Raw genomic sequence first — 72,089 nt, 5'->3', positions numbered from 1 at the left:
TCATAGATTAGTCCAGTACAACATGACCAACTTGCTTTTTTTTTCCATTTGACTGTCGCAAGTTTTTTCAGGCTGGTACAGTCAAAAATTGAAAAAAGTTTTGGCCTACTAAACTAGTCATCGATTCTACTAGTGTATTAATTGGAGTCGACATGAAAACGTTTGGTAAAAACTTTAAACCAGTACAATCTCTTCTTCAAAGTTTCACCAAATGGTTTTATTTATGCAATTTAAAGCTCATAATACTGTATAACTTTGGTCGAGTAAAAACGGAGCAAAAACATGGCTGAATCCTGAATGACTCCTATTTGTTTAAATAGGGGACTACATAGGCGGCAAAATGTAGTTTCTTTTTCCCTGCCATGGAAGCGCACTTGTATACCGAGGAGGAAAGCAATTTGCATTACAGCCGTGAGGCGGCTCGGCTCAGTTTTCTGTTAGAATTTGGTAAAGAAAAAAAATATGTATATATTATTTACCAGCTTACCGGGTCCATTAACATAAATCTGACAGCTGACAAAGTCGGGATATAAACGAACTTTTGCGTTAAACTGTGTGCTTGGATTCACATAATTTTTTCTGAGTCTTATCATATGGGTCAAACCCATCAATCTCAGCCAGTTTCTCCACATACCGTGCCCTTTCTGCAACTGGTAATGTACTCACATAACCCGAATTATCATCCATCGTGTCACTTTACTCTCGCTCGTACTTTGTTTTATATTGAGTGCATGTACTTGGTCTTCCAATATGGCGCCTAACAAAATCTCGCGGCGCGGTGACGTCATGTGAAAGGGGTCTATAGCTGTGAGCAGCAATTTGTGGGGTCCAAGCACAATAAGGAAAGTGGCCCTGATACTTTGGAAATTTCGTGGTACTTGCTTAGTGCTAATCGTCTGAAATGCCTGCTGAAAGCTGATTGGTTGATGGCAGCTATGTTTAAGTAATCTAATCATTCAGAATCCACTTCCAGCTCCAAATTTCAGCTTGATCGAACTGAGACAGCTAATTGATTTAACTCCGCCCCTTATCGAGGACCACACCCCAGAATTTCGGAACATTGTAGCAAGCAGGAACTTTCCCTGCAAGTTCATGCATTCAGTCTGCAGTTCCTGCTGTTTCAGTAAACCAAACTCCGCCCCACTGGGCGTGAGGCAGATGTTTTGAAATCTGGACGTTCGTACTCTTAGTGATTTGACACCAAGGTTGTGAGAATTGACCAACAAATGTGCAGCGCTAAGCTGTCGTACAAATCACGAATCTCCTCCTCGTGACAGTCCCCTTGTGGTTAAACAGCAAGATGAAGTAAAAATGCTCACTCGATTCAGTTAATACGTCTTACTTGTGATGGAACGCGACGACTCGTAGCCAAAACTTCGGCGAATGACTTGCTCGACTTTTTGTCACAACGTTCTTGATATAAAACTTTGAGAGGAGGATACCGATCAGGTATCAGATGTATGCATTTGTTTTCCTTGCAGCTTGTCAGAAATTTTACTTTGCTAGTGAGCTAGCAAAAAAAAAAAAATTGATTTGTCCATTCCTGGTGTTTTTTAAATAGGTTTTTAGCAATTTTTTTTTTCTTCTCAGCATATTGCATGAAGTGAGCTGATCATTAGTTTCACATTGCTCCTGATCTGGAAGGATACTAAAGAACTACGTATTAAAAATACATCACTGTAAAAGATTAGTCAAATCTGAAAGAACCTTACCAAAAAAAAAAAATCCATTTTCATATTTGTACTAAGCATCAGTTTTGCATTTTTGCACGTTTTCTAAATTTGGAAATGACATTGTGCTATATTTAAGACGTGCTAAAAAGCAAGTTATTGCAAATTCACAACCTCCTCTGCCAATGGTGCAAGAGCTTTTGACACAAGTCCCCGTCATTTACATTCTGTGCTCCTGCGGTTCTTTGGGTTTCCTTCCTCTTCACAGAGGAGGCTTTCAGCTCCTTATGTCTCACAGCTGCACTTTTCTTATATCTATCTACACTGTTTTTCTGTTCAGTCTTTTTTTTTTCTTAACGTCTGTTTGCTGTAACTGCTAACCTTGCTGCTTATTCTTTCCCCTTCTTCCTCTGTCTTTGTAGAGAGGTCTGAAGAATGTATTTGACGAAGCTATCCTAGCTGCTCTTGAACCGCCCGAAACGCAGCGAAAACGGAAGTGCTGTATATTCTAAAGTCTCGTTCTCTCTCTTTATTACGTCTAACTTCTCCCCCAGATGTTTGCTGCTTCCTAGTTTACCTCTTGCTCCTGATCGCTAACAAAAGAAGCTTGTCTTATGTTTCTTGCTTCATATTACTGAAGTTTATTTCCCATCTTTCTCTTTGTGCAATCATTTTCTTAAGAGTTCTTCCTTTTCTCATTTTTGTCACCAGTTGTATTAAATGGAGGTTTTGTTCTCTCCAGTTGTGGAGAATTATTACAACTACCACCACTTTTTTTTTTGGGTTTGCTCTCAGTACATTTTTTTTTTTTTGCACTTAAACCTGTACTATTGGGTCACGTGTCAATTATTGCGTTGCTTTTTTTTCCCCCCCCTTCATTTCGACTGTGTCTGAAAGTGGGCGGGGCCAAAGAGGTACACTGATCAAGCAGCTCAAACGCATTGCGCTCAAGCCTTTTATCTTTTTTCCTCTTCATTCCTTATTTCAGTGTGTTATTTTATACTGCAGTCATTGTATCATAGAAATTAAATTCTGATAATATTAAGGCTACACCTTGCAATCAGATGCACCGTCCTGGGATTTACTTCTAATCTTGTGAAATGATTTGTGTCATTAATAAAGGTCAGCTAAAATCGCCATCTTGAGTGTGTCATCAATTCCGAAAATGATTTATGTATTTATTTTGCTGCCTACTGGATGGGAAACATTTATGAAGCATCTGTGTGTTCACTTTTTTTTTTTATTTCTTTTCTTTTTTTTTTGGTATTTGATGATCGAGCAGGGTTTTGTAGCTGTGTCATGCTATGTTAATCCTTTCAGAACGTTCTTTTTGAGAGAGATTTCTCTATACATTTGTACATGTTCCTAATCAAAATGCATGACCTAGACCACACCTGTCATGTGCCGTAATGTTTCGGTCATGATGAGGTTTAAAAGTGGGAGCTAATAGATATGGAAGTGCGTTAATACAAGATAAACTTGGCGCTCCAGTTCATCCTAAAGGTCTTCAGTGGGGTTGAGTTCAGTCAGGGTTCTGTGCAGGACGCTCGAGTTCTTCCTGTCCAGATGTGTTCGTGGCACTCAGATTTGTACGCTTTGGCGTTGTTGTTCTGGAACGATTTTGGGCCCTTTAGTTCCAGTGAAGGGAAACTGTAAAGCTCCAGCGTACAGAGATGTATTGTGTGGGGGAGAACCAAACAGTGATGGTCGGGTGTCTACAAACTTTCAGCCGTGTAGCGCAACTGTGTGTTCGGAGTGCAGTGATGTGCGTTAAGCTTAAACATGTACACCAAATTAAATCTTGTAAAGAGTAGGGTTCATCCTAATGGTCCATGATTTAAAAAAAAAAAAAACCTAGGGCCCATTGAATTTTCTCGTCCTGCATGTTCATGTCTAGGTTACGGATTTTTTTTTTTTTTTTTTTCCTCCATGTGTTTGGAAAGCTGGTGTTTTCGAAATGGCCCTGATCTACCGGAAGTGTCTTGCATTTTGCTTTTTGCCGATCCTCACCGATCATGTTCAAGTTTTTTTTTTTTAACTAAGTTTTGTCTTGTTTTTTCCTGTTTGATCTTTTTGCATCCCCCCGACCAACCCTTGTGTCTCTGAGCTCTGTTTGTGTTACATCCACTTTGTTTTGTTAGAGAATGACCTATTGGCATGTCGAGATCCAAACCAAGCAACTCCTTATGTCGATTTGGATGTTAAGAAAATGTTCTGATGCCTGTCTCTTCTTTTAAGTTTGCATTAACTCCTTAAAGATGTGATGTGTGTTGTCCTACTTCCTCTTTTCAGAATCCCTCACGCATGTAAAACTTTTTTTTTTTTTTGCATCAAAATGTTTCATTCACATTATCACAGCACCTTTTTTTTTTTTTTTTGCGCGTCAGTGTTGATCCGCATTGAGTCTCCATTTTCTTCCTTGCTTTGTGTCCACAGAAAGGCCTAAAGAATGTATTTGACGAGGCGATTTTGGCAGCCCTGGAACCCCCTGAGCCCAAGAAGAAGCGTAAATGCGTGCTGCTATGAGCGTCTTTTTCTTTCTCTCCCCCCTCTTTTTTCCTCTGCTAAGGCTGGCCAACAGCTTTGTACTCTTAAAAAGCAATGCCTAAAAAAAAGTGAGTTTAAATTTTTTTTTTTTTGTGCGCTCTGCAATAAATATAATCTAAAGGATACCCTGCACACACACACATGCGTGCGCACAGGCACACACACACACACACACATGCAGGGCTCAGATCAGTTTTTGAGCTCCCGATCATCATACCACAGATTTAATCTAGATTTACCTTTTAAACGTGTTACTTCACGGTGAACCGGAGAGATGTGGATTTTTGTCATTTAACCAAGTTTTTAACGGCTAATTGCTCACTTATGCGTGCGGTGGAAACGGTTACTAGCATGAGAGAAGAGACATGCTAGTTACCTTGTGAATCCTGTTGTGTAGATGGAGTTAAACCTCTAACCTCTACTTTTACACTAGAACGTCACCAGAAGTGCTTAAAAAGAAGAAAAAAAATCCTCTTTCTTTGCCAATATCCCCACGTCGTAGGCGGTTGGAAAGAGTAACCATGTAAATAAGAGCGGATTATAAAGGACTCGTCGCAAAGAATCTGGTTTTCTCACGCAGGGAACTTTTAACAGTGTTAGCAGAACAAGCGGCGTATCCGACTGCATTGCCAGGGACCACAGAAGCTTTTTTTTTTTTTTCCTCAGAAAACTTGTAATGCATGGAGGTAAGCGCCTCTGGTTTTCTTTACATAGGTTAACTACTACTTTAATAATGTAAGCTGACATGTTGTAGACGCCACTTTTTACCAAAATGTTTTCTCTTCCCCCTCTTTATTTCCCCCCCCAATGGATGTCACTTTTTGTTATCGTTTATGGGCCGGATCCCAGCGAAACACTGATCCACCTGTTATTTCATGGGCGACACAAATAAATAAAATGGTGATAATAGATTAAATTCAGACTTCGGTTTTCCTCTCAATAAATTAACACCATGTTTACTATTGTACGAGTTGCCCAGGTGGGTCAAGGTTGATCTGATTTCCTGTCATTTATCACCAGTTTTTTGTTTTTCATCTCCATGTAAGACCAAATGCTCTGTATGAAGTCTGTCCTTTGTACTGTATATGCATTCTTTTAAAGATTATTAAACTTGTACCTTAATTGCCTTCATATTGTTTACTTCTGTCTGGACGTAATCAGGATCGTCACCTGTTTATCCCTCCCCACCCACCCCTGCCAGAATTTTTTTTTTTTTGCTTCAACTGCCAATAGTACATGTATTCCGGATTAACAATAAGCTCATATGACATGAAGGTTGTAAGTGGAAGAATGTATGATTTATTGAAGGAAATAAACCTAACAAATCCTATTTCTGCCAGCAGAGGGCGCTGTGTGATATATATTATGATCTCAGGATTCACATGAATACCATCAACCATGAAAGAGACCTGATTATCGCCCTCCTTGTCTGAATTGGTTATGTATGTATGTATGTACATTCTGAAAACTTATGAACTACAAGATCTCATTGCTGCCTGATAAACCTGGCGTTTATTTTGATTTGGAAGATTAAAAAAGTATTTCAATGTATGTCTAAGGAGTCACCTTTTATCTTGGAGCTTATCCAGACACGCAGTGTGTTTGCGTTCACATCAGTCGGTTAAAACGCCTCGCGGACTTGAGCTATGTAACATGCTGATCCATGTCGGTTGTGTCAAAAATACCGTGTCAGTGTACAGTATATGCTGTAATGTTGCACTTGACCATGATGGATGAGGAGAGATGCTTTGACGAGCGAGCACTACCTCGGTTCTAGATCAACACTGCCTCCCTGAGGTGTTGATAAATCGCCTGTCTTCGGAGAGGAGAATGCGTGTCGTTCTTGCTGTGTTGAGATTACAAACAGGCGAACGAGGATTTCAAAAGCGTATGGATGCACTGGAGTCCTTTTAAACTTTTCATGTATAAATTGGTTTAAAACATGGTGATTTGTTTTACATTTTTAGAAATATCACTCAGGTCCAGTGCGTGTCTTTAAAAAAGCAAGCCTAAAGTATTGACATTTAGGTCTAAAATATGCCCATGAGCAAAATAAATTATGTTCACATTATGCAACAAAATGCAGGTTGTATGATGCAGCTGATTTTAGAGGTAAAAGATGAACCTTCCATTGGGGGGGAAAAAAATTTGCTTTGTGTGTAGAAGGTTTTCAAATAGCTACCAGAGATGTATGCTGCATTGAGATTGGCATGAAGGCGTTAAACCCCATCTCCTTCTGTAGAAAATCAAAACTATAGAGTAAGGTTGTGATGGGATTTTAAAAAAAGTGTTTCACTAACAGGGTGGAAAGTCCACCATGACAAACAAGAAGTTTTAAAAATGTGAGCTGCTGATGAGGTGGAACTTCTGCTCAAGGGTTCAACCAGGCCAAGTGTGCTTTGTGATGCTGGATCAGTACAGTAAAGATATTCTTCACATCATGGCATAAATAATAAAACAAAGCTAATTGCATGTGATTAAAAAAAAGTCATACCCAACATAGTCCTAACACATTTGTAATAAGCGTGTATACACTACTGTTCAAAAGTTTGGGGTCACTTTGAAATGTCCTTATTTTTGAAAGAAAAGCACTGTTCTTTTCAATGAAGCTCACTTTAAACTAATCAGAAATCCACTCTATACATTGCTAATGCGGTAAATGACTCTTCTAGCTGGTTTTTGGTGCAATATCTCCATAGGTGTATAGAGGCCCATTTCCAGCAACTATCACTCCAGTGTTCTAATGGTACAATGTGTTTGCTCATTGTCTCCAGTGTTGCCAGATACTGCTGACGTTTTCCAGCCCAAAACATGTTCAAATCCGCCAAAATGCACTTAAAACCGCCCAATCTGGCAACACTGATTGCCTCAGAAGGCTAATGGATGATTAGAAAACCCTTGTACAATCATGTTAGCACAGCTGAAAACAGTTGAGCTCTTTAGAGAAGCTATAAAACTGACCTTCCTTTGAGCAGATTGAGTTTCTGGAGCATCACATTTGTGGGGTCGATTAAATGCTCAAAATGGCCAGAAAAATGTCTCGACTATATTTTCTATTCATTTTACAACTTATGGTGGGAAATAAAAGTATGACTTTTCATGGAAAACACAAAATTGTCTGGGTGACCCCAAACTTTTGAACGGTAGTGGATGTTGACCCGGAGTCAAAAACACTCTCCACTTCAACCAGGTCTTCATTTTGAGGGACTCGAAATGCTTGTTTTCATCTGGATGGGGACGTAATCTCGGTCTCCCTTCGTGCTTGCTTGTATCTGTTCAGAGATTGACTGACTATAGGGGGAACTCCTGTCTACATATACAAAGAAGCATACCACGGTTTGAGCTTTACTTCACCAGTAGAGCAGGGGAGTATTGAGTTGACTGTACAGAATCCCTTTACACATTCCTCGAGTGTCTTGGACGATATCTGTCAGCAAGCACATGTGCTAAATAGCTGCAGAAAGCGATTAATTACGCCGTGTGTGGAATGGCTGGTATTCTTTGCAAGGGCTTTTTTTTTTTTTTTTAAATCTAGGTGGGGGTGACCACCTGCACAAGTGTCCTGGTTATCAGTATTTCTATCATAATACAGGCTGCTCCTACTGACAGCTGTGCCAGGATGGACACGCACGAAGTCAAGTTTCCATGCTCCAGCTGTGTTGTCACATAAACTCTCCATGCTGGTTTATGATCATCGTAGTTTTGAGTTCACTGATTGTAGAAACCTTTTTGGCCTGTAAAGAACATGGACGTATCGTGAATGCTTATTTGATGCTTGCTTTTTGTAGCCTTAAGAGAACTCGTTACGGATGGCATTTAGCAGACGCTTTTATCCAGAGCGGTATAAAACATACCAGGCGTATCCTGGGGTTGCTCAAGGGCACTTCAATTATTCCTGCTGGTCCAGGGAATCGAACCAGAGATCTTTTGGTCCCAAAGCTAACCTCTAGGCTACGGCGCTTCCCAATGGTTCTCCATCATTGTACATGACAAAGCTAGACGGCCTTTCAATTTCAGAAAATCGGTGAAATTTAGTTCCGTCTGAAATGTGGTCGTTGTGATGTGTTTTTCTGTAATATCTCAAAATATCAGGCCATTCTGTGGCTGGGAAGTTATTTAATTTGAGGGGATTAAAGCAAATGTGTATGAAATCGCTCGCTTCGTGCAGTCAAGCAGGCAGAGGAAGTCTGCGCCCATGCGCAGGTTTACCACCTTCTTTTGGGTTTTACAGCAGCTGGCATCTACAGGTTTCCCTTTGAGCGTGCACTGACAGTTCCATCATTCTGTCGCTCAACGAACAGCTGATCACACCGAGGTGCTCGCTGAGCGCCGATATTTATTAGTTTGGTTCTGAGTTTCCTTTCCTTTGCAACATAATGCTTTTTTTTCCTCGCTTTCCATTACTGTAGTCAGTCTTTCACGTCCTCCGTTTTTCTCTCCTGTTTCAAATTTGTATCCCACAATGCCTTGCGTGAACAGGGAAAGCCCACCACGTGATGTGATGCATGACGTAGTATCTTGAATTGGGTCATGGTGAAGCAGGAAAAAAATAGTGCAGAATTTAGGGCCCGTTTACACGAGGACGCTGTCGGGTAAAAACGACTAAATGTTTTATCGGAAGTGCCTTTCGTCTACACGGGGACGGCGTTTCTGAGGCTGAAAAACGGCAAAAATTGAAAACGCTTTCCAGAGTGGATAAGTTAAAAACAGCCCCCGTTGCATATCCGTCTAAACTACCCAATACGCGAAACTCTGCTCACGTCAGGTACGCGTTTACGTCATACATATGTACATATACTGTACATGCCAGCCCGGGAAGTAAGAAAGTAAGTAAAAAAGTAAGAGCATGTCTGATTACATCGATCCAACGGACCTTCAAGCTGCTCTGGCAGCTTTAATAAACGTCCAGGAGTCCTTCGAACATCTATACCGAATCTGCACATATACCGTTAATGAACAGAGGCGGGTATAGTATGCTCTTACTTTTTTACTTACTTTCTTACTTACCATAGCCAGAGTAGTCAAAGTTTTCGCGGCGCAGATGTGCAGATCAGACAAGACGGAAGACGTTGCGCATGCGTGCAGACATAGCGGAGGTCTTTCACAGCACCACCTAGCCGCCTGGCATGCACATCCAATTGAATTCCACACATTTATGCGTCACCGTATATACGCAGATTTCCTCCTTGAAAACGGTCCTGTAGACGCGGAAAAAAGTGAGAACGAAAACGGACTTTTGCGTTTTTGTTTCAGACCGTCCCCGTGTAAAGTGGGCCTTAGGGCCACATGGCACTAAAGTCATTAATTGTTCTATTCGAAAAAGCTAATAATATTGGAAGTCTGTGATTTGGAATTCAGTAGCTTTCGGTCCACTAAACAAAAATAATTAGGTGTTGGGAAAATTCTTTTTATGACCTACACTTGAAAAATCTGAAAGGCAGTCTACTTTTAGGCCATGTACACACGTAGCCGGGTATTTTTAAAACCGAACATTTTCCCCCCCTCCGCTTATAAAAATATTTTATCCACACCACCTCGTCTTCGAAAAAATCCCTTCCACACATAACCAAACATCTGCGTTTTCAATCACATTCATAAGCATTCCAAACCTGTAGATGGCATTATTTCCCCAAATCCTACCCCCTAATCACATCAGAATAGCCCTCTGTTGGCGTCACTTCCGCCTAAACATAAAACATGGCGCCAAGCTCGTTCGTCTGGACAGAATTGCTTCTAAACACAATTTTGGAGTCTAAACTTCAAAAGACGCAAGAAAACGTTGATTGGGAATCTTGTCAGTAGTTGGGCTTCTAAAATTAAACATGTAAATAGCACCTGCACAATAATTAACGCTTTCAAGGCACTACTCCGATCCATTACTCTTTGTCCATGCTTAATCTGGCTTCTGCAGTAAACAAAGGTCGCACGTTTGACGTCAGGGCAGATTTGTTGTCATTTTTTTGGCGCAGATTGTGACGTTCTAAAACGCAAAACTCCGGTTATCTCTGTCTACACGAAAAGGCATACATGGAGTTTTCAAAAATCTTCACTTTGCCCGGAGTTTTTTTAAATATTCGTTTTTGATGTGTTTTCATGTGGATGACAGGCCAAAACGTAGAAAAATATCTTCGATTTAGCAGATACCCGGCTACGTGTGGACGGGGTCTTAATCCTGCTCGAAAATTCTAGATTCTGATTGGTCGGAAGGTGTTGATTAAATCATTTTCATTAATAGGAGTTCTGCGATTAGAAACTATTATGTAGTTTCCATTCTAGCAACTTCCACAGTAACTTGTTTGAGCGCACGTATTTAATTGTGTGTGTTTGACTTTTTTTTTTGGAAGGGGTCTCCAGTGTCAGAGCTTACTTTTGACTTTGGAAAGTTTACGCTTTACAGTTTCTTGGTAACGTGTTGTGGGCTTTCCACAATGTTAAAAGTAGCTCCAAACAGCTTTTTGACTCCGCCTCATCACACTACTGTCGTTGATGATTATTTTCCTATTAAAGCACGTCCCCAAGCGAGAGACTGGTAAACCAGTATTACCCCTTTCCCTCATCACTTTCAATTAGCGCAGCTGTTTGCACACTCCATGCATATCCTCCAAGGTGTGATCGAAGCAGGATTGATGCTGTCCAGGTCTACCGCAATTAGATTTCATTGCACGTGCTCCATTAACATGTTCTCTCAGTTCCCAAAAGTCTTGTTTAAACAGTGCATCAATCAGATACAGCAAGCCATTAGTCATCGAGTGTCAACTAAAGTATTGTCCATGTGGCTGCTCTGGACTTTTTTTCCTGGCCTTAATTTTTGCCACAGTAGAGAGTAGAGCTGACTCGAATCCAAAACAAGCACTTTGACGTTTGTTTCTATGGAGAGCAGCGTGATCTCTCCCTCAGGATGGCATTTTTCTTGATTATGGCTGATCACATCTTGTTTTAGCCAGCACCTCTGGGAAGCCCAATTAGGCCCAAAAGGCCAAACCTGGGGCACTAAAACAATTACAGAATACTAGATGGTTTAGAAAGTGAATATTGCTTGAGGATGGAACCCCAGTTTTAGCTTAATGGTGCTGTCAGTGGTGTGTCAGGAGTAAGTCAGCGCAGTGGGAGATGAAGTGTAGATAAGCCCCTTGTGCTTTGGAAAAGGGCTGAGGGAAGCATCTGATACTACACGCCAGTCAAAGCCAAACATGCTCGGGATTTGTTGAAAAGCGAGCCTGTGGAGTGAGACAGCTATGCTACGATGAAATATTGCAGAGTCATAAATCAAAAAGCCCACATCTCGCGGCCCCTCCTCTCTTCCCGCCCTTTGGCCATTTGTGCCATGGCAACGTGTGAAGCCTGAACTCGGGAAGGTGCATACCTACCGTGGCTGCATTGTAGGAACACGCATGCTGTCTTTACACTGGATAGGTTAAAGGAATGCATCGTGTTCTCCTCCTCCTTAACTCTGCTTTCGTTTTTCTTTGCACATGACCCTCAGAACAACCGAGATAGATATATTTACTTTTATAACGTGCATGCTCGTTTTAGGTAGATTTAGCCGTTTATTTTTTCGCTTTTAATGTACACTCACGTACTTGCTATTTTACGCAGTCATCAATCAAGAGCTTCAGTTAATGTTCACACATCAGAATGGGAAAAATTGTGATCTCACAATGAAGTGTGACTTTCTTTCACTGTGCCATGGGTGTTGGTTTGAGCCAGACGGACTGCTGGTTCGACGAATTCAGAAACTGCTGATCTCCTTCCTGGGGTTTTCACACACAAGTCTCTACACAGAATGGTGCGAAAAACAAAAAGCGCCAAGTGACTGGACGGCAGTTCTGTGGGTGGAAACAAATGCCTTGTTAAGAGAGGTCAGAGGAAAATGGACAGATTGGTTTGAGCTTTTTTTTTTAAACCAGGAGCAATATAGCAACTCATATAATCACTCTTTACAACTGTGGTAAGCAGAAAAGCATCTCAGCATGCAACAGCAGAAGACCACATTGGGTTCCACTTCTGCAGCCAAGAACAGGAATCTTAGAACCAAGAACAAGTTCCTATTGAAGCGGCCGGTGCGTGTATCTCAGGACCTATTTTGTGTCCTGGGACACCACACCAGGACTTCGTGCAAAGCTAAAACATCTTAAAGACATTAATTTTGTTGGGCCTCTGAGAAGTTTCTTTTGAGCTTTTTGGCATGCTCTGTTCTTTGAAACCGATGCCGAAATCTGCTAGCGCAAGGTAATTAAATATTAACGCGAGTCTGCTTTTACATCATGCGCATGCATCATAAGACTGTTTAATGTTATCCTCTGGTGCACTGTTAAAATCAAGAATGGGATTTTCCTTCTAAATCATTTTCAATGGGTGTGATGGTAAGAAAAGCAGACAGAGCTACAGGGCCTGCTCAGTGCATTTCTCACCCTGTCAGTACGTGGCCCTGTGCCAGCTTCGGCATGAGCGCCCTCAGCGCAACAGCCATGTTTAACAGCAGGGAAGCCAACAGTGACGAGTGCCATGCTTCACTGTGGCTTATTATGACAGTGTTTTCGGGATACATACGTTTCATTCACGGGCCGTCTCATCTGGTGCAGGATTCGAATCCCAACAGGTGTTCAGGGTGTCTGTGTTGACCAAGATGATTGAGCATCCATAACGTGAACACAGGGCAACCAAGTCCAAACTAGTGATGCCAGCCAGCATGCACTCATGGTACAGGTGGCTGGAGAAATCCTGGAGAAATTATGTGTTGTACATACTATATTACGTCCTTCCCTTGGAAAACAATTTTGTATTATTTGCCACACCTGCATTCTCAATTACCAGGTATTGATGTTGGGTTGCACAGGTCATATTCCAAGTTTACAGCTGCACCCAAAAGACAGCTCTGCTCACACCATGGAGAATTTTGATCTGTCGAACCCTGTTGGGCTTCTGGTCCACTCAAGACCCTAAGAACCACCACCATCAATCCATGAACCGTAACCGCGTATCCTGTGCAGGGTTGTGGGCAAGCTGGAGCCTATCCCAGCTGACTATGGGCAAGAGAGGGGTTACGCCCTGGACAAGTTGCCAGGTCATTGCAGGGCTGACACATAGAGACAGCCAATCATTCACACTCGCACCTACAAGTCAATTTTCGAGCCACCAATTATCCTAACCTGCATGTCTTTGGATTGGGGGGGGGAACTGGAGCACCCAGAGGAAACCCACACAGACATGGGGAGAACATGCAAATTCCACACAGAAAGGCCCCTGTCGACCACTGGGCTCGAACCCAGAACCTTCTTGCTGCGAGGCGACAGTGCTAACCACTGCACCACCGTGCCGTCCTTAACCGCCACCATTCTCTTTGTAATCCAACAGAAGGGGTTATTAGTTTTGTAATATTCTCCAACCCTGTATTTTCAATCACAGGGCATGATATTGGGTTATACAGGTAGCACTCCACTTTTATTGATTTGCAGCAGCAACAATAGGAACCTGGACAGGTTTCATGGGACCTAATCATGGACCATTCTTGGACCCCTTGGGTTTCTACTAAGGGCCCAAAGAATCCATCTTACCTCTCACCACTATTCTGTAGTACGCCCTTCTTTGGATCAAACCTGGGCATGAAATTGGGTTTTACAAGTCGGATACCATGATTTACGCTTTGGAAGCTAAATTTGAATCCGCATATCTGAATGGTGATGCAACTGTCAAATCTGGAAGCGTGTCGAAAAAGGAGGGGGTGGTAGGAGGTGAGATGGCGTCTTCGGGCCTTGAGTACACAGGAAGACCAACAGGGTTCTACAGTTCTACAGTGCCCAGGGTTCTACTGGACACTAATAGGAACTTGGATGGGTAACAGGGCTTTTAATCAAGGACAATTTTGGACCCTCCCTGTCTCTTCTGAGCGTTCACTGCCTACCACTATACTTTATTTGGCCAATTCTTACAGTTCTCCACACCTGGATTCTCATCAGAGCTTGATCTCAGGTTGTGCAGGTCACATCACAGATTTGCAGAGTTGTTTTTAGCAACTTTATGGCCCCTGACACTCCCCATGGACAATTTTGTCTTGTAGTTTTGTCTTGTCCCTTGGGCTTCCTGTCCACTCGTGGCCCAAGGAAACCTCACCTCACACTGCCACCCTTCTTTTGGGTCAAAATTTTTTTCATATTGTAAACACCTGTGATCTCAATCACAGGACATAGTGCTTTATACATGCCACATATTACAGATTTATAAGGGACACCTATAGGAATTTTAGGTCCCCAGACAAAACACTCATGTTCTGTAGAACCTTGTTGGTCATCTTGTGTACTTGGGGTCTTTTGAACCATTCTCTTTATTATGCTCTTCTCTTGGACCCCTGTTTCGGAAGATTCTCCACACCTGTGTTCTTAATCAAAGGGCGTGATCTCGGGTTGTAAGGGCCACATGCCACCTTTACAGAAGTCCCGGGACACCTATAAAGTCCCCTGACATCCCCACCAATTTTCTGTTGGTCTTCCTGTGTGCTCAGGGCCCTAAGACCCCATCTCAGCTCCTACCACCCCCTCCTTTTTTGGCACTCTTCCAGATTTGACAGTTGCATCACCATTCAGATATGCGGATTCAAATTTAGCTTCCAAAGCATAAGCACATGGATTGGAAAAAGGCTTCATATATCAATTCTAGATGGATGAGCCATTGTGGAAGCATTCTTGTGGTTCGTGCTGAAACAATACTACACATTGAGGGGCTGCCGGTGCAAAATCCGGGGGCTCGCCTCGACTTGAAATTCCGCAACGATTGTTTGAGACGCCCACGATGGCATGTTTTTCAAAAAGAATGAGAATAGGGAAGTGTGAAATTCAGGCTCGCGCTGTTATTCACACGACCATTTTCTGCCACGTTCTTCAGAGATTGTGCACCGAGGTCTTTTAGGTTTACCACAGAAACTCCACACCTGCACTCTCCTGGGAATAAATCCAACAGGATGGGGTTGTCAAGAACCAGAGGATTAAAAGTATTGTTTGCTACGTACATGCACAGGCTTCTCTAGTCACTTTTCATAATACGATATGGATGCCGTGTCTCTGGGGGACTTCAGTAAGCTTGTCCTGGAATTTTAAAAATGCTTCGGTATGCGTTCGCTGGTCAGTCTAGTAAGAGTTTGACTCACCTGGGAAAGGTGGTGAGATTTCGGAGAGGAAATGCATCATGTCCTCCAAAAACTTGACCTTTATGACACGTCAAGCATCATCACTTGTCGAGGTACTTGGTATTCAGTCGCATATTGTAAGGGCCTTGCTTGTGGATTGCACAACCTGGTGCTTTTGCAATGGGGAAGAAAATGGACGGAGGAGGAGGGTGGTGGTGGTGGGGGGGGGGGGGAGAAATGCAACTGTCATCACAAACAAGAAACATCTGTCTCATTTGTGTAACTTGTTTTCTTTTAATATGAGAAGTATGTTGGTGGAGATCTGTGAGTTTTGAGGCAAGCCTTGAAGGAGAGACCAGTGCACTTTGAGTCTGCTTATCCTTTTTTCCCCCCGTTTGCGATTCAGGCAAAGTTTCGGAGCGGCCATAACCCGTAATTTGTCAAACGAAATGCCAAACTCGAAGTGGAACTCTCAGAATTAAATATATGGAAAGTTTGAAACGTTGTGGTTTTGTATCAGTTTTGTTTTCGAAGTGCACGTGATTGTCAGGAGGCTTAGAACAGCGATGTAAAAGTCGTAGATCCTTACCTAATTACAGAAAGTTTTCATTTCCGAAAACAAAGTCATATTAAAAAAAAAAAAGTAGCTGAAAGGCTAAAGCCTCTGATCTCGAAGACCCTTTATTGAATTGTACCTTGATAATCATGTTATGTCTTAGGAAAAGCCTTTACAAATATTAAATTACTGTGTGGTATTTCGGTCAGAGGCGGTAACAGGACCATTCTGGATTGTATGACAGGATTGTATTTCGCCGAGCCTAGTCCTTCCCCAGGTCTACAGATCTATCCACATTTTGTCTTTTCATTTGTTTTGAGGTGATACCTAATATTGACTTTAATTATTTCTTAATTTAAGATACAACCTTGAGGAAATGTAGTCATTGATACCGTCTTTCAGTAACACCACGTTGGTTGTATCTCTCCAACTCTGGGGCTGCTTTTTGTTCAGCAAAGCTAAAAAAAAAAAAAAGGGGGGGGGGGGGGGGGTTTGAGAGAATCCAAAGGATGTGCTGGTATTATGAGGATTTTGTGGCCACAGTGATGCCCCCGTTTTAATTTTGCCTACCATAATCATGCAACTGCCTCCTCTTTTCAAGCTGCCCCCATCCTCCTACCATAATCCTGAGCTTATTAGAGCCAGACCTTTGAGAAAACCTGCTGTAGGTCTATTAAAAAAAAAAGTTCTGGAAACCATGTGCTCCTCTTCCTCAGATGCTGAATTGTACAACCCCAATTCCAAAAAAGTTGGGACAAAGTACAAATTGTAAATAAAAATGGAATGCAATAATTTACAAATCTCAAAAACTGATATTGTATTCACAATAGAACATAGACAACATATCAAATGTTGAAAGTGAAACATTTTGAAATTTCATGCCAAATATTGGCTCATTTGAAATTTCATGACAGCAACACATCTCAAAAAAGTTGGGACAGGGGCAATAAGAGGCTGGAAAAGGTACAAAAAAGGAACAGCTGGAGGACCAAATTGCAACTCATTAGGTCAATTGGCAATAGGTCATTAACATGACTGGGTATAAAAAGAGCATCTTGGAGTGGCAGCGGCTCTCAGAAGTAAAGATGGGAAGAGGATCACCAATCCCCCTAATTCTGCGCCGACAAATAGTGGAGCAATATCAGAAAGGAGTTCGACAGTGTAAAATTGCGAAGAGTTTGAACATATCATCATCTACAGTGCATAATATCATCAAAAGATTCAGAGAATCTGGAAGAATCTCTGTGCGTAAGGGTCAAGGCCGGAAAACCATACTGGGTGCCCGTGATCTTCGGGCCCTTAGACGGCACTGCATCACATACAGGCATGCTTCTGTATTGGAAATCACAAAATGGGCTCAGGAATATTTCCAGAGAACATTATCTGTGAACACAATTCACCGTGCCATCCGCCGTTGCCAGCTAAAACTCTATAGTTCAAAGAAGAAGCCGTATCTAAACATGATCCAGAAGCGCAGACGTCTTCTCTGGGCCAAGGCTCATTTAAAATGGACTGTGGCAAAGTGGAAAACTGTTCTGTGGTCAGACGAATCAAAATTTGAAGTTCTTTATGGAAATCAGGGACACCGTGTCATTCGGACTAAAGAGGAGAAGGACGACCCAAGTTGTCATCAGTGCTCAGTTCAGACACCTGCATCTCTGATGGTATGGGGTTGCATTAGTGTGTGTGGAATGGGCAGCTTACACATCTGGAAAGACACCATCAATGCTGAAAGGTATATCCAGGTTCTAGAGCAACATATGCTCCCATCCAGACGACGTCTCTTTCAGGGAAGACCTTGCATTTTCCAACATGACAATGCCAAACCACATACTGCATCAATTACAGCATCATGGCTGTGTAGAAGAAGGGTCCGGGTACTGAACTGGCCAGCCTGCAGTCCAGATCTTTCACCCATAGAAAACATTTGGCGCATCATAAAACGGAAAATATGACAAAAAAGACCTAAGACAGTTGAGCAACTAGAATCCTACATTAGACAAGAATGGGTTAACATTCCTATCCCTAAACTTGAGCAACTTGTCTCCTCAGTCCCCAGACGTTTACAGACTGTTGTAAAGAGAAAAGAGGATGTCTCACAGTGGGAAACATGGCCTTGTCCCAACTTTTTTGAGATGTGTTGTTGTCATGAAATTTAAAATCACCTAATTTTTCTCTTTAAATGATACATTTTCTCAGTTTAAACATTTGATATGTCATCTATGTTCTATTCTGAATAAAATATGGAATTTTGAAACTTCCACATCATTGCATTCCGTTTTTATTTACAATTTGTACTTTGTCCCAACTTTTTTGGAATCGGGGTTGTAGAACTGTGCATGAGTTTTTTTCTTCTTCTTCTTTCTAAAAGCAATCGTCAATGCAGTGAAGTGCATCTTTGCGTTCAGTGCAGGGTTATTTAATAAATTAAACCGAAAGCGTCCGCATGGTTGGATGGAATCTACTACTTCCACTTTTACTGCAACGCAATTTAAGAGTTGCATCTCAAGCAGAAAGGTAATTGACAGAGTCCTAGTGTCTCCTCTACTGTCCCACCCGATATCTCACCGCACACATTTACAACAAAATACCTTCTGTTTCTGTCATCACCGTGAGCGTTATCCTCAAGTGATCTATATTATAAGCTTAGCGATGTAGATCTTCATCTTTATCTCCTGACTCATGGATGTCGTGGTAACGAGCCCTGTGCTTATAAAAAGCTTCATTGGGACAACAGCTGAGCCAGTGGTGATGTTGAGGTGAGGGCAGAGTCACGTTTAGTATTTTGGAGCACCAAACCACACGTACGTGATGGCCAACATCCCTCATTCCTGCCACATAGTTTCCATAAATATTTATTGTTCTTGGTACGATGAGTGCAGTCCAGCCCGTGTCACCAGGCAGCTGGGTGTACAAGCTGGACATGTCTCACACTGACCTCTGCCTTTTATCTCTTATTCAGGCTCCAGAAGTCTGAGTCTATGACCAGTGTCAATCATTTTACTCATCAGTATTCTGTGGTTTTATTGCTTCAGCTACTATTATGTTCAAATGGAGGCACCACGCCTTATTTACTTATCAATCATTTAGTAACGTTATAGCATGCTACCTTATTTTCAAGGAGAACTGAAGGCAAATTTTTTATTCTCAAAATTCTATTTATCTCATTTTATTAAATATCGGAATGCATTTTTGATCGCTATTTTGTCGCTGCTATAGCAAGTTATGAGTGTTTGAAATATGCTCTGTAATATATCAGTCCATATGTCAAAGCAATGGCCGTAAACGAGATTCGTTGAGACCTGTGCGAGACATCGTAGGACGGAAATAAAACGTGCAGCGGAAATCAAAGTGACCGACGTCTGCCAACGTTGTCAAAAGACGCGCGTGCCCTCTTTCGAATGCTGACGTAATCAAGCCGGAAGTTTTGTTCATTTTGATAGCAATCAGGAAAGTTTGAAAAAAAAGTAGGCAGTAATCGTCATTTAAACTCGTTTTTGTGCAATATTTCGTTTTGAAAACAGTTTTCAAAATGGCGGCACTGACACCTGGCTGACACTTGACGTTTCGAAGTCTCACACAAGTCTCGTGAAGATCGCGCGGATAAGCGACGCCTACCGTGGACCAAACGAACTACATTCAACACGGCTAAAAACCGAATAGGCCGATAAGTATAATATTTAATTGCAATTAGTTACCAATACGAGTCACGATATAAGGTTACTAAAACCGAAAACGTAATTGAATAACACGTTAATTAAGAAATAAAGCAAGTTTAAAAATGACTTCAGTTCTCCTTTAATAATGTTCTTTTGAAGAAGAAGAGAAAATAAATAAGGCCATCAATGACGGCGTAGCGCACTCTGGCCCCGTCTAGTCCAGAAGGAGCAATCTAAAGTGGGCCACCTTGCGCAATAAATGTTGCATGCTATATATAGAAGCGATATCCACCTTAGGAATACCGACCTCTTTGCCAGAAAGGATCCAAAACGGCGAGGAATTGACCGAGAAGAAGCGATTTTTGTTGAACTGTTGATCATTAAGGCTTAATTAGTCCATAACTTCATTAATAATTGTAATGAAGCAAATCTGAGTAGAAGTTATATACACCCCTACCTTCATGCCAGAAAGAATGAAAAGCGGTGAAGAATTGAGGGAGAAGAAGTGATTTGTGTGGAAACTGCTCATTAGGGATTGATTAATTACTCCATATCTTCATTATTAATTGCAATTATGCAAATTTGGCTGGAAGCTATATGGAGCCCAGACAGACCGACCTTCCTGCCAAAAATAATAAAAATCGGTGAAGAATTGAGACAGAAGAAGTGATTTTCGTGAAATGTGGATGATGGATGGACAACGGACAACAAATGATGGCATAAACTCATCACCTGTCAGCCAGATGAGCTCATAAGTGAGAGTCGTGTGTAAGAGAGAGAGAGAGATATTGATGTAATGCACTTGGACGAGCATCACTGGCCCAATAGCAAGCTTGTGAAGAAACAGACCAGGTCTCGTTCTCTCATCTTTCAAAAGGCGTATATTTCATTTAAACGTACATTCATATGCAGTATCGTCCTCTTCAGTGTATAAAGTCTTGTACAGATCTAAGCGTGCTGTATAACAAGGTTGTTCTATAGAAAACTGTAGAATTAGGTTTTGTATTTTTTTTTTCTTTTTGTACATGGTCATAAATAGTTCAGTCACTCTGCATCATGTTTATTGGAAGAGGGAATGCTCTGAGATTTTTTATTTTTTTTTAATCTTTGCGGTATGTGCGTCTGGAGATGAAAAGTGCTGGAGTCCCCGTGCACAGCATCCATGGTCGGACAAAACAACTCATTTATCATGGTTTTGGAAACATCATTGCAGATCCATGCCAATAACCTGTTTTCAATGTTTTTTTTTGTTTTTTTTTTAAAATCCTGCCTTCTGATTTTGCCTTGTGACACCCCATGGAAAAACACCACGCTTTTTCCTCCCCCCCCCAAAAAAAAAAAAAAAAAGAAGAGAAACTTCTTAATACTCCAAAAAATCCAACGCTGTACATTACTTGTGAGTGATTTTTTTAAAAGCAGCATAAAAATGGCCACCTCTATCTCTATTTTTTAAAAACAGCTTTTTTTTTCCTTTTTTGTCGTTGACATGAGAAATGATATACTAGATGTACACCTGGACTGCATCTCAGTCTGTTAGAAATTCCCTTGATGTCTGTGACTCCAGATAAGATCCTAAAGCAGCATCGATAGTGGGAGGGGAAAGTCTCCTCATCTCCTTCAACCACCCTGGAGTTCACATGTCCGTCCGACCTCCATCCAATTGTCCACCCTTAGACCACTCCCACTGGAGCTAATCACATTACAAAAAATAATAATAATAATAATCATCATCATCACTCCGATTCCAATAAGTTAGAAAACAATACAAAAATAAGAAAGTAACCACAAAAAAAAGGAGAGAAAAATACTCTCAAGTGGGACTTGAAATAAAAAAGAACTCTATTTGCCCCTAAAATTGTGTCCCATGTATGACATGTTCTTTTATAACCGGATGAATTCGTGAATATCTATCTTCCCTTTTTTCTTTTCTTTTATTCTATTTGGAGTCAAAGAAGGAAAGAGGGATTGTTTTCCATTAAGTTCCATTAAGTGGACAGGTTTGAAGGAGAGCATCACATCACCGACACGTGTGCATCTCTACCATCTTGCGGCACTGTTTGCATTTGACGTAGCAACACCAGTGGAATTTGCAGCTGCACCGGTCTACCACCTCCACCTCTTGCGTGTGGAAGCCGCGCCCGCAGCACATGAGCTCGCAGCCGTCGATGGCTTTCGAGGTCTTGTTGCAGTAGCGGCCCACCGTTCCCAGCATGCCTGGCGTCCTCGGGTCGTGCTCGCAGAAGTCGGGGCTCGGGTCCAAATAGACCAGGTCCTCGTCTGTGTGCGGTTTGAACTGCGAGTTGCGCGGAACCAGAGCTCGAGTGGTGCCCACTTTGCGCTGCTCCACCTCGGTGGCACCGTCAAACTTCTCCTTGATGACGTTGCCAACCTTGCGGAAGGGGGGCATGGCTTTCCAGCAGGTCTTGACTTCGCACGAGCCGGAAACACCGTGGCACTTGCAGTCGACTCGCATGTGGTTCAGAATCGCCTGAGGAAAAGGAAAGCAAAGCCATGACCGTGATGACAAATATTCTTGCATATCTACGTCACATTCCCAAAACTCTCATCCCATTTTTCCATCAATGTTTTTGTCATATTGATCATAATGCCTGTCAGTAATCTATCAAACTTACAGCACCTACTGATGATCCTTAAAAGGAATCCAAATTCACCCCATGTGGGAAATAAGGCCGGACCGGCAGACATTTACCGGTAATTTTCACAGTTGCCTGTCTGTATTTCAAAACATCAGACCGGATGGCGGGCGGCACGGTGGTGTAGTGGTTAGCACTGTCGCCTCACAGCAAGAAGGTCCGGGTTCGAGCCCCGTGGCCAGCGAGGGCCTTTCTGTGCGGAGTTTGCATGTTCTCCCCGTGTCCGCGTGGGTTTCCTCCGGGTGCTCCGGTTTCCCCCACAGTCCAAAGACATGCAGGTTAGGTTAACTGGTGACTCTAAATTGAGCATAGGTGTGAATGTGAGTGTGAATGGTTGTCTGTGTCTATGTGTCAGCCCTGTGATGACCTGGCGACTTGTCCAGGGTGTACCCCGCCTTTCGCCCGTAGTCAGCTGGGATAGGTTCATCCCAGTAGAACAGGATAAAGCGGCTAGAGATAATGAGATGAGATGAGACCGGATGGCTCATGAAAAATTGTAAAGATATGGGTCTAATCTACTTCTAATTTTCTTCCAAATGTTACACTGGGCGAATACGTTATGTCATAACATGGCCTGTGAAACAGGGGCCCCCACAGGCCCGACTGTAAAAATTCATAACTCTGCCACCGATGGTCCAAGCCCTGCCAAAATTTCCAGGCACCTCCTTCTCTCTGAGCCCTTTTAAACCAACCCAGGCATGGCCTGATATGACTGCAGCTTGGCCCGCTATTCATCCCGGAGCTCCCAAAAAACTTTAACACGAGCCCTGGTTCGAGCCAGCCTTTAAAAATTCATAACTCGGCCACCCATCGTCCCAGCTCTGCCAAACTTTCCAGGCACATCCCTCTTCCTGAAACCTTTCAAACGAGCCCAGGCTCGACCTGATCCAATGTCAGGAGTGAGCGTGGCTTGCGGAAAACTTCAGCACAAGCCCTGGTTCCAGCTGCTCGCGTGTGAGGGGGTTTAAAAATTCATAACTCGGCCACCGAAGGTCCTAGCACCGTCAAAATATACAGGCACGTCCCACTCCCCAAGTGTCACACCAAAAAAGACAATAATCATGCACTCAGTATTCACTGTTGTTTTTACTGCATGATGCAGTTGAACTAGTGTTTTAGGGTTGACGGGATGTGATTGATCCAGTCAGTTGATTAAGAGTTCAATTTACATGAAACTTTGCAGTACAGTATTAGGTTCAGTGCCAAACTGCCAATCAATGGTTATGATGTTATGTGCATTTTTTTTTTATTGATCATAACAATGACAGTTGTCGTCATATGCTTTGGAGGATGTGTTTATATTTGAATAGAGTTTAATAGAATTTTCTTGTATTTTCTGAGTTCTTGTCCAGCAGATTTTAGTCTGAACGCCAAATGATATGACCGTGTCTAGTTTTGAGTCATTTTAAAAATCATTTTGTTACAAAGTCGCTTGGAATCTCGGACTCAAAATTCGAACTCTATTACGTAAGAATAATTGTATTGTTAATTACTAAATTTCTTATAGACTTATCATAAACATAATATAAAAATAGTTATTGCTGACATAATGTTTCATGAGTGTTATTATAGTACCGATATATGAGGACCAGTAAGTTGTAACCAGCTGGAACATCCCTGGCCCCCTGTACTTTTTTTGAGACACGGGACTGACCTGTGTGTTCTACTGTTTTCTTGTGTAGAATTTAAGCATGTTTTTCTTGAATCTTCTGACATTTTCTTGTAAAAGAGATTCAGTTTGTAGTGTAATTAGCAACTAATATCTAGTGTAATTTGGCCTTTGAGGATCATAAAAATGCGCCTGGAAATAGCTGAGAAGCCATCTCTGGGCATCTAAAGCACTTCAGCTTCCAGGGCCCTAAGGCGGGCCCCGGACCCCACTGTTAAGCATATTTGATAAATAGTGGCAAAGTCATGTTAAATAGCTTACACAGTGATGTCATGCTGAACGTGAGTGCCTGCGCGCACCGGGATGTACAGTGGTGCTTAAAAGTTTGTGAACCCTTTAGAATTTTCTATATTTCTGCATAAATATGACCTAAAACAACATCAGATTTTCACACAAGTCCTAAAAGTAGATAAAGAGAACCCAGTTAAACAAAGGAGACAAAAATATTATACTTGGTCATTTATTTATTGAGGCGGCACGGTGGTGTAGTGGTTAGCGCTGTCACCTCACAGCAAGAAGGTCCTGGGTTCGAGCCCCGGGGCCGGCGAGGGCCTTTCTGTGTGGAGTTTGCATGTTCTCCCCGTGTCCGCGTGGGTTTCCTCCGGGTGCTCCGGTTTCCCCCACAGTCCAAAGACATGCAGGTTAGGTTAACTGGTGACTCTAAATTGACCGTAGGTGTGAATGTGAGTGTGAATGGTTGTCTGTGTCTATGTGTCAGCCCTGTGATGACCTGGCGACTTGTCCAGGGTGTACCCCGCCTTTCGCCCGTAGTCAGCTGGGATAGGCTCCAGCTTGCCTGCGACCCTGTAGAAGGATAAAGCGGCTAGAGATAATGAGATGAGATGAGATTTATTTATTGAGGAAAATGATCCAATATTACATATCTGTGAGTGGCAAAAGTATGTGAACCTCTAGGATTAGCAGTTAATTTGAAGGTGAAATTAGAGTCAGGTGTTTCCAATCAATGGGATGACAATCAGGTGTGACTGGGCACCCTGTTTTATTTAAAGAACAGGGATCTATCAAAGTCTGATCTTCACAACATATGTTTGTGGAAGTGTATCATGGCACGAACAAAGGAGATTTCTGAGGACCTCAGAAAAAGCGTTGTTGATGCTCATCAGGTTGGAAAAGGTTACAGAACCATCTCTAAAGAGTTTGGACTCCACCAATCCACAGTCAGACAGATTGTGTACAAATGGAGGAAATTCAACACCATTGTTACCCTCCCCAGGAGTGGTCGACCAACAAAGATCACTCCAAGAGCAAGGCGTGTAATAGTCAGCAAGGTCACTAAGGACCCCAGGGTAACTTCTAAGCAACTGAAGACCTCTCTCACATTGGCTAATGTTAATGTTCAGGAGTCCACCATCAGGAGAACACTGAACAACAATGGTGTGCATGGCAGGGTTGCAAGGAGAAAGCCACTGCTCTCCAAAAAGAACACTGCTGCTCGTCTGCAGTTTGCTAAAGATCACGTGGACAAGCCAGAAGGCTATTGGAAAAATGTTTTGTGGACGGATGAGACCAAAATAGAACTTTTTGGTTTAAATGAGAAGCGTTATGTTTGGAGAAGGAAAAGACTGCATTCCAGCATAAGAACCTTATCCCATCTGTGAAACATGGTTTTGGTAGTATCATGGTTTGGGCCTGTTTTGCTGCATCTGGGCCAGGACGGCTTGCCATCATTGATGGAACAATGAATTCTGAATTATACCAGCCAATTCTAAAGGAAAATGTCAGGACATCTGTCCATGAACTGAATCTCAAGAGAAGGTGGGTCATGCAGCAAAACAACGACCCTAAGCACACAAGTCGTTCTACCAAAGAATGGTTAAAGAAGAATAAAGTTAATGTTTTGGAATGGCCAAGTCAAAGTCCTGACCTTAATCCAATTGAAATGTTGTGGAAGGACCTGAAGTGAGCAGTTCATGTGAGGAAACCCACCAACATCCCAGAGTTGAAGCTGTTCTGTACGGAGGAACGGGCTAAAATTCCTCCAAGCTGGTGTGCAGGACTGATCAACAGTTACCGGAAATGTTTACTTGCAGTTATTGCTGCACAAGGGGGTCACACCAGATACTGAAAGCAAAGGTTCACATACTTTTGCCACTCACAGATATGTAATATTGGATCATTTTCCTCAATAAATAAATGACCAAGTATAATATTTTTGTCTCATTTGTTTAACTGGGTTCTCTTTATCTACTTTTAGGACTTGTGTGAAAATCCGATGATGTTTTAGGTCATATTTATGCAGAAATATAGAAAATTCTAAAGGGTTCACAAACTTTCAAGCACCACTGTATATATTGAGCATGCGCAGAATAAAAGGCCAGTGAGTTGGTGTCAGAGGCCAAAGAGACAGTGGTGTGTCAGTTATTTTCTCCCGTGAATATTAGCCATTAGCTGCTGCTAGTTAGCCACTGTGGTGACTGTACACACGATAGACTGCTGCGGAAAATGTCTAACGCAACAGGTTATGGGCCCAGTCAGGCAGGCCACAGGTGGCTGAGACTTTTATTCGACGGTGACGAGAAAAGTTACGAACTCTGGGAAACAAGGTTCCTCGTGCACATGGAGTTGCACGGTCTCAGAGATGTTATCCTGGAGGATCCGGAGATAGATTCGGCCGACGAAGGAGCTCTCGCGGAAGATGAGGCAAAGAACGGAGAGGCTTATGCAGAGCTCGTGCAATGTCTGGACAACAAGAGTTTGTCGTTGGTAATGAGAGATGCGAAACGTGATGGAAGAAAAGCACTGGGGATTCTTTGCGAGCACTACGCAGGAAAGGACAAACCCCGCGTTGTGAGTTTGTACTGTGAACTTTCCTCGCTCTATAAAGCTAGCAATGAAACAGTTACTGACTATATAATTCGAGCAGAGACTATATTCACGTCATTAAGAAGAGCAGATGAACAAATAAATGATGGACTTCAGATAGCAATGGTAGTAAAAGGACTACCTGAGTCATACAAGCCGTTCGTAGTGCACATCACACAGACAAATGACGTTGTAACGTTCGTCGAGTTTAAAATGAAACTGCGAAGTTATGAGAGTACAGAGAATTAAAGCCGCAAGCGGCCTTGACGGGCCCTCGCGCCAGCGGCCAAGGGGGGCGGGGGCATGCGTCCCCGCGAAATACCTTCCACAGCTTCTTCAGCAAGAGACATTACTCCCACAATGGCGACAAAGCACAGAATTGGACACATGGCAACAATAGGGTCTCGCACTGTACGGTGCTCGGGGCCTAATAATAATAATAATAATAATAATAATAATAATAATCCTTCAAAAACAAAAGGGTCTCGCACTGTACGGTGCTCGGGCCCTAATAATAATAATAATAACTAGAAACTATATGCCAAGCAGGCACCTTAATGCGAGAGGCAAAAATCACAACACGTTAGGGGGCGCTATAGAGGCCCTGAGGCCCGCCTGGATCTGGGCTTCTGGTTCTCAGTAGCGGTGGCAGTCTAAGAAAAAGGAGCCAAATTTCGTGCGTTGTCGACCATGGCAAGCGCCCCAATAAGGGTCCTGTAAAGAGTTTGCTTGCCAAGTTTGACAAATCGGAAGCTGCAATATCATTTTTGCCATAACCAGCACCCCCAGGGGCGAAAGTGCACAAAATTTGGCGTATATGTCAGGTGAGCTATGAAGAGTTTGCGTATGAAGTTTGATGACAATTGAGTAAATAGAAGATGAGATATAGATTTTTGAAGAATACATTTTTTGGTTTCTCCCATGTCAGTAGGTGGCGCTATGCTGTACATGAGCGATTATGAGTTGGAAAAATAAGTGTCTACAACAGCAACGTACTATCACAAGGTAGTGGTGTGAAGGAAAAGCATTATGGAATTATTTACCAAAAACCCGTTTTGGAGCAATTGCATCGGCCAAAAACAGCGCGCCCCATGGATGAAAATTCCCAAAATGTGGTATACATGACATAGGAGGTAGTAAGAGGGTGGCCGTGAAGTTTGACCAAATTGGAGGAAAGATTGGATTTTTTGCCCAAAAATAGCGCCCCCAGTGGCGAAATATCACAGAAATTGGGTAACATGTCAGAAGCCCAATGAGTGATTTGCGTGTGAAGTATGAGCACTTTTGAGCAATTAGAAGATTTGTTATGAATTTTTAAGCACGTAAAATTGTGCATCGAAAATTGATTGACGTATAACTTCTGAACGGTTAATCCTACGTGAAACGTATTTAGTAACTTTTGTCAGCCATGTCTGTAGATGATGTGTATCAATTTTGGTGACATTCCCATGAACGGTCTAGGAGGAGTTGCGCCCTCTTCGTGGCCATGCATTTCGCACAAAAGTGAAATTACCTCACTTCCTGTTGGTCGTGGCTAATGCATTGGCATTACATTTTTGTCCGGCTTAGTGAGATACATATGCATACCAAATGGCATGCCACTACTACAAACTACATGGCAACCAGGCACCTTAATGCGGGAGGCCAAAATCACAACGACTTAGGGGGCGCTATAGAGGCCCTGAGCCCCGGCCAAGTTTGGGCTTTTGGTTCTGAGTAGCGGTGGCAATTCTCGGAACTGGTGCCAAATTTCGTGCGTTTTCGCCCATGGCAAGCGCCCCGAAAATGGCCCAACAGCGGAGAAAAATAAAGAAGAAGAAGAAGAAGAATAGTGAACTCTTACAAGATCAATAGGGCCTTCGCCCATTCGGGCTCGGGCCCTAAATATGGGAGAAGTGATGTGAATGTGGAAGACAAGGTAATGAAGACTAGCGGGGCAACGAAAGCACGTGGTAGAGGACGTGGAAAGAAAATGGACTTGGCTGATGTCGAGTGTTATACATGCGGTAAAAAGGGACACATGGCTAGGGCATGTCCGGACAACACCCCACAGAGAAGAGAAGATCGAAAGTGGGACACACCACGGCGAGGCAGAGGCCGTGACTACGTGAAGAAAGTTGGTGTCAGAGGCCAAAGAGACAGTGGTGTGTCAGTTATTTTCTCCCGTGAATATTAGCCATTAGCTGCTGCTAGTTAGCCACTATGGTGACTGTGGACACATTGTTCCAGGCTTTTGGCTGAAATTTGGATGGACAGACAACATTTCAGACTCGTCTGTCCTCTGACAGTCTGCTTAAAATTCCTCATTTCCCAAACTCTTCACCCATATTACCGAGTTAAAGATGTCCAGAGTTTATGATATAGGAGATTGTATTAACGTTTAATTACTTGCAGCATTAATTAAGCGAATACATTTATACACTGGCTCGCTAGTTAACGAACTCTTTGATGCTGGTTTTATCTTTTTCCTGCATAACAATCTGATGAATAAACGTGTCCGGAATCTTAATTGCGACGGTCTTTCCCACGTTCAGATCAGACCTTGAGGTCTTTGTTCTATCTTGTTATGGTAGATAACCGCGGAACAGTCAGATTACTACTCCGTTCAGCTTATCAGCATGATTCACACACTATTAATCCATGAGTATGTGCTTTGAGAATTACTAATAATCTTGGAATGGCATCCAATTAAGCCTCCGTGGGCCTCACCTTCCTCCCTGCCTCGTTATTATGGAGATTCATTAGAGCTCGGTTGGACGACTGCCCTTTGCTTCTTTCCCTGACATCCACGAAGGACTGCGAGAAGGCGACTCCGTAGGCGATGTTATCGGAGCACCCTGACCACTGGAAACCTGGAGAGAGTGAAAAAGAAAGGAAAAGAGAGAGATTTTTAAACATGTAAAACCTTCCCTCTACATTCTCTCATGATCATCCATTAATCATCATGACAAGTGCGTTTACACGTTATGACAAGCCTTTTGTGTCCGGAATGAACTTATGTCCTTTTGATTAATCGCCAGATGTTAAAGGCATTCCCTTTCATCGTACCCTGAGGGCTCACGCCGTGCACGTTTCGGTCGCAACCGCACTTCTCAAGCTCCCCGCTGCTGCACGCTCTGGTCACCGCGTACGCAACGCTCGCAGCAGAGATGGCGTACACAAACGCTGCCTCCCTCGTGCCTGTCAAAAGATGGAAAAAGTGATGTAAATATGGTGCCGTGGGAAATCTTGGATAAGGTCGTGTCCTGATATCAATGAGAGTACCTTGCGTGACCACCTTGCCGAAGACGGGCATGGAATCCAACGTGGAGCAGTTCCACCGCCGGTTACGGAACTGGTACTGGCACTCGTCAATGGCGAGCTGAGCGCCTCGGCGTACGGCGTCCATCACCTCCACGTTGCGTTTGCAGATCTGCACTTGCCTCTGGATGAGACCTCGTAGCTTCTCGCAGGTCTCCTCATCCGAGATGCTCCCCACGGACGACAGCTTAGCCAGATATCTTCAGAGAAAGGAACGGGAGTCAGTCAACCAAACGGAGAACAGTATTTTTAAAACGGAGATAGCACGGCTCAGGATGATGATTGCAAAAAAGAGCAGTTTTGAAAGTAAAGAATGTTAAATGGCTATATCAGGTGATCCTCAAAGTTTCAACGTCTGTACCAGTGTCTGGAAAAGAGAAAAGTGATATCGTGCCATCTTTACTCTCAGACTAGCTCATAGTAACCTGCGTTCATTCAGTCCTGAATGTATCCTTGGATGAATATATGATATGTTACTATCTGCGGCACGGTGGTGTAGTGGTTAGCGCTGTCGCCTCACAGCAAGAAGGTCCGGGTTCGAGCCTCGTGGCCGGCGAGGGCCTTTCTGTGCGGAGTTTGCATGTTCTCCCCGTGTCTGCGTGGGTTTCCTCCGGGTGCTCCGGTTTCCCCCACAGTCCAAAGACATGCAGGTTAGGTTAACTGGTGACTCTAAATTGAGCGTAGGTGTGAGTGTGAGTGTGAATGGTTGTCTGTGTCTATGTGTCAGCCCTGTGATGACCTGGCGACTTGTCCAGGGTGTACCCCACCTTTCGCCCGTAGTCAGCTGGGATAGGATCCAGCTTGCCTGCGACCCTGTAGAACAGGATAAAGCGGCTACAGATAATGAGAATGAGATGTTACTATCTGTGTGATGATGTGGTGTGTGAATGAGTGATTCAGATTTATTCTATCCACATTCACTGGATATGAGCAATCACATGCTCTGACTGGCTACATGAAATAAAAACTCTACTCGAAAACAAAACTCCCAAAAATAAAGAAGCAACAAAATATGGAATGAAAGTATTAGATGGTAAGAACCATTTTTTTTCAAGAATTGTTATTATTATTATCGCATTTTTCAGAAATTGCTCTTGTCATTTCGCCGGTTTGTTTACATTCTAAGCGGAAATGATTTTGTCAGACGTTTTGTATAAAGTTTTTATTTATCGTATTTGCAAAAAATAAAAATGCTCTGTTTCTCAAAATCTAGTGAATGTGGATAGAATAAAACAGTTATTCCACTCAATCTTGTCGTACATGAGCTGATAGCCGAAGAGGCACGTAGCGCCAAGTTGGCTATAAGCCATGTAGGATGAGATCAAGTGGAATGACTTAAGCCTAGGTCACAACCGGACGTATGATTTTTTGGCCGTGCGATTTTTGGCGTTTCCCCAAATCGCTGCGTTTTTTTTGTTCGTGGAGAAAGACGCGAAAGACGCACGTTGGCTGTAAGTTTGTCTTGCAACCTGAAAAAAACGTAAGCGCCCATAGAGTTTGTTTGACGTGACAAAGAACCTCTGCGGCCGGTCTACGGCTCGAAAATCAGCACGTCACACGCGCGCCCTCCATGCATTTCACGCGCGCCCTCCGTGCATTTCTTGTGTTTTTTGCACGTAGACCGGCCGTAGGAGCACGTACGGCCGGTTGTGACCGAGGCATTAAATATTTTGGTTTCGTATCAACCATCAAAAAGAAAACGAGTCCAAATGCTTAAACAACTGAGTAAAACTACACAGAGTTAATCCCTGGAGTGTGGAAGCTGAGAAAAGAGTATACATACAGTATGTATATGTTTCATACGGTATATGTATTTTAATTATATAAACATCACATGAAATTTTTTCCCCACCGTCATGTATTTAATACATTTAAATGCACATTTTCTTCTTTGTTTTAAACTTGCTAGGTTTAAGATTTGCCTTTAAGAACATCTAATTATCCATATGCTACAATGCAGATATAAATCAAGAGCTTCAGTTAACTCCGTGTTCACTTCAAACGTCAGAAAGGGAAAAATTGTGACTTTCTTTCACTGTGGTATGGGTGTTGGTTTGAGCCAGATGGACCGGTTTGAGTATTTCAGAAACTGCTGATCTCCTTCCTGGGGTTTTCACACACAACGGTCTCTAGAGTTTACGCAGACAGAATGGTGCGAGAAACAGAAAACATCGAGTGAGTGAGTGATAGTTCTGTGGGTGGAAAAAACAAACACCTTGTTGATAAGAGAGGTCAGAGGAAAATGGACAGATTGGTTTGACTGGCTTTTTTGCCAGGAAGGATATAGTAACTCATATAATCACTCTTTACAACTGTGTTGAGCAGAAAAGCATCTCAGAAGACCGCACTGGGTTCCAATCCTGCAGCCAAGAACAGGAATCTTAGAATCACAAACAAGTTCCGATTAAAAAGGACGGTGAGTGTATAAACAAATCTCAGAAACACAGATTAGGCCAAAAATGAAGCAGCTGGGATTCCCACACTAATTACTAATTGTAGCTAGTTGGTTTACGCTAGTGTTAGCTTGTTGCTAAAAGTTAGCTGCTGAACAGGAATTTAGCTATTTCGGTACAACATAAAAACTATAGATGAAGTTACTTAATTATGGTTCATATTCCACTCCATTACGTATCTCATCTCGTTACTTCATGATTACGGACGCTGACATCGCAAAGGATTCGGGTTGGCTAAATGTTTGAAGTGTTCGACCTGAAAGAGTGTGTCTGCGGGAATCATGGATGCGCCACTTTTGGCATAAATGACACACGGTCTGTATTTTTGGAAATTGGGACCCTGTAATTTTGAATGCTTTTAAAGGCAAATTTTGCCACTAACACGTTCAAGAAATGTGAATTTATTAAATACACCACAAGAATTCTGACCCAACATTCGAATACTTTTCTGTGGACAAACCTCCGCTGAAGAGAGCGAAGATGGATACTGTCCTAAAATCATCCAAACAAAGATGGGCTTCCCAAAAGCCTCTCAACACTGAGAGTGTTCACTGCCCTTCTCGCTCTACTTTTAATAATGATCTTTGTGCTGCGATGCTTTTGGGAAACTCGTCACAGAGCGTCTCGGCATCGTTCCACAGGTTCACTGACCCGTCAGAGCTCTCTGTTTGTTTTGAGCATATGGCAAGAACAAACAGTATAAACATAAGCAGAGTGGGACTGATGAGAAGTTCTTGGAGAGCTTATTGGAGACTCATGTAGACGGGTTCAAGAGGGGAACGCTGAGGGGGCAGCGAACATTATCGTTCACTCTCACCGCGGGGGCAGACAGGTCAGGGACACAGTGATATTCTTCAGGTGTTTGGGAGGGAAGGAGGCAGTTGTGGCATTACTCAGACTCACACTGGGTTCCAGGTCTCTCTTAAGAGCACCTTATAAAAATAGGTCATCTCACGAGCTCATCAAAAACACACTTAGGACTTCCCGTCCAAACAAGTGTCTACTCTGGGAGCGTTAATGGCAGCAAGCGGAGATGTCTGGGTAGCTGAGTTCATGAACAGATAAAAGCTGTTTATTGGCTGCATTGATTGAAGATACCGTTGGAGATGGTTGATACCAATCGATTTGTAATTTCTGTATTAATAATTATTTTTGAATCCCAGTCCTCCACATGATGCATCACGCCAAATCTGAGCTGCTGACAAGGGCTAATTTTGTAGGCCAGGGATGGGATGGGACGGACACCTTCTTGTTCCTGAAGCACTCGTATCACCACTCAGCTCATCCGATAGCTTCCTTCTCACCATCTTCTATCTCATCCACATTCAGGCAAGTGGGGTGACATCACTGACCAGACTAAACCAGCCGTCCTTTCTGATCTTACTGGTCTTATCCGTACTCGGATGTTAAACCGTTTGACGAGGAATATACTGTACGTGAGCTCTAGAAACCATTTTACTCGGCGTCTGACGTTTCTCACGACAGAACTTCACATGGTCGGTGTTGATCGGTGTTCACCCTGTCTGCACATGATTAGAGTTACAATACGGTCTGAAAAATCAAAGCTGAGAATATTGGTACCAGCTGCTCGTACGATGCGAGCGTTCATAACAAAAAAACTTTCAGAAGCAAAACACCTGATAAACGACACGCAAGAGGGCTTTTTCATCTGGGAACGCTTGGGTTAGACCTTGGGGAGAAGGGAAGGGGGAGGAAGGAGCGGTCTTTGTTTCTGGAGCTTTTCCGTTTTATCTTTTCGTCCCTTGACTTTCGCTCGTTGTTTTCCAAACGTGTACTTGCTGTGCTGAACAAAACATGAAGATAGAGACTGTGGAATTTGGACTGGGAACGGGATTGTTGTTAGGTTTTTTTTTTCTCTTCACAAGAATTACGTTGATGTTGAATTGAATTACCTTACTTTGAGCGCCGGGCCCCTAAGCACTGCTTAGCCTCGAGCAACTTAACACGCAATCGCTCAATTCATGACAAGACATGAAACCTTATCATCATCATGAAGACACCTCGACTTATTCTACCAGACATTTCATTTTACCAGAACAACTCACCAAACTTGCAACGTTCACATTTCCTCTCTTTAGGGAGGAAAAAAAGCCTCAGCGTGAGTAACCAGATCTAAACAGATCACTCGCCAGATAAAGATGCTTGTAGCAAATAGAGACGAAAGCAAGGCCCCCACGATGCCTGTGTTTACACCAATATTTGTTATTTACATACTTCTCAGTTCTGCATCACAGGGTGTTCATGACAGCTTGTTGAAAGGTTTGTTTATCCAGAGTAATTTCACAATCCTTTCGGAGATTTCAACCATTTCTTTCTAGCGCCGTTCATTACAGAGCTGCGATTAAAGTGTCCAAACAGCACCAGTTCAGGTACAAACCATCGTCTGCTGAAGGTTCAGAAAAGAGTAACGACTTTACATGGTCGCAGCTCAGTGTTGGTATAATATAATATCATATAATATAATAAATACACAAGAAGGTCCGGGTTCGAGCCCCGTGGCCGGCGAGGGCCTTTCTGTGCGGAGTTTGCATGTTCTCCCCGTGTCCGCGTGGGTTTCCTCCGGGTGCTCCGGTTTCCCCCACAGTCCAAAGACATGCAGGTTAGGTTAACTGGTGACTCTAAATTGAGCGTAGGTGTGAATGTGAGTGTGAATGGTTGTCTGTGTCTATGTGTCAGCCCTGTGATGACCTGGCGACTTGTCCAGGGTGTACCCCGCCTTTCGCCCGTAGTCAGCTGGGATAGGCTCCAGCTCGCCTGCGACCCTGTAGAAGGATAAAGCGGCTAGAGATAATGAGATGAGATGAGATAATAAATACACACTCACACGTCGTCCACTTTAATAGGAGCTTGTTATAGATAGTTTTCACTGACGTCACGGCATTCCGGGGAACGCCCCCCAGCTGCCATCTTGGGGGGCAAACAAAACGGACCATCGCCACTACCGGCTACGTTATCTCGGACGAATTTATGAAGTTATATAGTCAGTTTTCTAAAATAAAGATCAACGTCGGCAAAATCAAGCAAACAGAAGTATATAGACACATTAGACGACATCTCACGACAACGGTATGCAGCCAAACTGGCCTTGATTGGGGGAATTGACCCCTACGAAGTGGACAAAGATGCATTTTCAAGTGACTATGCAGGGCTGCCAAAGCCTGAAACTGCCAAAGCCTGCTCCAAAGCCTGAAACTGACTTCATCAAACTTTAAAGGCTGTCTGATATATACAGCTTTATATATTCACAGCGCGCCTTTTGGTGGATGCCGCCTTTTTCACGGCTGAATCGCGCAGATCCGATTTTTTTTTTTAGAAAAAAAACAGTTTAAATCGGAAAGCTGCGCACATTTGCGCAGTCCTGCACACCGCTCGGCTTTCCGATTTAAACTGTTTTTTTTCTCATCCTTAAACTTCCTGTTTCATGGACTGTAACGGATTTGCTTATTTAGTAATTTTAATACAGAATTTACTTTGAAATTATAATCAGACGCTCCAACGCCCCCCCCCCCCCAAAAAAAAAAAACCCAAAAAACGGATCTGCTTGATTCAGGCGGCATCCGCCAAAAGGCGCGCTGTTTGCATCCCAAACACAAATCAAATCATACAGAATAGACCTAAAATGTTTTTCAAAAATGACCCTTGCGTGAGTGAAGTGACAAGTTTCAAATAGAAACGTGACAAACGAGCGATATTAAGTGTACATTACAATGTAAACGTACACTCAGCGGTTCCAGTTAGGCATTCTCCAGAGATTGTTCACATGATGTTTTGGTTTCCAAAAACAAACTTAAACACAATTGATTGTTTATTTAAACAACTTACCACTTATAAAATGATCGGAGCAGACTTTGCTGTGTTTGGAAGGCTGATAATCCTTGCGGTTGATTCTCGCAAGCCATAGATTTCTCCTTTGTATGCTGAGTTTCTTTGTTTGCTCGCCTTCGTGCTCCCGTACAGTGGGAATTCCATAAAAGCTCCGCTTGACTTCATCATCTGACCTATTACGACAGCCGTGAATACAACAGGTGTGCACCATTGCTAGCTTTAAATAGCCTGCTTGGGTTCTTTTGAAGACTTTGTACTTGCGCGTTACAATGTGTTCTCAGTCACCCGTACGGTAAGCCTGACCCCCAAGATGGCCGCCACTAGGGAATCCCCGACTCTGTGACGTCATGTGAAAACTATCTATTGAGTTCCTGTTCTCGGCTGCAGGACTGGAACTCAATGTGTTGTTCTGTTTTCTGTTGCATACTGAGATGCTTTTCTGCTCACCACGGTTGTCAAGAATTACTATATCCTTCCAATCTGTCCGTTTTCCTCCGACCTCTCTTATCAACAAGGCGTTTGTTTTTTCCACCCACAGAACTGTCGCTCACTCATTCACTCACACTGCAAAAAAAAAAGTCTTAGCAAGTGAAAATATCTTGAAAATAGTTGAAAACGATCTCGCATTTCCTATTAGAAGCATCAATTCTGAGATTATCAAACCTAGCTCTAGATTGCAACCGACTTATTCTAAGATGTCTTATCAAGTAAAAATATCTGTCCATGCAGCAAGAGTAAGGAATTTTCTCCTTAAATTCACTTTTCGATTTTTTGCAGTGCACTCACGCGATGGTTTTTGTTTTTCGCACCATTCTGTCTGTGTAAACTCTCGAGACTGTTGTTTGTGTCTGAAAACCCCAGGAGATTTCTCAGCAGTTTCTGAAACACTCAAACTGGCAGTCCATCTGGCACCAAGAAAGAAAGTCACACTTCGAGATCGCGATTTTTTTTTCCTCCCCGTTCTGATGTTTGAACATCGTGAACATGAACTGAACCGAAGCGCTTGATTTGTATCTGCGTGATTTGATGCGCCGTGCTGCTGTCAAGGGATCGGCCGATGAGATGGGAATCGCGTAAAATAAAACAGAAGGTGGACGCACGGGTGTTCCTAATAAAGTGGCCAGACGTAAAGTCTGTTACGTCTCGGACGCCCCGCTCTGCCCGTTCCTAGGGCAACAGGTCAAATCTGAGAAGGTCACTGATCTCTGCGTGAAAATAGATCACGCCAATGGTTTGTGTCATGTGACTCGTGATGCAAGCAGGCGAACGTTATCCAGGTGAAATCACACAAACCGCTCGGTCATTAGTGTTTACGTTGAGGTTCATCAGATAAGCTGACATGACCAAAAAACACATATGTAGTATAAATCCAGAACGACCCAGAATCTCTTCCCTCGAGGTCTCGTTTTAACTCTAGAGGGCAGTCTTTTCTCAGTTTCTCCTTCAAGCTTTGGCTGGACAGCATTGTCAAATCTGATGTGCATCCGGGTCGTTGTACACTAGCGTTAAAGAAAACGCTAATTAATAATTCAGGATGTGACATCTTTAAGTCAAAGGATGCATGATTTTTTTTAAATGTATCCATATATCCAACCTGTCCGATACGATGATCTTTGACAGCAGTTCTTGGAATAAAATGGATATGGAGTGAGATGGAAGAGTGCAGCATTACAGTGGAAGGAAAAATACGTCCTTTTGACACACACAGCTCAGAAATACTCAGGAAGCACGTCAACGGCCAATTCGGCTTGGTTTTTGTGGGTGCCAATATTTTTTCAACTTCATTCAAACAGCCTAACCGTGCTTCTGCAGTGTTTGCATACATATATTCTTAATCACGACTTATACTTGCACTATGTGCAGATTTCTGTGTTTGAAAAGATCTTTTTCTTGGGGACAGAGTCTCATTCCTGAAGCTCATCTGGCCTTCCTGTACGTTCAGCGTGATAAAACACAGATCCCGACGAGCGACGATGGATTGAAGAGAAGCCGGGGAACACGCAGCACACGTGCAGAGGAATTAGCACGATTAACCCGACCGTTTTATTTCTGTGTGGAAATCAAGTCGAGTAAATCTACACCAGGTGTGTAGAAACGATGGAAAGATGAGGAAAAAAAATGATGGGATGTTTTGTTTCTCACGAGGTATGGACTGGAAGACGACGACTCTACCCTGAAATAAAAGAAGGGACCAATTAAAGCGAGACGTTTTTATTAAGCCTCGACAGGATCACCTGCTGAAACGGCCGTGTGTGTGTGGGAACACGGCTTTCACAACTTCATCGACCTGTTGTCAGCGGTGTTATTTGTGTTAAGCAGCGTGAGGCGCCAGGATATATTTTGCATTAGCGGTTTCTTCTCGTGTTGCTCATCAGCTGTGGACTATTTATTGACTGTCGCACGGTTAAACCTTTGTTCTTTCCATCACACGTGGTGTCACAGAGCCGGCCCAGCGCTCTCAACAATGTCATAACCAAGCGAAAAAGAACTCGAGGCCAGATGGAAGAAGCACAACGTTTATATCTCTCCTCAGTTTTTAAGAAGATTTGTTTCGATTATAATTAATTCTTATCAGATGTCCTTTAAAAGGTAGACTGCCTTTCAGATTTTTCAAGTGTAGGATAAAAAGAATGCAATTTTTCCCCCCGACACCCAATTATTTTTGTTTAGTGGACCGAAAGCTACTGAATTCTAATCACAGACTTCCAATTTTATTTTATTTATTTTAAAAATAGAACAATTAATGACTTTAGCATCACGTGGCCCTAAATTCTCCCCTATTTTTTCCTGCTTCACCATGACCCAATTCAAGATACTACATCATGCATCACATCACGTGATGGTCTTTTCCCGTTCACACAAGGCATTGTGGGACACAAATCTGAAACAGGAGAGAAAAATGGAGGACGTGAGTGTGCGAATGAAACGTGAAAGACCGACTACAGTAACGGAAAGAAAGCGAGAAGAAAAGATGTTATGTTCTATACGAAGGAAAGGAAACGCAGGACCAAACTAATAAATATGGGCGCTCAGCGAGCACCTCGGTGTGATCAGCTGTTCGTTTAGCGACAGAATGATGGAACTGTCAGTGCACGCTCAAAGGGAAACCTGTAGATGGCAGTAATGCGACACTGTGGATGCCAGCTGCTGTAAAACCCAAAAGAAGAAGAAGAAGGGAAACCTGCGCATGCGCACACGGACTTCCTCTGTCTGCTTGACTGCGCAAAACGAGCGATTTCATGCACATTATTTGCTTTAATCCCCTCAAATTAAATAACTTCCCAGCCACAGAATAGCCTGATATTTTGAGATATTACAGAAATAAACATACATCACAATGACCACATTTCAGACGGAACTAAATTTCACCGATTTTATGAAATCGAAAGGACGTCTAGCTTTAAGCAATTTTATCTTTTTATATCTGTGCTTTCTTGTTATGAACACGGATACAAAGCTTTATTCTATCCACATTCACTGGATATGAGCAATCGCGTGCTCTGATTGGCTACTCTACTACTAGGATATCAGCTCATATACCATGAGGAGAGAAAAACAAAATGGCAGGGTGTGTTGCTGAGCCAACGGAGGATGAAATAAAAACTCTACTCGAAAACAAAACCCCCAAAAATACAAAAAAAAGCGCAACAAAATATGGAGTGAATGTGTTTGATGGTAAGAACGTCTCATCTCATCTCATTATCTGTAGCCGCTTTATCCTTCTACAGGGTCGCAGGCGAGCTGGAGCCTATCCCAGCTGACTACGGGCGAAAGGCAGGGTACACCCTGGACAAGTCGCCAGGTCATCACAGGGCTGACACATAGACACAGACAACCATTCACACTCACATTCACACCTACGCTCAATTTAGAGCCACCAGTTAACCTAACCTGCATGTCTTTGGACTGTGGGGGAAACCGGAGCACCCGGAGGAAACCCACGCGGACACGGGGAGAACATGCAAACTCCACACAGAAAGGCCCTCGCCGGCCCCGGGGCTCGAACCCGGACCTTCTTGCTGTGAGGTGACAGCGCTAACCACTACACCACCGTGCCGCCCGGTAAGAACGTATCTTTTTAAAATTTTTCCAAGAATTATTATTATTGTCGCATTTTTCGCTGGATTCGCCATCACTAAACAGAACAACCTCCTGTCACAAGCACCGATCTTCAACTTCCATAATTGTAACATTAACATCGACAACTCTTCTTAATTGATCGATGAACCTTGAACACTTTCACTTCTTTTAGAAAGTTTGAAGCTTAATTTTTTCGATAAAATGTGTTTTTACAAATATTTTACTACACATGAATGCAACTTGTCATGTCTCCGCTAAGCGGAAATGATTTTGTTGGATGTTTTGTATAAAGTTTTGATTTATTGACTTTGCAAAATATAAAAAGGCTTCGTTTCTCAAAATCCAGTGAATGTGGATAGAACTCAATCTCGTCGTACACGGCTTATACGCACCTTGTCAGCTATCACCTCATGTACGACTCGGTTTCATGGACTAATTGTTAAATATCTGAGAATAAAAACAATACAAAAAAAAATTTGAGGTTTTTAAAAAAAAAATTATTTTGTAGTTAAATCACTCCTCGGGAAAACACTTAAAAGGTTTTGATGACACACGTCCACATAACTTTCAGTTAAATGCTCTCTAGAATGTACAGTATATGCCCCGCCCCGGAGGCGTGTCTTGCTCTACAGGAGCAGCTAGTTAGCAGTAAACATGGCTCCCGTTTCCAAAAATGGTTTGATTTGAAAGAGAGAGAAGTTTGTACGAGATCAAGGTTAAGTAGTGACGCATTTCTCATTGGCGTTTTACGCACTTGTGGTTCTTCGACTGAAACGGTCGCTTCAAAAAGACTTCGTAAAAGAAAATTTCTCTATGTTTAGCTATCGCACTTAGCTACTGTCCGATTTGTCGATCTTAGATTTGGTGTAACTTCAACGCTGTTGGTTGTCGTGCAAGAAATCAGTCTAGTGTTTCAACACGACATCGCTCTGACTTTCTGTTTTAGCAGGAAGTGCGTCAATATATGGAATCAGATCACGTCTAAGAAGCTAGTTCATGAGGAATTGACCTTTTAGAATCTTTCAAACCATCCAATAAAGGGTACTAAAGACAAGTGTACCTTTCGTACACTTTAAAGCTTTTCCATAAAAGGTAATTATAGTCCGATTATGTAACTTTAATCTTTTTAAAGCTGCATTACGTCTTTCCAGATGAAAGATACATATTAAATTAGGTCCAGGAAAATATAACGATATAATATCGATATCGTGATAAATTGTCCCACAATACTTTTTTTTAAGCTACTGTATCGTGCATATTGTGATTTTTTATATCCTTTAATTTTACTTTTTATACTATTTCAACATTTTTAGGAACCTGAAAGCAGCTGATTTTACTTTTTTTTTTAACTGAATCCTATTTTTTTTCCTCCTTTTGTTTCTTTTGTACATACACTTTATCACGAGACACATCGTGCATCATATAAATGTCATCAAGTATCGTGATGTGATATTTCTGTCGCATCACTCGGCTGTGTTAAAGCTACAGGAGATAAGAGCACCTCCCTCACGACAAGAACATTTCCAGATTAGTCCCTTTTTTTTCTCAGAGCGTTCCTGCTTCACGAACTCCAGAACACTGTAAACATCCAGCACCTTCTCAAACCCGGGCTGCAGTCCCATCGTGTAATTCAGTAAAACTCTTGAATCCGTCGTTCACCGCTGTGTACATGAAGCCCACCTGGACTGCAGTATATTTATATTCATTAATGATTAAGCCCATTAACCTGGCGTCTCTTTATTAATGATTCATCCCATTAAATCAAGCCCTGCTCAGGTGTATGAAACCGGAACTGATGAGGAACAAAAACTTTTGACTCGCTTCATAAAACGTACATGGTGACGTACCGTACTACTTCAATGAGAATCACGTCGCTGGATTGACCTGCACACGATCACGGCTTCAAGACAAAACCGTATGTCGTCGATCACGCAAACAACAATCATGAAAGGATTATTATCGATTATAATATATCGATCAAATCATCTGTTTTGAAGCTGATGTGTAAATTTGTAGAAAGACTTTTAATTTTGGTCAGCAATCGCAAAATAACGGTAGACACAGGTGCTGATGGTCACAGGGCAAGCGGAAGGATATGAAATTGAATCGTATGGTATCATATCGTATCGTATTCAGTGGTATCGTCAGATATCGAATCATAGCCTGAAGAATCAATATAGTGTGTCGTATTTAAATAATATCGGCTGGCTTTTTTCTGTGGTCTATCAGATATATTCCATTCAGCTAGCATGATATTGATCAAGTCGAAGACGAGTAGCTGAATGGAATATATCATGGATATACCATGAAAAAAGCCAGCCAATATTATTATTATTATTATTATTATTATTATACATACACACTCTTCATATCAGCATTCTTGAAGGCTGACAATAGCTTACCCGCAACTCAGTGCTGTTAGCATGGCAATCCAGTTAGCTTCTGGCCAGCGTAGCGTTAACGAGGGCCGACACTAGCTTACATGCAACTTGGTGCTGTTTGTGCAGCAGTCCAGTTAGCTTCCAGCCAGCATAGCAGTAGCATTAGCGAAGGCCGATGCTAGCTTACCCGCGACTCAGTGCTGTTAGCATGGCAGTCCAGTTAGCTTCCAGCCAGCATAGCAGTAGTGTTAGTGAAGGCTGACACTAGCTTACCCGCAACTCAGTGCTGTTAGTGCAACAGTTCAGTTAGCTTCTAGCTGATATAGTATTAGCACAGGCCAATGCTAGCACAGTCAAGCCAAATATTATTCTTATTTTCCCTGTGTAATTTACTGAGTTACTTTTAAAATCAACATGAACAGCTACACACAACGGCGCGACCTGGCAGCCAAAATTCCCTCAAAATCTTCCGCTTTTAACGAAGCAAACCTCGTGGCCATGTTTGTTTACAAACTGTCAGAGTCACTTGCTAGTACGAAAGTTTTACATCTCCGACGTGTCTCTTTTCCAGTTTTTCAATGTCCGTCAGTATGTTTTTCTCTTCTAAATATGCGTGAAGAATATCTAATGAAGTTTTGGGAGCCTTTCGAGTGTTCAACGCATCTTTAGTTTTCAGTTTATTTATTTAGTGCTTAAACCAAGCACTGGATTAACCTCGTCTTCTCTCTTTCCCGGCAAGCAAAAAAAATGATCCTGTGCATGCACAGCAGAAAAGTTTTGTCACTGGGATCTTCGCATGAGCTCCGACATGTGACGTCGTGTTGTCTTGACAATGTGCAATATTATAACAATATTGCACGCTCATTCTCCATCGAGTAGAGCGGCATAATACGTGGAGGATAAGCGATATGATAACAATATTGCATGCCATCAATAAACCTGCTAGAAGGGAATCGAACACGTTTTTATTCCATGGAAAAAGTGGCCTGTATGTATAATAATGTATCGTATCGTATTCAATGGTATCGATAAATACTGAATCGTTGCCAGGAGAATCAATATAGTGTATCACATCAGCAGATTCAAGAACATTGTCAAAAATTAAATCATCTTATGAATTGAAATCTTATCGTATAGTATAGTATCATATCAGATTCAGTGGTATTATCAAATATCAACCAGCCTTAGCATCCCTTTTTTTCTTCTTAAACCTATAAGCAAACCAAAAGGCAGTTTAATACACCACAATAAAAAAAAAATAGAAATAAACTCACTCCTTTTGAATAACTAAAATAATAATAATAATAATAATAATAATAATAATTATTATTATTATTATTATTATTATTTAGATTAGATGAGCTGCATTTCCCGACCCAGAAAACTTCAGACATCTTGATTTCTGAGCTGAAAGAGACTCGTCAGAATCAAATCTCTGCATGCGTTTGTTCTGAAATCATCTCAGTAATCCATCAGAGGAAAGGGATATCACCTGGATTGTTTGATTTTTAAGGTGGATTACTGTGACGACTTACAGTTTATGTACATGAAGTCTCTTTTGAAGCGATGTGAAAAATCTGCTGCATGACTCGATATTGATTTATTTCTCTGAACTGAATAATTTTCCCACAACATAACTCTGCTTTCAACAACCCTGGATATTCAGAGTCCGTCAGCTAAGTAAATGAACCGTGCGCAAGTAAATAAACGTCATTGTTCTGTTTAGAATCGAAGTTTAAAGTGGGTATTATGGTATTATTCTTTGACTGTTTACATACTTGTTTCATATTCTTTGAAACTTGAAGCTGCCGTTATAAATGACAGATTTGTAAATAGCTTTCATCCATTTCATTCAAAATCCAGCCACGGTTTAAGCCACAGCTTAAGGCATACTTGCATTCATGGCTCTCTCACACACACACACACGCACGCACACACACACACACACACACACACACACACCTTTTTTACTTCTTTAATTTTTGTCAGTTTTGCCAAGCGTGATGTGAAGCTGCCTGCTCCTACCTGCTCCCCACAACTCCCGTTCAAATCGTTCTGTCAAAATAATCATATTTCTGTAGACAGGTAAAGAGGTTTTTTTTTTTTTTTTGCCTTATCCTCTCGTGGGCTGCGTGCCTGTGCATGTCTGAGAGCTTCTCCTGTCACCACACCTAGAGCTCAGGTCCAAAAACACGGCCAAAAAAAAGACTGACGGGCACGAAGGACGCTCCAGGGGGAAAATTTGCACAGATAAATATCAATCAGCCTCTTCTGAAAACCTGTTCTGTATCGTCTCAGCTGCAGCTAGGCTTCACTCCGAAAACAAAAGATTCCGGGATCTTGTGCACGTTCTCCAAACAGTGTCATGACCAAACTTTTCGACTGTGCCTTTACAGGAACCTTAATGGTGCACGAATCATTTCCTGAAGAACCCTAATTTCAGTCCACTCACCAAATTAAACAGTGTATAAAACAAATACACACCAATTTTGATGTCCTGATTAGGCGAGTTCCAGCTCATAAATAATACAACAGTTCCACGATTGATTTTCGAGCTCATTTATTCACTATTAAGGTCCTGGGGAGGTTTCTGAGAGTGAGACTGTTCAGTAAACCTCCACGAGGTCTTCCAGGAACCTTTGGTTTTTAGCGTGGCGCTAAACCACATACAGCAGTTGACGTTTTGGGAAACCTTTTGAGGGGTTGTTTCAGCTGAGAAATTTTTCAGTCGTAAAACTTCATAAAGAACAACAAGGAGACCCAAAGTTTACTAATGGAACCTTCGTTTTCTGAGCTAGAACTAGCTGGTGTCTGAATTAGCATGTCAAACATCATGTTTAGCATTTTGTGGTTGTTAGTGAAATTGAGCGTCTATACTCTATACGGGACCTTCATGAACATTTCTATCTGAAAATGATCTAAAGAGTTCAAGCAGGAAATATCGCAAAAAGATCATGTGAAGTAAGCTACTCGGTAGAACGTTCCTAGAAGATCTTTTATAGGTTCTTTAAAATGAGACCGCTATCAGAAACCTTCACAGTTCTTCGAGGAACCTTAATATCGATACGCTTGCTTGTGGAACCCTTGTTTCTGTGAGCTGGAACTCACATACAGTTCTACGACCCTTGTGAAACATCATGATGGAGTGCTGATTGCTGTGTATTGTGTACAGTTAGAGTTCTTATTGAGGTGATCGGGTCCGTTAAGGAACCATTCATACGTTCTAAAATGTCTTCTATAATGTGATTTAGATAAACTGTAAAAACAAAAGGTTCTTGGAAGACTTGGGTGTTCTCCGAACAGTCTGACTATCAGAAACATTCACTCTGCCTTTACATTACATGAATGGTGGATCAGTGGTTCCGGAAAGAACCCTACTTTTGATATAAATATACAGCCGTCTTCAAGGAGTAAACACTACAACAAAACACACCGCTATGTTTGTTCCAGCTTCACGTCCACAAGAAAACTTTGGGGTTCCTTATTGAAACTAGGGTTCTTTTAGGAACCATTTGTCTCAAGAACATTGTCTGGTGATATGTACACGGTAATCGGAAAAACAGCTTTTTCTGTAGGAGCCTTTTTTTAAAGAGCGTATCTAACGTTCATACGAGAAGATATTTTAGAAAAACGTTCAAGGGTCCTTCAGGTTTTAAATGTTCATGAATTTGTCTAAAAGAACCCTAATCTCAATAAATGTAAATCGTACACAATTAGCAATCCTCCACCGGGTTTATATATTCTGTGTGAGTTCCAGCTCAGCAAATGAAGGTTCCACGAGAAAACTTTGAGGTCCTTTATTGTACAGTATTTCTGAATTTTATGGACAAAACTGTTTGCACTTCTAGATACGTCTTAAAACAAAACAATTCTGGAAACGCCTTTGGATTGTCTTGATAGTAGCTCTTTATAAAAGGAAAAAAAGAAGACATGTCATCAGTTCTTGAGATAAATGATCCCTGGAATTTCTGCGCTCTGAGATCATACAGGTTCCTCAAAGGTTCTTTGGGTGGAAAAGGAGCCGTGAGAGTTTCTTATTTAAAAATAATAATAATAGCCCGGATCCCTGAGAGTTCCTGACTTATGTAAGCTGTTGGTCATGTAACTGCGAACCTGGTCCTGTATGATGTATGTAAGTAAATAAACAAACAGGAAAACATTCCCAGCGCTGTGATGTTCAGCACTAGTGAACGATTTTCCTTGATAATTTGTCTAAATTTATAAACGACTGAGTTATGCACATTTTCTGGCATGCTGTTAACCCCACAGGGAAGCTTTGTGGTGTGTGATGTGTGTACAGGTGTGTAAAGATATCTGTCTATAAGCTGATATCGATGATGAGAATCTTTTTCAGTGAATGGCTCAGAAATAAAGGTGGCACAGTCCAGCTTTTATACCTTCTCTATCCATCTTTCAGCTTTAATCAGAGCTTTAAAAAAAAAAAAGACCCACATGGACCTTCCCAGGTAACAGACAGCACACACACACACACACACACACACACACACACACACACACACTCCTGATCCTGATCTATCAGCTGTCACTTTGATCAATGCACAGAAACATGGAGAAGGAAAAACGTGAGGTGTGTGTGTGTGTGTGGGTGGTTCACTTACAGCCAGTTGCTGGCGTTGGCGGAGAGAAGCGCCAGGAAGAGCATCAGGAGAGACCTGAGTAAACAGCCCGAGGTCATCTTGAAACTTATAGAAAATAAAAAATAATAATAACAACAAGAAGACAATCCACAGGAGGGGGAAGGATGGATGGATGGATGGATAGACGGACGGACGGATGGATGGATGGAGGGAGGGAGGGAGGTGAGCGCACGTCTTCTTATAATGACTGTAATTATTATTATTACTTTTATTTCATTGTAATGGTTTTTTGAGGCAAATCCCACTTTAAGCGGTTAATCCGTACACGGTATCCAGCCGGAGGAGCGCGCGCGTCTCGGTTCAGACCAACTTGACAAATGGGAGTGTTTAAGGGAAGGCAGTCTGCTGACTCTGTCCCCGGATACACGCGCGCGCTGTCTGTCTGTCTGTCTGTCTGTCTTGCGATATGTCGCGCGCGGAGTCTCCTTCGGTCCCGGGTTTGTCCGTGTGTGTCGGCGCGCGCCGCCCGTGAACGCGCCGCAGCCCCGCGAGACCCTGTCCTGCGGTGGAGTTGAGCGCGCGCTGTGTGTGATGAGCCGCAGTGACGCGCCGCCGCTCTGAGCGCGCAATTTAGTCGCTCCTGGAGGATCCGGAGGGCGGTGCGACATGCGGGGGGCAGGTTACAGTGAGTGTGTGTGTGTGAGTGATAGAGGCGGGTTTAAAAGCGCGTTATGTCTGATTTCTGCAGCAGTTCACACTGAGTCCAAGTCTGAGTTCCCTTCTTTCTCTTCTCTGCATGTCATTTATTCACTCAAGTAGAGGTGATGTGTGTATGGGGATTATTATTATTGTTGTTGTTCTTAACGACAACAACAACAATAATAATCAAATTAATTGTTAAATTAATTTTAATTATTACTATTAGTAAGAGAGATAGAGAGAAAAATCTCATCTCATCTCATCTCATTATCTGTAGCCGCTTTATCCTTCTACAGGGTCGCAGGCGAGCTGGAGCCTATCCCAGCTGACTACGGGCGAAAGGCGGGGTTCACCCTGGACAAGTCGCCAGGTCATCACAGGGCTGACACATAGACACAGACAACCATTCACACTCACATTCACACCTACGCTCAATTTAGAGTCACCAGTTAACCTAACCTGCATGTCTTTGGACTGTGGGGGAAACCGGAGCACCCGGAGGAAACCCACGCGGACACGGGGAGAACATGCAAACTCCGCACAGAAAGGCCCTCGCCGGCCCCGGGGCTCGAACCCGGACCTTCTCGCTGTGAGGCGACAGCGCTAGCCACTACACCACCGTGCTGCCCATAATAATTATTATTAAATTAATTTTAATTATTACTATTCATAAGGCGGCACGGTGGTGTAGTGGTTAGCGCTGTCGCCTCACAGCGAGAAGGTCCGGGTTCGAGCCCCGTGGCCGGCGAGGGCCTTTCTGTGCGGAGTTTGCATGTTCTCCCCGTGTCCGCGTGGGTTTCCTCCGGGTGCTCCGGTTTCCCCCACAGTCCAAAGACATGCAGGTTAGGTTAACTGGTGACTCTAAATTGACCGTAGGTGTGAATGTGAGTGTGAATGGTTGTCTGTGTCTATGTGTCAGCCCTGTGATGACCTGGCGACTTGTCCAGGGTGTACCCCGCCTTTCGCCCGTAGTCAGCTGGGATAGGCTCCAGCTTGCCTGCGACCCTGTAGAACAGGATAAAGCGGCTAGAGATAATGAGATGAGATTATTAAATTAATTTTAATTATTACTTTTAGTGAGAGAGAGCGAGAAAACTAATATTTATATTTTACACAATATTAGATGATACAAAATGGCATTATTTAAAAAATAAACAATTATTATTATTGATAAAATGATTATTAAATTAATTATTATTTTAGTTGTAGCAGTAATAGTCGTAGTAGTGGGGGGAGAGAGAGCGAGAGAGAGAATAATATTTATTATTTATATTTATATTTTACACAGTGTTAGATGATACAAAGATGGCATTACTTTCAACATTGTTATTATAGTTGTGTTATTGTTATTATTATTATTATTATTATTATTATTATGAATTGCATTTATGTTGTACTTATTAATAATATTTCGCCTTAGGAAGAATGATTATATTAATAATAGAGGCATTTATTATTGCTGTTACATTTATTTATGAATTAAAAGTCAATTTAATATTATATAAACTTTTGCTATTATTATTTCTGATCTAGTATATCACTTTAGTAAAATAGTCAATAGTAAATAATTCCTATTTTATATATCATATTTTAGGTAAACACTGGAAACCGTGTGTTGCGTTGTAATGTTTGAGTCATGACACAAAGTTTGGTTTCCTCTCTTTTCTGATTCTCTGTTGATGATGATGATGATGATGATGATGATGATGATGATGTGGACTTCTGAGTTTCCTGGAAGCTGAGACTCTTCACTCTGACGTTACAATGATCATCATGATGCACAGCTTCTGTTTGTATAAACCAAACCAAACTCGACTGATGTGCAGCTGTCCATGAAGAAATAAAGCATGATGATGATGATGATGATGATGATGATGTGTGTTTGGTGGTGGTGGTGGGGGGAGTCACTTGAATCTAGAAACGACCAACAGAGGGAGAGAGTGAGTAAAGCTGAAAGATGCTCTCGGCATGCATCATCTGCATTTCACTTCCACTCAAGCCATTACAGGAACAATTTATAGGCTTAAAGAAATATAATTATGAAAGCTGTGATCTTTATCTGACCACTTCCTGTCTGATTATATGCATCATCATCATCATCATGAGATTCATAATTTTTACGACTGAAATCCTGATATTAATCTCGTGCTGAATTACAGTACAGCGCACTGGGTTCATGGGTGAACTGATTGTTCAGAAGGTGTTGATTGTTGATTAATTTTCTATACCAGCAGCTCTGGCAGTAGTGCAGCTCTGAATCACAGATTATATTAAACACACTCATTTTTATATGTTATTGTTTTTATAGTACAGCAGACGTTTGAGATGAATGGATGTAAGAATGTGAGTAATCGTTGATATGCTGAAGTTCTCAGTCAGGAGATGATGGAAGGAGTCTCCAGTGTCAGCACTGTAACAGTCCGAGGTAAAGCAGTAACGTTTCCGACAGCGGTGGCGAAGGAACGGCTGTTTAACACCGCTATGATGTAAGTAAAAAAAAATTCACAGGTATTTCATAACTTTCATTAAACAATTATAAACGGATAAAAAAAAGATCCGAGATTGCTTACTGAGGAAGTCATTGATTATTTTCTTAATGAATAAACAACCCCACCTACACCTTCATGATCACATTTTAACCCCTGCTCATCGTCAGGGAGTTAATTCTTCTGGTCAGACTCCGATAGCTCCTTCATCACCCGCTGGTGTGAATTTACTGAGCTTTGGCTGCTGTGCAATCCCACACTTACAAAAGAGGTGCGATCTGTTATCCCCACAGACGCCGCCGATGATGCCGGCAACAAGACTCTCCGGAGCCAAGGAGATGGGGTTTGGCTTCCGGACAGCACACAGCACACTCTTTTTTTTTTTTCTAACACTCTGCACATTTTCCATTAAAACAGCGCATCAGTCTTGGAACCGCAAACAACACAGGCAGCTTCACTTTACAGGCGAGTGAGATTCGCAGGCCTGCTTTAGTGACTGGCTGAGTGTGAAGCTCCCCTGGTGGCTGTGGCTGTGGCTGTGGCTGGCGCTTTCCATCTGGATCGACAGTTTCAGAATTTTTGAGTGTCACTCAGAACTTCCTGCCCTCCCTCCCTGTGTTTCACAGATGAACTCACTCTCGTTTCTTTAGGCATGGAAACAGCGTTAAGATGCTGCATCAGTCCGGGGAAAATGATTACGAGGAGGATATCGAGCAGATTTACTTTTTGGCAGTGTACCGCTTCGCTTCAGGAAGTTTGTTTTTCAGTGAACAAAGTCTCATGAATGATGTAAAGCAAACTATAGGTCATTCATTACAATGATTTTTTTTAGAGATTAATATAATATTATGAATTTCATAGAAGCTGGGAGTCAATTTCAAACAAGCCACATTTCAGTGAAGAGCGTACGGGCCATTTTAGTCTTTTTCACTTTTCTGATATGCAGTTCAACAATAAACGAGACAGTCAGTGATGGCGTAGCTCACTCCGACCTCGTCTAGTCCAGAAGAAACGATCTAAAGTGGGCCACCTTATGGGCGCGATAAATGTTGCAAGCTATATACACTATATACAAGCTATATATACCCTAGGTATACCGACCTATTTGCCAGAAAGAATCCAAAACAATGAGGAATTGACCAAGAAGAATCGATTTTTGTTGAACTGCAAGACATTAAGGCTTAATTAGTCCATAACTTCATTAGTAATTGTAATGAAGCAAATCTGAGTAGAAGTTCTATGCACCCTAGGTTCCCCTATCTTCATGCCAGAAAGAATCAAAATCGGTGAAGAATTGAGAGAGAAGAAGCGATTTGTGTGGAAACTGCTTGTTAGGGATTGATTAATTACTCCATATCTTCATTATTAATTGTAATTATGCAAATTTGTGTCGAAGCTATATGCACCCCAGGCAGACCGACCTTCCTGCCAAAAAGAATAAAAATCGGTGAAGAACTGAGAAAGAAGAAGCGATTTTTGTGAAATGTGGACGACGCCCAATGGATGGACGACGGACAACACATGATGGCATAAACTCATCACCTGTCAACAAGATGAGCTCATAATGAACACTTGTGTTTTTTTTTAATTTATTAAACATGGACTTACAAACGTATCAGAAAATATAACCGCAAATCAGAAAGTTGGGACGGTATGTTGAACCTGAGATTAAAACTGAAAACAGTGGTTTGTAAATAATCTTTGACCTGTATTGCACTCAAAACAATACAACAGCACTTTATTTATTATTATTATTATTAGTAGTAGTATATTTACCACTTTATAATGTTTCCATTCCTTCTCACAACACTTATAAGATGTTTAGAGACTGAAGACACCAAGTGATGAAGTGTTTCAGGTGTTATTTTGTCCCGTTCTTCTTGTAAACAGGTCTTAAGGTGTGTAATGGGGTCATCGTCATATTTTTTATTTCTAAATTCTCCACACATTCTCTATTTGGGGACAGAGCGGACACGCCCTCTTCTTCCACAGCCACGCCTTTGTAATGTGAGCAGAATGTGGTTTTACGTTGTCTTGTTGAAATCTCCGTGGAAAAGACGTCATCTTGAAGGCAGCATATGTTACTCCAAAACCTCAATGTACTTTTCTGCATTAACGCTCCATCACAGACAGAAGTGTATGTTATCTTCGCCAAGGGCGCTGATGCAACCCCATACCATGACACACCCTGGCTTTTGGACTTGTTCCTGGTAACAGTCTGGATGGTTCTTTATGTCTTTGGTCTGGAGCACACATCATCCACAAAAAAAAAAAAAAGAAAGACCTGGAATACTGATTCATCTGACCACAATCCACGTTTCCACTGTGTGATGGTCCATCCCAGATGCCTCCGAGCCCAGAGAATTCGACGGCGCTGCTTTTGGATGCAGTAAACCCGGCTTGAACCCCAAAATCTCATTCATGTTCCATTTTTCCCCCCAAGATATCTTTACGTCTTTCTTTTTGCATGAGGGATAAATCAATAACAATGAACAGAAGCCTATCTCACCTAAAATCTGTGCGTCCGTTTCGCAAAACTCATCAGATGTCTCTGCAGCAGCATTCTGAAAATGTGAAACTGCAGGTTTTTAGCAGGCACTCTTATCCAGAGCAACGTACAACATACCCAGAGCAGTTAGGGGTTAGGTGTCTGTCAGTAACAATGCTGAAAGCCTGAGTTTGGAGCAGCCTCCAAACATGGCCGCTCTGGACTACACTTCCCATGAATCACCAGAATACTAATTACATCACCTGTCACCAATTCATCTGCCAATTACCTCACCTACTTAAACCCCGTTCAAACACTCACTCAGTGTGAAGTATTGTTCTGTGTCCCATACCTGACCTTGCCAAGCTGGTTGGGTTCTGACTGACTTCCTGTTTAAGACCGCTGTTTATGGTCATTTCCCCAACCTTGTCTTCACATCTGCTCTGTATTACTCTGTTTGCTGATTGATCGATCAATCGACCGACTTCCGCCTGTTTCCTGACTATGATTTGGCTCGGCTTGCAGTTTGCGCCACACCTGCTCTACCCTGCAATTGCATCCGTCAGTGCCTTACTCAAGAGGACTTCAGCCATTCCTGCTGGTCTAGGGAATCAAACCAGCAACCTTTTGGTCCCAAAACTGCTTTTCTAACCTTTGGACAGAATTTGTGTTTGTCTCAGACATCTCAAAGTCAAGACTCCAAAAGTATGAGACCAGATATAAATATAAATTTTTTTGTTTCTTTGTTTAAAATGGGAAATAAACAGATGGTTTTAGAATTGTGAAATACAAAGAAAATAAGTGTTCAATATCTTGAATATTCAAGATTCTACACCATTTCTAGTTCACTATTTAAATGTAAGCATACGTTTGATATTGACCATGTTAAAGGTCCCATGGCATGGTGGTTTGTTGATGCTTTAAACGGGCTCGTGGAGGTTTCCGGATGTTATATCCGCAGCCTTTCTCGAAATGAACCCTCGGCACGTAGATATAGCCTCCTGGGAGAAAGCCCCATTTCAGCGCTTTTCCCAGTGCGTCGTTTTGCTAATGAGAAGCAGGAGGCGGGGAAGGGTCGAGGGTGGGGGCAGGTCTTATCATTAATATTCATGACATGTAAACGTGTTACCTCTGATTGGCTAACAGCACTGTGACGCTACCTCCAGTGGGTCAGAACAAGCGGATGTGGGTGTCTTACTATGGCGAGAGAGAAGGAACAAACCGCGAAGGGAAAAATACCGCGCGCTGACGTCATTAAGGTGCGACGCGAGGAAATAAAATAAATACAACAAATGTTTGGGTTTTTACTGAACAAACAAACAAATAAAATGAACGAGTGACTTAAAAAAAAGAATGTGGGTGTCTTTGTAAAAACTGTTTTGATTGGCTATTATAACAGAGCATGCTGCATGCTTTTTGGTTTTGTAGCGCAGAGTACCTGGCTAACTGCAGGAAGCGGTTAGCTGCACAGCTAATGTAGCCATTGCAAGGCTAACGTGGCACCGATTTTAAAACACGGCAAAACGACTTAACAGTTCTACACTTACTTGTTCGGTGTTTGTTGCTGATGCGGCAGGGATGCTTGGTACGGACCCAGGCTTCAGTGACAGTTGATGTGCAAAACCTGCCCTGTACTGTCCCAAGTTGTGGAAAAATTCCTCAGGAAAATGCTTCCGACAAACATACACCGTCTTAGGTAGACTCGACGGCGTATTATTGGAGTAAATAAAATTAAGCCACTGCGTCTTCAGGGGCTCTCCCGTCGGCAGTAAAAACAGACTCCTTTCTGTGTTGTCACATCCATGTACAGCGCAACTTCCATGTTTGGTGGCAACTTTTGAGCTGGGCGGGCAATCCATACGGTGGGTGGGAATCCAGAGGGGGGGGCGTGGGGATCATCTCCCTTGCTGACGTAGGCAAGGGAAGAGTTTATCAATGCGCCGTTTTGACGCGCCATTCTCAAATGTTGGGCATAGTTTGGTTTACACATTATGAAATTTCTAGCCACTGGGGTGACTTAAGAAGGTCAGAGGAACTCATTTTAATGTTAAAAAACCTCAGAAAGTGAAAATTTCATGCCATGGGACCTTTAACTGTTTTTTACAAAAGGTCAGATTTTCCTCGTGTCTAATCTTTTGTGTTGGAGCGTGTGATCAGATGACACTCGAACTGATTTGATCTGAAACGGATCCCAAACTTGTGCCAGAAAAAGAGGACAAAGCAAGTCTGAAATTCATGCAAATATTTCAAAGATTCTACTTTACACTCATTAGTCAATAATATAATTTCTCATGAAATCTCATCTCATCTCATTATCTCTAGCCGCTTTATCCTTCTACAGGGTCGCAGGCAAGCTGGAGCCTATCCCAGCTGACTACGGGCGAAAGGCGGGGTACACCCTGGACAAGTCGCCAGGTCATCACAGGGCTGACACATAGACACAGACAACCATTCACATTCACACCTACGGTCAATTTAGAGTCACCAGTTAACCTAACCTGCATGTCTTTGGACTGTGGGGGAAACCGGAGCACCCGGAGGAAACCCACGCGGACACGGGGAGAACATGCAAACTCCACACAGAAAGGCCCTCGCCGGCCCCGGGGCTCGAACCCAGGACCTTCTTGCTGTGAGGCGACAGCGCTAACCACTACACCACCGTGCCGCCCTCATGAAATCTGTTCTATTAAATTAGAAAAAGATGCACAATTCAAGCATTTCTACTTGAGCTTGAAGAACTTTGGATTCCTCTGGATATACGCTTGCTGGCCAGTTTATTAGAAATGCCCATCCATCCACCTGCTGTTTGATGCAGTTCCCTAATCAGCTGATATCTCAACAGCAGCACAATACATCAAATCACGCAGATACAAATCAAGAGCTTCAGTTAATGTTCACGATGTTCAAACATCAGAATGGAGAAAAATTGTGATCTCAAAGTGTGACTTTCCTGGAGCCAGGCGGACTGCTGGTTTGAATATTTCAGAAACTGCTGAGAAATCTCCTGCCGTTTTCACACACAAACAATAGTCTCTAGAGTTTACACAGAATGGTGCAGAAAACAAAAAAACATTGAGTGAGTGAGTGAGTGAGTGAGTGAGTGAGTGAGTGAGCAGCAGTTCTGTGGTTGGAAAAAACAAGCACCTTGTTGACAGACGTCAGAGGAAAATGGACAGATTAGTTCGACTGGGTTTTTTTTTTTTGCCAGGAAGGATATAGTAACTCAGCAACTCTACAACCGTGGTGAGCAGAAAAGCATCTCAGCAGAACAGCAACAGCAGAAGAACACATTGGGTTCCACTCCTGCAGCCAAGAACAGGGATCTTAGAATCAACAGCAAGTTCCTATTAAAGTGGCCAGGGAGTGTAGATAGTTCGCTGAAACGATGTGGAAATCGTTCTGCAGAGATCAGTTCATCTAAAAACGTCTGAAACCTCGTGAGCGGAGTGTGATTTCTGTTCACGTCAGATACCAGCTATCAAAATGTACACCGTGCTCCTGTGTCTTTAAAAGTAGCCTGATGTTTTTTCTGTTTTACAACCCTGATTCCAAAAAAGTTGGGACAAAGTACAAATTGTAAATAAAAATGGAATGCAATGATGTGGAAGTTTCAAAATTCCATATTTTATTCAGAATAGAACATAGATGACATATCAAATGTTTAAACTGAGAAAATGTATCATTTAAAGAGAAAAATTAGGTGATTTTAAATTTCATGACAACAACACATCTCAAAAAAGTTGGGACAAGGCCATGTTTACCACTGTGAGACATCCCCTTTTCTCTTTACAACAGTCTGTAAACGTCTGGGGACTGAGGAGACAAGTTGCTCAAGTTTAGGGATAGGAATGTTAACCCGTTCTTGTCTAATGTAGGATTCTAGTTGCTCAACTGTCTTTGGTCTTTTTTGTCGTATCTTCCGTTTTATGATGCGCCAAATGTTTTCTATGGGTGAAAGATCTGGACTGCAGGCTGGCCAGTTCAGTACCCGGACCCTTCTTCTACACAGCCATGATGCTGTAATTGATGCAGTATGTGGTTTGGCATTGTCATGTTGGAAAATGCAAGGTCTTCCCTGAAAGAGACGTCGTCTGGATGGGAGCATATGTTGCTCTAGAACCTGGATATACCTTTCAGCATCGATGGTGTCTTTCCAGATGTGTAAGCTGCCCATGCCACACGCACTAATGCAACCCCATACCATCAGAGATGCAGGCTTCTGAACTGAGCGCTGATAACAACTTGGGTCGTCCTTCTCCTCTTTAGTCCGAATGACACAGCGTCCCTGATTTCCATAAAGAACTTCAAATTTTGATTCGTCTGACCACAGAACAGTTTTCCACTTTGCCACAGTCCATTTTAAATGAGCCTTGGCCCAGAGAAGACGTCTGCACTTCTGGATCATGTTTAGATACGGCTTCTTCTTTGAACTATAGAGTTTTAGCTGGCAACGGCGGATGGCACGGTGAATTGTGTTCACAGATAATGTTCTCTGGAAATATTCCTGAGCCCATTTTGTGATTTCCAATACAGAAGCATGCCTGTATATGATGCAGTGCCGTCTAAGGGCCCGAAGATCACGGGCACCCAGTATGGTTTTCCGGCCTTGACCCTTACGCACAGAAATTCTTCCAGATTCTCTGAATCTTTTGATGATATTATGCACTGTAGATGATGATATGTTCAAACTCTTTGCAATTTTACACTGTCGAACTCCTTTCTGATATTGCTCCACTATTTGTCGGCGCAGAATTAGGGGGATTGGTGATCCTCTTCCCATCTTTACTTCTGAGAGCCGCTGCCACTCCAAGATGCTCTTTTTATACCCAGTCATGTTAATGACCTATTGCCAATTGACCTAATGAGTTGCAATTTGGTCCTCCAGCTGTTCCTTTTTTGTACCTTTAACTTTTCCAGCCTCTTATTGCCCCGTCCCAACTTTTTTGAGATGTGTTGCTGTCATGAAATTTCAAATGAGCCAATATTTGTCATGAAATTTCAAAATGTCTCACTTTCGACATTTGATATGTTGACTATGTTCTACTGTGAATACAATATCAGTTTTTGAGATTTGTAAATTATTGCATTCCGTTTTTATTTACAATTTGTACTTTGTCCGAACTTTTTTGGAATCGGGGTTGTACTTTAAAACATTTCACTTCAGGAAAGTGTCGCGTTGTATTCACATCAATCTTCAGATATAGCACAGAAAATGTCAAAACTTAACAATGAAGCAGAAAGTTGTGTGAAGATAGCCTGGCTAAAGCGACTTCAAAGCTCTCCGAGCATTTGAAGTCCCAGGTTGACCCGCCTCCCTGAAATGCCTCAGTTTGCTACTGGTCGAAGCCAGAAAAGGCTGTGACGAAGCTTAAACCAATCACATCACTCTTTCCTCTGACGTATGTGATGCGACGGGACTAACTGGTAGATTAAACTCTTACCAAAGCCGGTCGGGAGCAAGGCGAAAACGTCCTTCCTTTCAATAAATACCTCCAGGGCTGCTCTTTGCTCCATTTTCAATGAGAACTTCCCGTTGAATGCTTTCAATACAGCATCTACCGCTGTGTTAAAGGCTTGCCGCTGCTCCATGTTCGTGATGTGAATGAAGCGCTTCCGGCATAGATTCTGTAAACAATCTATGGCTTCCGGTCGCAGTTCTACTACGTCACTGCCTTGAACACGCCTCTACCCAGGGCCGTTGGAGATGTTCAAAGTTGATTGGTTCCCGATTTTTCGGGAGCTTGGAAATGCTGTATATAGCCTACCTAACCTCGGAACAGGCCCTCGTGTTGCGTCACGCTTAGGATGGGCGGGCCCAGGCTAGTGTGAAGACTTCGTTATTAACCGAAAGATCTTATTTAAATCACGTTTCAAAAAACGTTATTCTAGCTATCTAACCAAGATGGCCGCCGTATAATGTTAGTGGTTAGCTACATGATTAGCTCCAGTTTTGTCCATGTTTACAGATTACAATACATCACACCGTGTCCTTAAACACATCAAGCTTGCGCAAAGAATTGGATGTTGATTAAAGTAGATATTTTGTTTGATATTTATAATTATGGGTAACTTTTATAACTTGTTAGCGATATAGCTGTGGAGCAAAGCTAACTAAACAAACTTCAGACAGCAAATGGTTAATTAAAAAAAGGTAAATGAAGACCAAACAAGAGTGATTGATATCTTATGGTGTCTTTTATCTTCAGGAAGCTGACCGCGTTTTGTCCGATCATGGTGGAAAAAAAAGTGAAAGTGGGTTTTTTTCTTCTTCTCTTGTTAGTGTAAACTAACAAGGCTAACAGCAACCTGTTGAGCCTTGAGGTTAAAACGAAGCATGAGAACCTGTCAGCACGTCACACACACTACCAGCCTGGTGTTTATGCGGTGCATCCGTCTGAATCATGGTGCTCCGACACCGCAGACTCCCGTGTCAGACTCAGTGTGTGTGATAACTGATGTCTGCGTTTCCATTCTGCAGCCAGCTGCCTCCCTGAAATAACAACGTCTCTGGCATTTTCTCTCCCGCCTCGTTCATTCTTCGCTCTTTTATAGCTTTCATACTTCTGCCACTGTTTGGATTTCACTTTAAAATAAATCTTGTGTTTCTGATGGATGAGGAAGAAAATACCAAGTGTACCAAACGATCATGGATCGTCAAAGAGAATCGCAAGCTCAGGTTTTAAAGAGATGACCGATAACATCGCTGTTGGAAAGTTTCCATCATTTTTTAAAAATTTGTGCTAGCAGCAGTAGTGCAAATTGTTAATATCACTCAGGATCCTCCTTCTTCTCCTAACGTTTTTATTAGGACACACTTTGTCCCTCAGTTTTCAACCAATCATCATGTGAAGAATACGTCTGGGCTGAATTATGTTGCTGTGACTTTTGGTGCAGATCTGGATCACCGAACCAGAATGATCCATGAAAAACAGACTTTTTTTCTTCACTAAGTGTTATTCTCCATCTCTTACCATTCCAGATCTATAGGGTACGGTGACCAGACGGCCTGGTTTGTAAGAGCTAGCGCCAACCACTGTGAGTTTAGTCACAGCCTCTTTGATTAAAAAAAAAAAAAGTCACAATGTCTCATCAGTTATCTTTAGAAATGACAAAACAAGATGTCCACTGTCATTATGTGCTTGAAGATTAAAATTCGATGTTTATGTGGTGATTGTGATATATGTTTATTTCTGTAATATCTCACAAAATATCAGGCCATTCTGTTCTGTGCCTGGGAAGTTATTTAATTTGAGGGGATTAAAGCAAATAATGTGCATGAAATCACTCGCTTCGCGCAGTCAAGCAGACAGAGGAAGTCCGTGTGCGCATGCGCAGGTTTACCTTCTTCTTCTTCTTTTGGGTTTTACGTCAGCTGGCATCCACAGTGTTGCATTACTGCCATCTACAGGTTTACCTTTGAGCGTGCACTGACAGTTCCATCATTCTGTCGCTAAACGAACAGCTGATCACACCGAGGTGCTCGCTGAGCGCCGATGTTTATTAGTTTGGTCCTGCGTTTCCTTTCCTTCGTATATAACATATCGTATTTTCTTCTCACTTTCTTTCCGTTACTGTAGTCGCTCTTTCACGTTTCATTCGCACACTCACGTCCTCCATTTTTCTCTCTTGTTTCAAATTTGTATCCCACAATGCCTTGTGTGAACAGCGAAAGCCCACCACGTGATGCATGATGTAGTATCTTGAATTGGGTCATGGTGAAGCAGGAAAAAATAGCGGAGAATTTAGGACTGCATGGCTCTAAATTCATTAATTGTTCTATTAAAAAAAAATGGAAGTCTGTGATTTGAATTCAGTAGCTTTCGGTCCACTAAACAAAAATGATTAGGTGTCGGAAAAATTCTTTTTATGACCTACACTTGAAAAATCTGAAAGTCAGTCTATCTTTAATAAATTTTCTAAATATTTCTTTTTTTAATTTAACTCGTTCGTCTGGGTTTGGGACTTTCCTTTTTCAGTGTAGAAAGGTTTCTGCTTGCTAAATTAAATATTTAATATTTCTAATTTGCAATATGAAACAGGTTTATGCAGACATCTCCAAAGAAATTTAGTAACAAGGTGAAAACTCGTTGCTAGTGACGTATTTAAACGTAGCTACACTTTCCACTTTCAACCCTGACCTCGTTTGAACTTCCGATTCCCCCTGTAAATTATTTCCGCAGACGTGAATGAGTTTTAGTAATCTGGGGAAAGTTTTGCACTTTCATTTTTAATGATGATCTTAACAAGAGGCCATGGAGGACATGACCTGAAAACCAAACAGTGAGTTCCCAATCCATCAGGTTGCCTTCACATCCCTTTTCACACATTTACCCACACACACTCAAAAAAAAAAAGCTCTTAACTAGCCGGTGGAAGAGGTGCAGAGGTTAGGACCGATTCGAGCGTCCCTGTCTGTGATAAATGAAATCCGATGTGAATGGAAAGGCTGGGAAGGGGAAAAAATGGGGCTTAGTCATGGAAAGGCTTTGCTTAACAGCCCCACCGTCCATGGCAACTGGGACTGGGACATATATCTGCCCACAATGACATTCGAAAGCTGGACAGATTTTATATAGCCCCAGCTTACGCAGGCATCTCCAAGGCAACGGCATCCCAGAGGTATGCTAACGATGGCGAGTGAGACCCCTTTTAACATTTGCACTGAGCATCGGGCCACTATAAACATATCCCACCCTGCCCTGGCTCCCGGCTCTGAGTTACGGCTGTATTGTGACAGACTTTGTCGCTCCGATGAAAAAACTCTCATATACACCTGCTGTCGAGAAATTCTCCATTCTGATTGGTCAGACGCTGTTGATTCATTTTCTATAACAGCAGCTCAAGGATATTACAGTAGTGCAGGTTTATATTAATGCTATCGTTCTTTCTAATATGCTAGAACAACATTCACAGGGACTTTTACAGTGGACGCTTTACGTAAACTGAGTAAAAAAACTCGTGGAATTATTGCTCTTTCCGTAAGAACGCATTTATGGAAGGAGTCTCCAGTGTCAGTGATAAAGCTGTAGGTTTAAATTACATCTGAAGGACAGATGAGTTTATAGCGAGCTTTATTTTTTGTTTGTTTTACCTTCAAGAGAAAAACGAGAGACTGATGCAGGAAATAAGTGATAATGTCTTTCGCAGATGTTCCACAACATCAAATGTAACTATAAATGGATAAAAATTGTGCTTTGTTCTTTAATAAATAAAAGTTGTCGTCACTGGCAAATACTTCTTCAGGACATGCCGTTACTCTAGGATGATAATGAGCGGCTTCGTCACACTGTTGCTGATTATTTTCCTATTACAGCATGGCACCGAGTGTTTTATTCCTCTTATATGCTTATCACACTGCTAGCGATTAGTGTATTTTTCAGCACCATGATACACACGTGTGTGTGTGTGTGTGTGTGTGTGTGTGTGTGTGTGTAGTCTTTTCTAAAAAAAAAAAGGGAAATCCTAACTGTCACTGTGAAAGTGTTTGCACGCTGCTTATCTGCTCAGATCACACCAAGTTTGCGTTTACTCCCTGCTTTGTTCCTTTCCTCAAATACAGAGCCGTGATTCTTCAGCACCACACAAATATTGACCAGGTAAAGAGTGTGTGTGTGTGTGTGTGTGTGTGGGGGGGGGGGGGGGGGTTGAGGTTCTCTCCAGCCTTAGATGGAAAGTATGGAAATCATTTTCTAAGCAGATTCTCTGTATTTCAGTATCAGCGACATGAAGCCAAAACAGAACTACGACAGTCACGACCTTTAAAAACGATTAACGACTAAAATTAAATATCAGCATCACTTTACAGCTCAGGGTTCAGTAGGTTCTCAGAGGCTACGGGAAGAAGTTCTATCTATCTATCAGTGTATCCTGATCATTTTTAACACTCGTATACAAAAAAAAGGTGAAATCTAGAACCCTTAAAGGTTCTTTGGCCATCAGAACCCTGATGACAAAATGTTTTCTCTGTTCAAGTACAATTCATTGATGAATTTATCCCATAAACCCTTGAAGAACCAAGGAACTGAGGGTCTCTGTTACTAATTAAAAAGATGACAATAATAGTGGTAAAAAAAGTAATATCATTTATTAATAATAATAATAATAATAATAATAATAATAATAAAGCAATTAGTCAGTAACTTGTTTATTTTTGAAGCAGTAAATAATAAAATTGTAAAATACAGTAGCACCATCTCATCTCATCTCATTATCTCTAGCCGCTTTATCCTGTTCTACAGGGTCGCAGGCGAGCTGGAGCCTATCCCAGCTGACTACGGGTGAAAGGCGGGGTACACCCTGGACAAGTCGCCAGGTCATCACAGGGCTGACACATAGACACAGACAACCATTCACACTCACATTCACACCTACGCTCAATTTAGAGTCACCAGTTAACCTAACCTGCATGTCTTTGGACTGTGGGGGAAACCGGAGCACCCGGAGGAAACCCACGCGGACACGGGGAGAACATGCAAACTCCACACAGAAAGGCCCTCGCCGGCCCCGACAGTAGCACCAAGTAAATGCTATTTTTTTCTTACTTGTAAATGTTACTTTTTAAAAATTGTGAATAAATTATAAAGTAATACTTTTCCTGTCGTGAAATAATTCCTGTATTGTTTAATTGTACATTTAAATCCGAAACACAATTTCTTTCAAAAGTCTATAAACTTCGGCGGCACGGTGGTGTAGTGGTTAGCGCTGTCACCTCACAGCAAGAAGGTCCGGGTTCGAGCCCCGTGGCCGGCGAGGGCCTTTCTGTGCGGAGTTTGCATGTTCTCCCCGTGTCCGCGTGGGTTTCCTCCGGGTGCTCCGGTTTCCCCCACAGTCCAAAGACATGCAGGTTAGGTTAACTGGTGACTCTAAATTGAGCGTAGGTGTGAATGTGAGTGTGAATGGTTGTCTGTGTCTATGTGTCAGCCCTGTGATGACCTGGCGACTTGTCCAGGGTGTACCCCGCCTTTCGCCCGTAGTCAGCTGGGATAGGCTCCAGCTCCCCTGCGACCCTGTAGAACAGGATAAAGCGGCTACAGATAATGAGATGAGATGAGTCTATAAACTTGACTCGATAAAGTTACATGTCTCACATACAGTAGGTATTTAAAAATGGATGAGATGTTAATTAAACAATGTTTGCTGGAAACACTGAACACTTTATTGTCCAAAAATGTAAAACAATGAGGATTTACTGTATTTATTACAGCAGCAATGAATGATGATTAACACACACCAATCAGCCATAACATCAAAACTAATGACGGGTGAAGTGAATAACACTGATTATTCTACCCACATTCACTGGATATCAGCAATTGTGCACTCTGATTGGCTACTCTACTACTAGGATATCAGCTCATATACAGTGGTGCTTGAAAGTTTGTGAACCCTTTAGAATTTCCTATATTTCTGCATAAATATGACCTAAAACATCATCATATTTTCACACAAGTCCTAAAAGTAGATAAAGAGAACCCAGTTAAACAAAGGAGACAAAAATATTATACTTGGTCACTTATTTATTGAGGAAAATGATCCAATATTACATATCTGTGAGTGGCAAAAGTATGTGAACCTCTAGGATTAGCAGTTAATTTGAAGGTGAAATTAGAGTCAGGTGTTTTCATTCAATGGGATGACAATCAGGTGTGAGTGGGCACCCTGTTTTATTTAAAGAACAGGGATCTATCAAAGTCTGATCTTCACAACGCATGTTTGTGGAAGTGTATCATGGCACGAACAAAGGAGATTTCTGAGGACCTCAGAAAAAGCGTTGTTGATGCTCATCAGGCTGGAAAAGGTTACAAAACCATCTCTAAAGAGTTTGGACTCCACCAATCCACAGTCAGACAGATTGTGTACAAATGGAGGATATTCAAGACCATTGTTACCCTCCCCAGGAGTGGTCGACCAACAAAGATCACTCCATGAGCAAGGTGTGTAATAGTCGGCGAGGTCACAAAGGACCCCAAGGTAACTTCTAAGCAACTGAAGACCTCTCTCACATTAACATTAGCCAATGTTCATGAGTCCACCATCAGGAGAACACTGAACAACAATGGTGTGCATGGCAGGGTTGCAAGGAGAAAGCCACTGCTCTCCAAAAAGAACATTGCTGCTCATCTGCAGTTTGCTAAAGACCATGTGGACAAGCCAGAAGGCTATTGGAAAATGTTTTGTGGACAAATGAGATCAAAATAGATCTTTTTGGTTTAAATGAGAAGCGTTATGTTTGGAGAAAGGAAAGCACTGCATTCCAACATAAGAACCTTATCCCTTCTGTGAAACATGGTGGTGGTAGTATCATGGTTTGGGCCTGTTTTGCTGCATCTGGGCCAGGATGGTTTGCCATCATTGTTGGAACAAAGAATTCTGAATTATACCAGCAAATTCTAAAGGAAAATATCAGGACATCTGTCCATGAACTAAATCTCAAGAGAAGGTGAGTCATGCAGCAAGACAATGACCCTAAGCACGCAAGTCGTTCTACCAAAGAATGGTTAAAGAAGAATAAAGTTAATGTTTTGGAATGGCCAAGTCAAAGTCCTGACCTTAATCCAATCGAAATGTTGTGGAAGGACCTGAAGTGAGCAGTTCATGTGAGGAAACCCACCAACATCCCAGAGTTGAAGCTGTTCTGTATGGAGGAACGGGCTAAAATTCCTCCAAGCCGGTTTGCAGGACTGATCAACAGTTACCGGAAATGTTTAGTTGCAGTTATTGCTGCACAAGGGGGTCACACCAGATACTGAACGCAAAGGTTCACATACTTTTGCCACTCACAGATATGTAATATTGGATCATTTTCCTCAATAAATAAATGACCAAGTATAATATTTTTGTCTCATTTGTTTAACTGGGTTCTCTTTATCTACTTTTAGGACTTGTGTGAAAATCCGATGATGTTTTAGGTCATATTTATGCAGAAATATAGAAAATTCTAAAGGGTTCACAAACTTTCAAGCACCACTGTACAGTACCGTGAGTAGAGAAAAACAAACTGGTGGAGCGTGTTGCTGAACCAACAGAGGACAAAATAAAAACTACTTGAAAACAAAACCCCAAAAAATACTCACAAAAAAGCAACAAAATATGGAATGAAAGTATTGATGGTACAAGCAGGTGTTTTTTTTTTATTTTTCAAGAATTTTTATAACATTTTTCACAAATTGCTCCTGTCATTTCGCTGGTTTGTTTACATTCTTTAAGCATTTTTTTTAAGACTGGTTAAAAAGCTCAAAGAAGTTTGAAAATTACAGAACTGAAATGTCCAAGGAAGAATTAAATAAATGTCTAAAGCTATTCTAGACGGCACTTTCTACAAAAAAAACCCCACAAGTTAATTCGTGCAGCCATTGATAGGTTTTCAAGAAGTCTGCCGAAGAGGAAATTATTTTGTCAGACATTTTGTATAAAGTTTTTATTAATCAAATTTGCAAAAAATAAAAATGCTCAGTTTCTGAAAATCCAGTGAATGTGGATAGAATAAAAATTATTCCACTCAATCTCGCTGTACGTGGCTTATAGATAACTCGGTGCTACGCGCCTCGTTGGCTATCAGCTCATGTACGACTTGATTTCGTGGATTAACTGTTCATTATCTCATTACAGTGGCACCTGTTGAGGGGTCGGATATATCAGGCAGCAAGGAAGAGAACAGTCAGTTCTTGAAGTTGATGTGTTGGAAGCAGGAAAAATGGGCAAATGTAGTGTAAGAATCTGAGAAACTTTGGCAAGGGCCAAACTGTGATGGCGAGATGACTGGGTCTGAGCATCTCCAAAATGGCAGGTCTTGTGAGATGTTCCCGGTATGCAGTGTTTAGTACCAAACAAAAGTGGTCCAAGGATCCAAAGGACAACCGGTGAACCAGTTACAGGGTCATGGGTGTTGAAGGCTCATTAATTCACGCTATGAAGACTAGCCCATATGGTCCAATCCAGAAGAGCAGAAGACCTACTGTAGCACAAACTGCTGAAAAACTTAATGCTGATACCTTTCTGTTTTAGCCAGCATTCACTTTTTCAGCAATTTGTCACTCAGGTCCTGACACTAGCCCATGTTTCCTGCTTCCAACACATCAACTTCAAGAACTGACTGTTCTCTTTCTTCCTGCCTGATATATCCCACCCCTTAACAGGTGCCACTGGAATGAGATAATCAATGTTATTCACGTCACCTGTCAGTGGTCTTAATGTTATGGCCGATCGATGTATTGCTATAGTTATTAGCTCATCCAGCCAACGGGTGATGAGTTTACGCCATCAAGTGTTGTCCATCACCTGGCGTTGTCCACCTTTCACAAAAATCACTTCTTCTCTCAATTCTTCACCGATTTTTATTCTTTTTGGCAGGAAGGTAGGTCTGCCTGGGGTGCATATGGCTTCCAGCCAAATTTGCATAATTGCAACTAATAATGAAGATATGGAGTAATTAATCAATCCCTAATGAGCAGTTTCCACACAAATCACTTCTTCTCCCTCAATTCTTCACTGATTTTGATTCTTTCTGGCATGAAGGTAGGGGTACCTAGGGTGTATATAACTTCTACCCAGATTTGCTTCATTACAATTATTAATGAAATTATGGACTAATTAAGCCTTAATGAGTGAGCAGTTCAACAAAAATTGCTTCTTCTTGGTCAATTCCTCGCTGTTTTGGATTCTTTCTGGCAAATAGGTCGGTATTCCAAGTGTGTATATACCGTAGCTTGCAACATTTATTGCACCCATAAGGTGGGCCACTTTAGATCGTTCCTTCTGGACTAGGTGGGGCCGGAGTGAGCTACACAGTCATTGACGATCTCGTTTTGGTATTCTATTACAGACTTGTTATTTCAGACATACTATCTGGAAATGGTTACAAAATCGGTGTGTTGTTTATGGATAAGTGCGACTTGTTATCCATACTGTATACAGCTCAAGTTATTTTATGGCTCTATTTTGTGATGTATTATTCTGAATTATTTTATTTTACAGGTTTATTTCCCAAACACTCCAGCATTTCCTTTTCCTCCTTGTCCACTTGACGGACTTTTCACTATGTGATTCCGTGCCCAGGTTTCAGCAGTGCCCCTGACACTGACCAACCCCCTTGACCGTGCACTCCAGTTCACTTCCACCCAAAGCCGAGAGATCGATAAGGGAAAACATCCCGACGCAAGATAACACACAGATCCGCTGTTGTTCTGTTCGTGCAGAGATATTAGGCATGTTTGCTCATCCAAGCAAACATACTCACTCAAAAACAAGCAAGCTCCAAAACCTCTGTGTACCAGCACCTGATTCTGAAATTCTCCATTCTGATTGGTTGGAAGGTGTTGATTCATTTATTCATTCATTTCTAATATGTTATCGTTTCTGGAGCACATTTGTAGGATTACACTGGCTGGTCGATGCATGATAAACAGTAAAACGTGTGTAATTATTGATACAGTGAAATTTTCTGTGAGGACCTGTTTTCATGGTAGTTAAAAGCAAATACACTCACCGCCACTTTATAAGGAACATCCCTACATCCACCTGCAGTGGTTTGACGCAGTTCTCTACTTAGCCCTTGACCGCAGCACAATATGTAAAATCATGCAGATACAAATCAAGAGCTTCACTCAATGTTCAAACATCAGAATGGGGGGTGGGGGGTTTCTCATCTCATCATCTCTAGCCACTTTATCCTGTTCTACAGGGTCACAGGCGAGCTGGAGCCTATCCCAGCTGACTACAGGCGAAAGGCGGGGTACACCCTGGACAAGTCGCCAGGTCATCACAGGGCTGACACTTATGGCGCTTTTCCACTACCAACGCGGCTGAGTTGGGCTGAACCGTGCCGTGCTGAGTTGGGCTGAGTCGAGCTGAGTGGGGCTGTTGGGGTTGCATTTCGACTACAACCGCGCTGAACCGTGCTGGCTGGAAGTGGGTGGACACATTGGGTGGAGTTAGCGAAAGTGGGTGGACGTCACGTGATGTCGTTAGGCGGCGCAGACAGTGACATCAGTGACCTTTTAAGCTGTAGTCTCACGACCCGGATATGGCCCTTTTCCACTACCCTTTTTCAGCTCACTTCAGCTCGCTTCAGCTCACTTCAGCCCGACACGGCTCGCATTTCGACTACCTCAGAGCAGCACGACTCAGCTCGCTTCAGCCCTGCTTAGCACCCAAAACTCGCACAGTTTTGGAGTGGGGCTGAAGCGAGCCAAACCGAGCCGAGTGGGGCTAGGGGCGTGAGGAGACACTCCCCTGTGCACTGATTGGTGAGGAGGAGTGTCTTGCATATAATGTCCTTTTATTGCACAAACGCGTTTCGGCATGTGCCTTCCTCAGTGTGCAACAATGTAACCACAAAAACACTTTTAAATACCCACACCCATTACCACACCCCATTACAACAAGCCAATGACAATGAAGTATTTAGATCATGTGTCAAAATAATCCTTCAATTGGAAAAATACATTCACAAAACATTACAGACATTATGTGCATATTTACAATTATGCAATGCAGTATATGCGTATATGGGGATATGCGGGCCACTTGTTGGACAATTGCTTAGAGCGTGTGCGCAATATTCAGCGCTCAGATCTACTTACTAATAGCGCTAGACATAATCGATCTAACATTATTCCTCCTGTCACTCTAGTATCCACGTATGGTCACATCTCAAATGATTTGAAAACTATTGTACAACGGCATTGGCATATTCTGCAGAGTGACCCAAATATTGGTGATTCTTTTCAGGATCTACCACGCAGTTGTTACAAAAGAGCGCCAAGTTTGCGTGATAAACTAGTGCGGTCGCACTTCCCTGCATTCACTCAACCGTTTTTATCTTTTCCTCCACGTGTTTCACAAGGTAATTTCAAATGTTTTAACTGTGCAGCATGTAACTTTATGCTTACAGAAAAAGAATTCACGCACTCCAAAACAGGAAAAACGTACAAAGTCAAGGGAAGAATTACTTGTTTGTCTACCTTTGTCATTTATCTTTTGACTTGTCCTTGTGGAATACTTTATGTGGGTAAAATGAAGAGACAGTTAAAAACGAGAATTTTTGAACATAAATGCTCAATAAGAAAAAACGATGAAAAATCATCTGTGGCAAGGCATTTCCAGTCTGCTGGCCATGACGCTAATATGTTGAAATTTATGGGACTAGAGATGGTTTACAGGTCTCCACGAGGGGGAAATAGAGAGAACCATCTCTTACAGCGAGAGGCGTGGTATATTTTTAATTTGAATACGTGTATACCGAATGGGATGAATGAAGAGCTATCCCTGACTTGTTTTTTATGAAGGTAATAATGCACTGATGGCTATACTGCATTGCATAATTGTAAATATGCACATAATGTCTGTAATGTTTTGTGAATGTATTTTTCCAATTGAAGGATTATTTTGACACATGATCTAAATACTTCATTGTCATTGGCTTGTTGTAATGGGGTGTGGTAATGGGTGTGGGTATTTAAAAGTGTTTTTGTGGTTACATTGTTGCACACTGAGGAAGGCACATGCCGAAACGCGTTTGTGCAATAAAAGGAGATTATATGCAAGGTGCGGCCTTTTTCTTTGGAAATTGAGTTGCACATTTGGGTCAGCACCCTTATATTAGGAATTATTTAAGAGTGAAGCCTGCTCCAAGTAGAAAAAATACTTTGAGGAGGAGTGTCCTCACATGCCCACACACGCCCCGCGAGCATGCTGGGATCTCTAAACACCGTAAACCCGGAAGAAGAAGAATTACGAGAATTTCTGAAGCCTTATGCGCCTCGCCTCATCTATACGCTCTTGCCAGTATCTGTTGGCGTTGTCGGTGACAAAACAAGCCACAGCACCAAGACCAGCAACACTAACGACTCCATGTCCTCCATGTTTATTGTTTACTATCCGGGTCGTGAGACTACCGCTTAAAAGATCACTGATGTCACTGTTTGCGCTGCTTAACGACATCACGTGATGTCCACCCACTTTCGCTAACTCCACCTAATGTGTCCACCCACTTCCAGCCAGCACGGTTCAGCGCGGTTGTAGTCGAAATGCAACTCCAACAGCCCCACTCAGCTCGACTCAGCCTGGCACGGCTCAGCCCAACTCAGCACCGCACGGCTCAGCCCAACTCAGCTGCGTTGGTAGTGGAAAAGCGGCAATAGACACAGACAACCATTCACACTCACATTCACACCTACGGTCAATTTAGAGTCACCAGTTAACCTAACCTGCATGTCTTTGGACTGTGGGGGAAACCGGAGCACCCGGAGGAAACCCACACGGGGAGAACATGCAAACTCTGCACAGAAAGGCCCTCGCCGGCCACGGGGCTCGAACCCGGACCTTCTTGCTGTGAGGCGACAGCGCTAACCACTATACCACCGTGCCGTCTGGGGGGGGTTAATACTCAAAAATCTGCTGATCTCTTTCTGGGGTTTTCACGCACGACAGTCTCGTTTACACAGAAATGGTGAGAAAAACAAAAAATACTGAGTGAGTGAGTAAGCGACAGTTCTGTGGGTGGAAGAAAAAAACAAATGTCTTGTTGATTAGAGAGGTCAGAATCAGAAAATAGTAACTCATGTAATCACTCTTTACAACTGTGGTGAGCAGAAAAGCATCTCAGCAGAAAGAACACATTATGTTCCACTCCTGCAGCCAAGAACAGGCATTTTAGAATCAACAAGAAGTTCCTATTAAAGTGGCCATTGAGTGTATAAATATATATAAAGTATGTGTTCTTGATTTGAAAACAGTGGCTCCACTTCATCATCCTAACCTGTCATTGATTTATTTTCCAATAAAATCAGTTGTTTTATTTCTTTTGTACCACATGAGTACAAATTTATTTATTAAATTAAAAAGTATGGCTTTTTTTTTTTTTTTAAATCTGTTTATGGTTAAATTTAATGTTGTGGACCATCTGTAAACTGTCTGTTTTATCCCTTGCTTACTGACGTTTCTATTCCATATGAATCTGAATCACAAGCAAAAGAGCTGCAGGTGATGGAAAGGAAGATAAACAGTTGAGAGAAAGTAAAGTCCGAGAGTGAGTGGAGTAAATACTGTAAATGAAGAGTGCG

At 42.2% G+C, this 72,089-nt stretch overlaps 2 protein-coding genes across 3 annotated transcripts in view; one reads left to right on the top strand and one right to left on the bottom strand.

Annotated features, from left to right (window-relative positions):
* The window catches only part of cdc42 (cell division cycle 42), a 14,429-nt gene extending 8,665 nt beyond the window's left edge, over positions 1-5,764 (top strand). The window contains exon 6 of the mRNA XM_060910282.1: positions 4,107-5,764. Coding sequence (XP_060766265.1) covers positions 4,107-4,196 — 90 coding nt within the window. The 3' untranslated portion in view covers positions 4,197-5,764. The remainder of the gene's footprint in view (positions 1-4,106) is intronic.
* A 14,625-nt stretch (positions 5,765-20,389) lies between these two features.
* On the bottom strand, positions 20,390-47,999 carry wnt4 (wingless-type MMTV integration site family, member 4). 2 transcript variants are annotated; one of them, XM_060910478.1, is made up of 5 exons: positions 47,377-47,999; positions 29,962-30,197; positions 29,746-29,877; positions 29,407-29,549; positions 20,390-22,039 (listed from the first exon to the last, which is right to left on the bottom strand). In XM_060910478.1, the coding sequence occupies exons 1-5, from the start codon at positions 47,451-47,453 to the stop codon at positions 21,569-21,571; spliced, it is 1,059 nt and encodes a 352-aa protein (XP_060766461.1). In that variant the 5' UTR covers positions 47,454-47,999; the 3' UTR covers positions 20,390-21,568. The 2 variants fall into 2 exon arrangements, with proteins under 2 accessions (XP_060766461.1, XP_060766462.1); XM_060910479.1 differs by lacking the exon at positions 47,377-47,999 and adding an exon at positions 44,783-44,874 and having other exon boundaries at positions 20,391-22,039.
* Positions 48,000-72,089: the final 24,090 nt, after the last annotated feature.

The sequence above is a fragment of the Neoarius graeffei genome, chromosome 26 (assembly GCF_027579695.1).
Source record: "Neoarius graeffei isolate fNeoGra1 chromosome 26, fNeoGra1.pri, whole genome shotgun sequence".
Taxonomy (NCBI): domain Eukaryota; kingdom Metazoa; phylum Chordata; class Actinopteri; order Siluriformes; family Ariidae; genus Neoarius; species Neoarius graeffei.
Note: the sequence above shows the minus strand (reverse complement) of the source record. Positions and strands in the feature narration are given on the sequence as shown.

Excerpts from the sequence above, each read along its gene's own strand:
- wnt4 (XM_060910478.1), bottom strand. The coding sequence starts at position 47,453 with ATGACCTCGGGCTGTTTACTCAGGTCTCTCCTGATGCTCTTCCTGGCG. Across the intron at positions 29,550-29,745 it reads GCACGGCGTGAGCCCTCAGG|GTTTCCAGTGGTCAGGGTGC; the intron begins GTACGATGAAAG and ends CACTCTCTCCAG. Across the intron at positions 22,040-29,406 it reads ATAACGAGGCAGGGAGGAAG|GCGATTCTGAACCACATGCG; the intron begins GTGAGGCCCACG and ends CCTTTTCCTCAG.